Source organism: Leuciscus leuciscus, assembly GCF_965113295.1.
Source record: "Leuciscus leuciscus genome assembly, chromosome: 20".
Lineage (NCBI taxonomy): Eukaryota > Metazoa > Chordata > Actinopteri > Cypriniformes > Leuciscidae > Leuciscus > Leuciscus leuciscus.
In genome coordinates this window covers 2,530,552-2,595,101 of record NC_138744.1, presented here as the reverse complement: position 1 = coordinate 2,595,101, position 64,550 = coordinate 2,530,552, and the positions used below count along the sequence as shown (strand labels likewise).

The window sequence follows — 64,550 nt, the reverse complement described above, 5'->3', positions numbered from 1 at the left end:
AAGACAATTAAATAGCAGTCCAATTGTATGTGTAATATAGGCTTGTCAGGCTTGGTACATCAGAGTCTGTAGAAATGGCTTCATGAAAAAGAAGAACTGTCAGCTATTCACTTATGTGAGATGAATATCTGCTATGAGAAGTGGTGTCAAGCATGAACGTCAAGTGGAATTGTACACTAAGAATTAATGAGTCACAAATGAGCCACCAAATGAAGTGAAGATGAATCCATAGCAGTACTTCTTTTAATAAACACAAAACAATGGAGATAATCTACAATGGAGAACACATTGTGCAATGCAAGACAAAGAACTGAACAAACTGAGTGCTATATATAAACAGGCAAACAAAGGGAGCTAAATGAAACACAGGTGAACTTAATTAGTGACTAACAGACTATCATGGTTAACTTGTAGCTCAACATGAGTTCCTAAAAGAGCAGCCAAAAGTGTGATTCTCTCAACCCCAGGTCAGGACTGCACACGGATTAAGCGTTGTAGTGTTTTTGTGACTGCACTATTCAGGCTCCACACGGATTGAGGACAACTTTTCAGCTATACGGTAATGCACCTTTGCTGTTTTAGGCTTGTGTTTTGTTTTTTTCTCCATTCCATTTTCTCCATCAACTGACTTGATTTAGTACAACTAAAAAAAAGTTAGTTTAGGCAAAAGTATAGATCTTGTCTTTTATTTGACCTGTCCTTGTGAAAAAAGTACACTTTAGCATGCTTTAAAAAGAAGTACATATTATTGAAAATAAAGCTATAAAAAATATACTTAAGTGCAAGAATGTAATGTTTTCAAACTAATCTGGTTGTGCTATTTTACCTAATGCAACTTCCATTCTCAAAGCTTTGACCTTTTATCAAAAATATTACATCCTTAAACCAAACGGCATGATTTGACTGAATCCACTCTTCATTGTAGGCTTTAAAGATCAACATGGAGAAAATCATCCTAATATTCCCTCTGATATTGCTGGCGCTGCATATACAAGGAGGAGAGTTCTCCAAATATCCAGCTTGTTTGCCTGAAGCTCCACAGCCGGAAGTCGTGGAGTTCGACAACACAATCTATGCCACTTGTGAAGTAACTCCCAGCCCCAATTTGCCACGTAACCAGCCAAAGATCTTTGGGCAAATCCTCTTCAAGCAGCTCTTCCCCAATGGAGATTTAGAAGTGAAAATCAACCTCCGTGGTTTGCCTGCCACCGATCGTCAAGAGCGTGCCATGCACATCCATCAGTATGGAGACCTCAGTCAAGGCTGCATCACTGTTGGTCCTCATTATAATCCAAACGGCGTTGACCACCCTCATCATCCTGGAGACCTGGGCAACTTTGCTTCCGAGCGAGGAGTTATAAGGCAGTTCCTGACGCTTCCAGACGCCAAGCTCTTTGGGCCTTATTCCATTCTGGGACGTGCGGTGGTGGTTCATGAGAAGGAGGATGATCTGGGAATGGGTTCAGATGAGGAGAGTAAACTCAGTGGGAATGCTGGAGAGATAATTGCTCTCGGTGTGATTGGTATTACTACTCCAAGTCTGTGGGAGAAGACCGGACCGTTCCCCAAGAAACCATGCGGAGGGAGTCACAGATGAGGGAGTCGGATATGGTGGGAGGGCAGACTCAAATAGGATAATCATGATTTTCCTTGTGTATTCTTTGTATGTGTCCTACATTAAAGTATATTTCATAACCTGAACATTCCCATGTTTTTTTTTCTTGCTCTTTTCAGAGGCTTTTTGGCCATAGCTTCCAATAGTAAATGCACTCTTAAAAATAAATGTAGGGTGAATGCAGGCGAAGTGGGCCGTTTAGTTTGATTTACTGTGCTCAATGGGTTAACCCTTTAAGAGCATGACAATGGCCTTTAATTAAAGATACACTATTTCTTTAAATGATAAAATGGTTTTGGTTGATGCAATATGACACTGGAGGGTGTGGCTACATCTCAAGGGAGGACACCCTTATTGTTGAAGGTAGACATAAGATTTTATTTTCTAAATTATACGGTTTCTCGCTAAATGTCAACAAATGGGTATATTATTCTGACAGTTTGTTGCTACAGTTAACACGGAATCAAAATGCAAAAAAAAAAGATTTAAAAACGTGTTGGTTTTCTTGTAAGGTGTTTAAAGCTACAATATGTACGATTTTTGTAATAAAATAACCAAAAATCACTTGCAAAGTGTGATATATATATATTTCCTGTAGTTGTGTACTTTCAGTATCCCAAAAGTTCCCAAAGATTTTTAATTTCAGAGAAATTCCAATTTTAAATAATGACGTAATATCCGCGTTATCACTGGTTTCCGCTCGTACTGCCATAGTAACCATGGCGACAACTGCGTTACGTCTAGCGGCACGCTCATGGAGTTGTTTCGTTCAAACATTATGGACCATGGCAAGTAGACTTTGGGACAAAAGGAGAACTAAAACGAGGATCAATATCGGTGTGGTGTTTTGGAGATGCCGAGAGCTCCACGTCCGTGACAAACTTCGACTCGACCGAGACGTCTTGCATGTACTTTATTAGACAGGTGAGCAAATGTACATAAAACTAATCAATGTTATATAGCTCAACATGATGAAATGTTAGAATATGATCAGTATGTTATTCTAATGTTCATCTAGCTTACTGCTAGTCTCATACAGACAAACAAACACATAGAATAACATTATAACTTTCAACACACTCAAATGCAGTTTAGTGTGATAGACCAAGTGAAACAGTGCTGCGTTACCTCACAAGTTTAATTCGCCAAATAAACTGACTTGTTAACCCTTTCCCACCAAGGCAGTGCTGGTGCTGGTTCGGAGCTAGAGCCTAGTTTCAAATCGGTTCTTTGTTTTTCGACACCCAAAGCACCAGCTCTGAACCAGGAAAAGTGGTTCTTAAGTAGCACCAAAAAACATTGCTGGTCTAGAAGTAAGAACCGCTTGCGTCAGGGGCTGGGGGCGGGGTTACCGTGACCAACAAGACGAACAGAAACTTGTGACCGCCATTTTTCAAATAGCAGCTAATCGAGCTAATAGCAGCTTGATTGTAATCTCCGTCTATGCAAGTTACGGCGAGCTGCACGAACACGTTGGATTCGCCGTGTTTGGATGCCGATGTAGGTTCGCAAAGCCATGAGCATCAATAGTAACGCAACGACCTCCATTGTTGATGGAAGGCTCGTTCGAGATGCATCGGAGCGGCACGGACCGACCGGAGCTGCGGGAGTGTTTGGAGAGCATACGACTCCTTGTGCTTTTGGATCGCTTTCGCAGTGCTTTGATGTCATGAGCCGATCGGTCTGCGAGAAGCCGAACCATCTCGAACAAGCCTGGCGTGTTTGTGTTTGGCGCTGCCACGCTAGCGTTGCTGGGCAACATGAGATGTATACAGTGACGTAAGATCTGGCTCTGTGGTGGCTCTCTGGTACCTTGGTAATCCAGAATTCTTGCGAGAGCACAAGTTGAATTTGCTCAGCGAGTTACTCTGGTGTTGAGTAATGATGCTCATTAAATATGCCCCTCGATCTGAGCTGCACCAGTCACATGGGGTTATCTGATATAGGCGGGCCAGAGGCGAGCTAAACAGAAGACGACAGCACTGTGACGTCGAAGTCATTAGTAAACATTGCAAGATGGCTATGGATGAACAGCAGTTGTTTGAAACGGCTTTGGCCGCTACAATGAACGAGTTAGACTTGGCTTTTTATCTAAAACAGGAACAGAAGACGCCGCTCGAGTCGTTCCTTTGCAAGAAGGACGTTTTTGCTGTTTTGCCGACCGGATACGGTAAGAGTCTAATCTACCAGTTAGCTCCGCTGGTAGCTAAGCGTATGGGGTTTATTGTTGTGATTGGTCGTAGTGTTATCCAATTGCGTGCAGTGAGATCTTCAAATGCATGCTTGGTGCCACCCCTCGAGCTGGCCGAGTTTCATTAGTCGACGCCAGACCATTAATCTTTTATATTTAGGTCTGGATTTCCAGGCTACCTCTCTGGCCTTGTGGAAAGGCAAACCGGATCTTAGAGAGCTCGTCAGTCGAACCAACTCCGGACTGGCAATAGCTCTGGCTCTGAACTGGCACCCGGTTCATGCTGGTGGAAAAGGGGTATGTGTGAGTATTAATTCAGCACTTGCGGGTAGATCGGTAGATTGAAATGTCCTTAATCCTTCATGTCCGCGGGACTCGCATGTGGCGCTGATATCTGTCTCTCATTAGCAATCGCGACCTGCTTCATACCACAGTCATGTTAAAAACATCAATGTATTCACTCATCCATAAACATTATTAGATCCTTCGGCATGACGACAAGTTCCATAATTCCGCTTATGTGTCATCAACCTACACCTTTGTCATTGTAAGAGGTTAGCAAGCCTGGTCAGCACCTGGATGGGAGACGACCTGAGAAAACCACGTTGCTGCTGGAAGAGGTGTTAGTGAGGCCAGCAGGGGGTGCTCACCCTTGGTCTATGTGGGACCTAACGCCCCAGTGTAGTGATCGGGACACTATACTGTCAAAGAGCACCATCCTTCCAATGAGACGTTAAACCGAGGTCCTGACTCTCTGTGGTCATTAAAAATCCCAGGATGTCCTTTGAAAAAGAGTAGGGGTGTAACCCCGGCATCCTGGACAAATTTGCCCCTTGGCCTCTGTCCATCATGGCCTCCTAATCATCCCCATGTACTGATTGGCTTCATCACTGTCTTCTGTCCACCATTAAGCTGGTGTGTGTGGTGGGCGTTCTGGCCCAATATGGCTGCCGTCGCATCATCCAGGTGGATGCTGCACATTGGTGGTGGTTGAGGATATTCCCCCTTCCTTGTAAAGCGCTTTGAGGACCCAGAAAAGCACTATATAAATGTAACAAATTATTATTATTATTATTAAAATGTAGATGCCGCTATATAATTCTTTAAAATATGGACACAATTTAAGTTGATTTACAGTGTTTAGAGAAAACAGACAGAAAAAAAGTTTTACAATAAGGTTACCATTTTAAATGTTCCTCTTATTGAATTTTTGTTAGCCTATTTGTTGTTGCATGTGTTGTAGTTCCATTTGTAATATGTTGTAGAGTTCATTAAGATATCTGATATTCAAATTTCATCCAATTTCATGTCAACATGAGATATGTTCTAGTTGTTTTGAACTTTACACATGCATTGAGTGAACTGATGAGTATTACTCATCATAGCCTATCTATGTGCTTTTGGGTCTGTTAAATATGCTGTGGAATATGTTTGTGTGATGAGTTAATAAATCATGTGTTTTTAAGATCCAGGATCATTTTTTGATAAATTAGGGATGGGTCACATTACCTGAAAAGAAATTTGTCTGGAGTGCATGGTCTCAAAATGTTTATTGGTATATACCTTGCAAATAACACATATCAACTGTATTCAAAATGAAATATTAAAGTCGGACCTTAAAGTTAACAAAAGTAATAAAAAGAAAAAAACATCTAGGTACTGTATATCTAAATGACACGTTTAACAAAAAGCGTCCCACCTTACCTGCATGCATTCAATCTACTAAAAGGGGATTTTAACATCGATGCCATAGAAGAATCATTCCCTCAGAAATGTTTACTTCTGCCTTCAAAGACAAATTAAATAGCAGTCCAATTGTATGTGTAATATAGGCTTGTCAGGCTTGGTACATCAGAGTCTGTAGAAATGGCTTCATGAAAAAGAAGAACTGTCAGCTATTCACTTATGTGAGATGAATATCTGCTATGAGAAGTGGTGTCAAGCATGAACGTCAAGTGGAATTGTACACTAAGAATTAATGAGTCACAAATGAGCCACCAAATGAAGTGAAGATGAATCCATAGCAGTACTTCTTTTAATAAACACAAAACAATGGAGATAATCTACAATGGAGAACACATTGTGCAATGCAAGACAAAGAACTGAACAAACTGAGTGCTATATATAAACAGGCAAACAAAGGGAGCTAAATGAAACACAGGTGAACTTAATTAGTGACTAACAGACTATCATGGTTAACTTGTAGCTCAACATGAGTTCCTAAAAGAGCAGCCAAAAGTGTGATTCTCTCAACCCCAGGTCAGGACTGCACACGGATTAAGCGTTGTAGTGTTTTTGTGACTGCACTATTCAGGCTCCACACGGATTGAGGACAACTTTTCAGCTATACGGTAATGCACCTTTGCTGTTTTAGGCTTGTGTTTTGTTTTTTTCTCCATTCCATTTTCTCCATCAACTGACTTGATTTAGTACAACTAAAAAAAAGTTAGTTTAGGCAAAAGTATAGATCTTGTCTTTTATTTGACCTGTCCTTGTGAAAAAAGTACACTTTAGCATGCTTTAAAAAGAAGTACATATTATTGAAAATAAAGCTATAAAAAATATACTTAAGTGCAAGAATGTAATGTTTTCAAACTAATCTGGTTGTGCTATTTTACCTAATGCAACTTCCATTCTCAAAGCTTTGACCTTTTATCAAAAATATTACATCCTTAAACCAAACGGCATGATTTGACTGAATCCACTCTTCATTGTAGGCTTTAAAGATCAACATGGAGAAAATCATCCTAATATTCCCTCTGATATTGCTGGCGCTGCATATACAAGGAGGAGAGTTCTCCAAATATCCAGCTTGTTTGCCTGAAGCTCCACAGCCGGAAGTCGTGGAGTTCGACAACACAATCTATGCCACTTGTGAAGTAACTCCCAGCCCCAATTTGCCACGTAACCAGCCAAAGATCTTTGGGCAAATCCTCTTCAAGCAGCTCTTCCCCAATGGAGATTTAGAAGTGAAAATCAACCTCCGTGGTTTGCCTGCCACCGATCGTCAAGAGCGTGCCATGCACATCCATCAGTATGGAGACCTCAGTCAAGGCTGCATCACTGTTGGTCCTCATTATAATCCAAACGGCGTTGACCACCCTCATCATCCTGGAGACCTGGGCAACTTTGCTTCCGAGCGAGGAGTTATAAGGCAGTTCCTGACGCTTCCAGACGCCAAGCTCTTTGGGCCTTATTCCATTCTGGGACGTGCGGTGGTGGTTCATGAGAAGGAGGATGATCTGGGAATGGGTTCAGATGAGGAGAGTAAACTCAGTGGGAATGCTGGAGAGATAATTGCTCTCGGTGTGATTGGTATTACTACTCCAAGTCTGTGGGAGAAGACCGGACCGTTCCCCAAGAAACCATGCGGAGGGAGTCACAGATGAGGGAGTCGGATATGGTGGGAGGGCAGACTCAAATAGGATAATCATGATTTTCCTTGTGTATTCTTTGTATGTGTCCTACATTAAAGTATATTTCATAACCTGAACATTCCCATGTTTTTTTTTCTTGCTCTTTTCAGAGGCTTTTTGGCCATAGCTTCCAATAGTAAATGCACTCTTAAAAATAAATGTAGGGTGAATGCAGGCGAAGTGGGCCGTTTAGTTTGATTTACTGTGCTCAATGGGTTAACCCTTTAAGAGCATGACAATGGCCTTTAATTAAAGATACACTATTTCTTTAAATGATAAAATGGTTTTGGTTGATGCAATATGACACTGGAGGGTGTGGCTACATCTCAAGGGAGGACACCCTTATTGTTGAAGGTAGACATAAGATTTTATTTTCTAAATTATAAGGTTTCTCGCTAAATGTCAACAAATGGGTATATTATTCTGACAGTTTGTTGCTACAGTTAACACGGAATCAAAATGCAAAAAAAAAAGATTTAAAAACGTGTTGGTTTTCTTGTAAGGTGTTTAAAGCTACAATATGTACGATTTTTGTAATAAAATAACCAAAAATCACTTGCAAAGTGTGATATATATATATTTCCTGTAGTTGTGTACTTTCAGTATCCCAAAAGTTCCCAAAGATTTTTAATTTCAGAGAAATTCCAATTTTAAATAATGACGTAATATCCGCGTTATCACTGGTTTCCGCTCGTACTGCCATAGTAACCATGGCGACAACTGCGTTACGTCTAGCGGCACGCTCATGGAGTTGTTTCGTTCAAACATTATGGACCATGGCAAGTAGACTTTGGGACAAAAGGAGAACTAAAACGAGGATCAATATCGGTGTGGTGTTTTGGAGATGCCGAGAGCTCCACGTCCGTGACAAACTTCGACTCGACCGAGACGTCTTGCATGTACTTTATTAGACAGGTGAGCAAATGTACATAAAACTAATCAATGTTATATAGCTCAACATGATGAAATGTTAGAATATGATCAGTATGTTATTCTAATGTTCATCTAGCTTACTGCTAGTCTCATACAGACAAACAAACACATAGAATAACATTATAACTTTCAACACACTCAAATGCAGTTTAGTGTGATAGACCAAGTGAAACAGTGCTGCGTTACCTCACAAGTTTAATTCGCCAAATAAACTGACTTGTTAACCCTTTCCCACCAAGGCAGTGCTGGTGCTGGTTCGGAGCTAGAGCCTAGTTTCAAATCGGTTCTTTGTTTTTCGACACCCAAAGCACCAGCTCTGAACCAGGAAAAGTGGTTCTTAAGTAGCACCAAAAAACATTGCTGGTCTAGAAGTAAGAACCGCTTGCGTCAGGGGCTGGGGGCGGGGTTACCGTGACCAACAAGACGAACAGAAACTTGTGACCGCCATTTTTCAAATAGCAGCTAATCGAGCTAATAGCAGCTTGATTGTAATCTCCGTCTATGCAAGTTACGGCGAGCTGCACGAACACGTTGGATTCGCCGTGTTTGGATGCCGATGTAGGTTCGCAAAGCCATGAGCATCAATAGTAACGCAACGACCTCCATTGTTGATGGAAGGCTCGTTCGAGATGCATCGGAGCGGCACGGACCGACCGGAGCTGCGGGAGTGTTTGGAGAGCATACGACTCCTTGTGCTTTTGGATCGCTTTCGCAGTGCTTTGATGTCATGAGCCGATCGGTCTGCGAGAAGCCGAACCATCTCGAACAAGCCTGGCGTGTTTGTGTTTGGCGCTGCCACGCTAGCGTTGCTGGGCAACATGAGATGTATACAGTGACGTAAGATCTGGCTCTGTGGTGGCTCTCTGGTACCTTGGTAATCCAGAATTCTTGCGAGAGCACAAGTTGAATTTGCTCAGCGAGTTACTCTGGTGTTGAGTAATGATGCTCATTAAATATGCCCCTCGATCTGAGCTGCACCAGTCACATGGGGTTATCTGATATAGGCGGGCCAGAGGCGAGCTAAACAGAAGACGACAGCACTGTGACGTCGAAGTCATTAGTAAACATTGCAAGATGGCTATGGATGAACAGCAGTTGTTTGAAACGGCTTTGGCCGCTACAATGAACGAGTTAGACTTGGCTTTTTATCTAAAACAGGAACAGAAGACGCCGCTCGAGTCGTTCCTTTGCAAGAAGGACGTTTTTGCTGTTTTGCCGACCGGATACGGTAAGAGTCTAATCTACCAGTTAGCTCCGCTGGTAGCTAAGCGTATGGGGTTTATTGTTGTGATTGGTCGTAGTGTTATCCAATTGCGTGCAGTGAGATCTTCAAATGCATGCTTGGTGCCACCCCTCGAGCTGGCCGAGTTTCATTAGTCGACGCCAGACCATTAATCTTTTATATTTAGGTCTGGATTTCCAGGCTACCTCTCTGGCCTTGTGGAAAGGCAAACCGGATCTTAGAGAGCTCGTCAGTCGAACCAACTCCGGACTGGCAATAGCTCTGGCTCTGAACTGGCACCCGGTTCATGCTGGTGGAAAAGGGGTATGTGTGAGTATTAATTCAGCACTTGCGGGTAGATCGGTAGATTGAAATGTCCTTAATCCTTCATGTCCGCGGGACTCGCATGTGGCGCTGATATCTGTCTCTCATTAGCAATCGCGACCTGCTTCATACCACAGTCATGTTAAAAACATCAATGTATTCACTCATCCATAAACATTATTAGATCCTTCGGCATGACGACAAGTTCCATAATTCCGCTTATGTGTCATCAACCTACACCTTTGTCATTGTAAGAGGTTAGCAAGCCTGGTCAGCACCTGGATGGGAGACGACCTGAGAAAACCACGTTGCTGCTGGAAGAGGTGTTAGTGAGGCCAGCAGGGGGTGCTCACCCTTGGTCTATGTGGGACCTAACGCCCCAGTGTAGTGATCGGGACACTATACTGTCAAAGAGCACCATCCTTCCAATGAGACGTTAAACCGAGGTCCTGACTCTCTGTGGTCATTAAAAATCCCAGGATGTCCTTTGAAAAAGAGTAGGGGTGTAACCCCGGCATCCTGGACAAATTTGCCCCTTGGCCTCTGTCCATCATGGCCTCCTAATCATCCCCATGTACTGATTGGCTTCATCACTGTCTTCTGTCCACCATTAAGCTGGTGTGTGTGGTGGGCGTTCTGGCCCAATATGGCTGCCGTCGCATCATCCAGGTGGATGCTGCACATTGGTGGTGGTTGAGGATATTCCCCCTTCCTTGTAAAGCGCTTTGAGGACCCAGAAAAGCACTATATAAATGTAACAAATTATTATTATTATTATTAAAATGTAGATGCCGCTATATAATTCTTTAAAATATGGACACAATTTAAGTTGATTTACAGTGTTTAGAGAAAACAGACAGAAAAAAAGTTTTACAATAAGGTTACCATTTTAAATGTTCCTCTTATTGAATTTTTGTTAGCCTATTTGTTGTTGCATGTGTTGTAGTTCCATTTGTAATATGTTGTAGAGTTCATTAAGATATCTGATATTCAAATTTCATCCAATTTCATGTCAACATGAGATATGTTCTAGTTGTTTTGAACTTTACACATGCATTGAGTGAACTGATGAGTATTACTCATCATAGCCTATCTATGTGCTTTTGGGTCTGTTAAATATGCTGTGGAATATGTTTGTGTGATGAGTTAATAAATCATGTGTTTTTAAGATCCAGGATCATTTTTTGATAAATTAGGGATGGGTCACATTACCTGAAAAGAAATTTGTCTGGAGTGCATGGTCTCAAAATGTTTATTGGTATATACCTTGCAAATAACACATATCAACTGTATTCAAAATGAAATATTAAAGTCGGACCTTAAAGTTAACAAAAGTAATAAAAAGAAAAAAACATCTAGGTACTGTATATCTAAATGACACGTTTAACAAAAAGCGTCCCACCTTACCTGCATGCATTCAATCTACTAAAAGGGGATTTTAACATCGATGCCATAGAAGAATCATTCCCTCAGAAATGTTTACTTCTGCCTTCAAAGACAATTAAATAGCAGTCCAATTGTATGTGTAATATAGGCTTGTCAGGCTTGGTACATCAGAGTCTGTAGAAATGGCTTCATGAAAAAGAAGAACTGTCAGCTATTCACTTATGTGAGATGAATATCTGCTATGAGAAGTGGTGTCAAGCATGAACGTCAAGTGGAATTGTACACTAAGAATTAATGAGTCACAAATGAGCCACCAAATGAAGTGAAGATGAATCCATAGCAGTACTTCTTTTAATAAACACAAAACAATGGAGATAATCTACAATGGAGAACACATTGTGCAATGCAAGACAAAGAACTGAACAAACTGAGTGCTATATATAAACAGGCAAACAAAGGGAGCTAAATGAAACACAGGTGAACTTAATTAGTGACTAACAGACTATCATGGTTAACTTGTAGCTCAACATGAGTTCCTAAAAGAGCAGCCAAAAGTGTGATTCTCTCAACCCCAGGTCAGGACTGCACACGGATTAAGCGTTGTAGTGTTTTTGTGACTGCACTATTCAGGCTCCACACGGATTGAGGACAACTTTTCAGCTATACGGTAATGCACCTTTGCTGTTTTAGGCTTGTGTTTTGTTTTTTTCTCCATTCCATTTTCTCCATCAACTGACTTGATTTAGTACAACTAAAAAAAAGTTAGTTTAGGCAAAAGTATAGATCTTGTCTTTTATTTGACCTGTCCTTGTGAAAAAAGTACACTTTAGCATGCTTTAAAAAGAAGTACATATTATTGAAAATAAAGCTATAAAAAATATACTTAAGTGCAAGAATGTAATGTTTTCAAACTAATCTGGTTGTGCTATTTTACCTAATGCAACTTCCATTCTCAAAGCTTTGACCTTTTATCAAAAATATTACATCCTTAAACCAAACGGCATGATTTGACTGAATCCACTCTTCATTGTAGGCTTTAAAGATCAACATGGAGAAAATCATCCTAATATTCCCTCTGATATTGCTCGCGCTGCATATACAAGGAGGAGAGTTCTCCAAATATCCAGCTTGTTTGCCTGAAGCTCCACAGCCGGAAGTCGTGGAGTTCGACAACACAATCTATGCCACTTGTGAAGTAACTCCCAGCCCCAATTTGCCACGTAACCAGCCAAAGATCTTTGGGCAAATCCTCTTCAAGCAGCTCTTCCCCAATGGAGATTTAGAAGTGAAAATCAACCTCCGTGGTTTGCCTGCCACCGATCGTCAAGAGCGTGCCATGCACATCCATCAGTATGGAGACCTCAGTCAAGGCTGCATCACTGTTGGTCCTCATTATAATCCAAACGGCGTTGACCACCCTCATCATCCTGGAGACCTGGGCAACTTTGCTTCCGAGCGAGGAGTTATAAGGCAGTTCCTGACGCTTCCAGACGCCAAGCTCTTTGGGCCTTATTCCATTCTGGGACGTGCGGTGGTGGTTCATGAGAAGGAGGATGATCTGGGAATGGGTTCAGATGAGGAGAGTAAACTCAGTGGGAATGCTGGAGAGATAATTGCTCTCGGTGTGATTGGTATTACTACTCCAAGTCTGTGGGAGAAGACCGGACCGTTCCCCAAGAAACCATGTGGAGGGAGTCACAGATGAGGGAGTCGGATATGGTGGGAGGGCAGACTCAAATAGGATAATCATGATTTTCCTTGTGTATTCTTTGTATGTGTCCTACATTAAAGTATATTTCATAACCTGAACATTCCCATGTTTTTTTTTCTTGCTCTTTTCAGAGGCTTTTTGGCCATAGCTTCCAATAGTAAATGCACTCTTAAAAATAAATGTAGGGTGAATGCAGGCGAAGTGGGCCGTTTAGTTTGATTTACTGTGCTCAATGGGTTAACCCTTTAAGAGCATGACAATGGCCTTTAATTAAAGATACACTATTTCTTTAAATGATAAAATGGTTTTGGTTGATGCAATATGACACTGGAGGGTGTGGCTACATCTCAAGGGAGGACACCCTTATTGTTGAAGGTAGACATAAGATTTTATTTTCTAAATTATAAGGTTTCTCGCTAAATGTCAACAAATGGGTATATTATTCTGACAGTTTGTTGCTACAGTTAACACGGAATCAAAATGCAAAAAAAAAAGATTTAAAAACGTGTTGGTTTTCTTGTAAGGTGTTTAAAGCTACAATATGTACGATTTTTGTAATAAAATAACCAAAAATCACTTGCAAAGTGTGATATATATATATTTCCTGTAGTTGTGTACTTTCAGTATCCCAAAAGTTCCCAAAGATTTTTAATTTCAGAGAAATTCCAATTTTAAATAATGACGTAATATCCGCGTTATCACTGGTTTCCGCTCGTACTGCCATAGTAACCATGGCGACAACTGCGTTACGTCTAGCGGCACGCTCATGGAGTTGTTTCGTTCAAACATTATGGACCATGGCAAGTAGACTTTGGGACAAAAGGAGAACTAAAACGAGGATCAATATCGGTGTGGTGTTTTGGAGATGCCGAGAGCTCCACGTCCGTGACAAACTTCGACTCGACCGAGACGTCTTGCATGTACTTTATTAGACAGGTGAGCAAATGTACATAAAACTAATCAATGTTATATAGCTCAACATGATGAAATGTTAGAATATGATCAGTATGTTATTCTAATGTTCATCTAGCTTACTGCTAGTCTCATACAGACAAACAAACACATAGAATAACATTATAACTTTCAACACACTCAAATGCAGTTTAGTGTGATAGACCAAGTGAAACAGTGCTGCGTTACCTCACAAGTTTAATTCGCCAAATAAACTGACTTGTTAACCCTTTCCCACCAAGGCAGTGCTGGTGCCGGTTCGGAGCTAGAGCCTAGTTTCAAATCGGTTCTTTGTTTTTCGACACCCAAAGCACCAGCTCTGAACCAGGAAAAGTGGTTCTTAAGTAGCACCAAAAAACATTGCTGGTCTAGAAGTAAGAACCGCTTGCGTCAGGGGCTGGGGGCGGGGTTACCGTGACCAACAAGACGAACAGAAACTTGTGACCGCCATTTTTCAAATAGCAGCTAATCGAGCTAATAGCAGCTTGATTGTAATCTCCGTCTATGCAAGTTACGGCGAGCTGCACGAACACGTTGGATTCGCCGTGTTTGGATGCCGATGTAGGTTCGCAAAGCCATGAGCATCAATAGTAACGCAACGACCTCCATTGTTGATGGAAGGCTCGTTCGAGATGCATCGGAGCGGCACGGACCGACCGGAGCTGCGGGAGTGTTTGGAGAGCATACGACTCCTTGTGCTTTTGGATCGCTTTCGCAGTGCTTTGATGTCATGAGCCGATCGGTCTGCGAGAAGCCGAACCATCTCGAACAAGCCTGGCGTGTTTGTGTTTGGCGCTGCCACGCTAGCGTTGCTGGGCAACATGAGATGTATACAGTGACGTAAGATCTGGCTCTGTGGTGGCTCTCTGGTACCTTGGTAATCCAGAATTCTTGCGAGAGCACAAGTTGAATTTGCTCAGCGAGTTACTCTGGTGTTGAGTAATGATGCTCATTAAATATGCCCCTCGATCTGAGCTGCACCAGTCACATGGGGTTATCTGATATAGGCGGGCCAGAGGCGAGCTAAACAGAAGACGACAGCACTGTGACGTCGAAGTCATTAGTAAACATTGCAAGATGGCTATGGATGAACAGCAGTTGTTTGAAACGGCTTTGGCCGCTACAATGAACGAGTTAGACTTGGCTTTTTATCTAAAACAGGAACAGAAGACGCCGCTCGAGTCGTTCCTTTGCAAGAAGGACGTTTTTGCTGTTTTGCCGACCGGATACGGTAAGAGTCTAATCTACCAGTTAGCTCCGCTGGTAGCTAAGCGTATGGGGTTTATTGTTGTGATTGGTCGTAGTGTTATCCAATTGCGTGCAGTGAGATCTTCAAATGCATGCTTGGTGCCACCCCTCGAGCTGGCCGAGTTTCATTAGTCGACGCCAGACCATTAATCTTTTATATTTAGGTCTGGATTTCCAGGCTACCTCTCTGGCCTTGTGGAAAGGCAAACCGGATCTTAGAGAGCTCGTCAGTCGAACCAACTCCGGACTGGCAATAGCTCTGGCTCTGAACTGGCACCCGGTTCATGCTGGTGGAAAAGGGGTATGTGTGAGTATTAATTCAGCACTTGCGGGTAGATCGGTAGATTGAAATGTCCTTAATCCTTCATGTCCGCGGGACTCGCATGTGGCGCTGATATCTGTCTCTCATTAGCAATCGCGACCTGCTTCATACCACAGTCATGTTAAAAACATCAATGTATTCACTCATCCATAAACATTATTAGATCCTTCGGCATGACGACAAGTTCCATAATTCCGCTTATGTGTCATCAACCTACACCTTTGTCATTGTAAGAGGTTAGCAAGCCTGGTCAGCACCTGGATGGGAGACGACCTGAGAAAACCACGTTGCTGCTGGAAGAGGTGTTAGTGAGGCCAGCAGGGGGTGCTCACCCTTGGTCTATGTGGGACCTAACGCCCCAGTGTAGTGATCGGGACACTATACTGTCAAAGAGCACCATCCTTCCAATGAGACGTTAAACCGAGGTCCTGACTCTCTGTGGTCATTAAAAATCCCAGGATGTCCTTTGAAAAAGAGTAGGGGTGTAACCCCGGCATCCTGGACAAATTTGCCCCTTGGCCTCTGTCCATCATGGCCTCCTAATCATCCCCATGTACTGATTGGCTTCATCACTGTCTTCTGTCCACCATTAAGCTGGTGTGTGTGGTGGGCGTTCTGGCCCAATATGGCTGCCGTCGCATCATCCAGGTGGATGCTGCACATTGGTGGTGGTTGAGGATATTCCCCCTTCCTTGTAAAGCGCTTTGAGGACCCAGAAAAGCACTATATAAATGTAACAAATTATTATTATTATTATTAAAATGTAGATGCCGCTATATAATTCTTTAAAATATGGACACAATTTAAGTTGATTTACAGTGTTTAGAGAAAACAGACAGAAAAAAAGTTTTACAATAAGGTTACCATTTTAAATGTTCCTCTTATTGAATTTTTGTTAGCCTATTTGTTGTTGCATGTGTTGTAGTTCCATTTGTAATATGTTGTAGAGTTCATTAAGATATCTGATATTCAAATTTCATCCAATTTCATGTCAACATGAGATATGTTCTAGTTGTTTTGAACTTTACACATGCATTGAGTGAACTGATGAGTATTACTCATCATAGCCTATCTATGTGCTTTTGGGTCTGTTAAATATGCTGTGGAATATGTTTGTGTGATGAGTTAATAAATCATGTGTTTTTAAGATCCAGGATCATTTTTTGATAAATTAGGGATGGGTCACATTACCTGAAAAGAAATTTGTCTGGAGTGCATGGTCTCAAAATGTTTATTGGTATATACCTTGCAAATAACACATATCAACTGTATTCAAAATGAAATATTAAAGTCGGACCTTAAAGTTAACAAAAGTAATAAAAAGAAAAAAACATCTAGGTACTGTATATCTAAATGACACGTTTAACAAAAAGCGTCCCACCTTACCTGCATGCATTCAATCTACTAAAAGGGGATTTTAAAGCAGCACTAGGTAACTTTTCAACCTTCATAGTATATTTCCAAGACTCTTGTGATGGTACATCGACTTAAAATAGGTTGAATGACACGTCTGCCATAGCCTGACGGGGTCTGTATCGTTTTTAATCGTACTTTAATACTTCGGGTTTCGGGTAGTAACCCGAGCAGCACAAAAAGAACTACAAAATTCGACTGCTTTACGGCAAAGGCTACCTCACTTCCCACAACACGTCCTCACATGCTGTTGGACTTGTAAATAACGTTATATTGCTTATATTGTACATCACTCGGACAAGCTTTCACTCGTTGGTGTGAGCTAAAAAGCACCTGGCGTTCTTGTTGATGGATTAGTAGACATCTTCAGAGGCTAGCTGTGCTTGTTCGATGTCCGACGATTTGTAACGCGTTGTGTTTATTCCCCAATCGAACTCGTGTAACTGTCTGTCACATGTTCTACCGTCCACAGCATTACTTGATAGACAAAAATAGGACAAGAATGAGCATCAAACAGAAACAACCCGCTTACGGGGTGTTCGAGGCGCACATACAATACAGACTGCCAGTTCAACAGGGCGCGCGCAGCTCTTAAAGGGGCCACACCTTATTTCCACTCGTTATAGCTTCCATCCGACTGAACAGGGACCGGTATACAGGGGATCAGGCCGTGAGTGAAGAGACTGCTGCGTGAGTGGTATTTACGACAGTAACGTTAATTACAAGTATTCCACAGCGACTCTAGGGGTCGTTGTTTGACCAAAACGGAAATCTTACCTAGTGGGGCTTTAACATCGATGCCATAGAAGAATCATTCCCTCAGAAATGTTTACTTCTGCCTTCAAAGACAATTAAATAGCAGTCCAATTGTATGTGTAATATAGGCTTGTCAGGCTTGGTACATCAGAGTCTGAAGAAATGGCTTCATGAAAAAGAAGAACTGTCAGCTATTCACTTATGTGAGATGAATATCTGCTATGAGAAGTGGTGTCAAGCATGAACGTCAAGTGGAATTGTACACTAAGAATTAATGAGTCACAAATGAGCCACCAAATGAAGTGAAGATGAATCCATAGCAGTACTTCTTTTAATAAACACAAAACAATGGAGATAATCTACAATGGAGAACACATTGTGCAATGCAAGACAAAGAACTGAACAAACTGAGTGCTATATATAAACAGGCAAACAAAGGGAGCTAAATGAAACACAGGTGAACTTAATTAGTGACTAACAGACTATCATGGTTAACTTGTAGCTCAACATGAGTTCCTAAAAGAGCAGCCAAAAGTGTGATTCTCTCAACCCCAGGTCAGGACTGCACACGGATTAAGCGTTGTAGTGTTTTTGTGACTGCACTATTCAGGCTCCACACGGATTGAGGACAACTTTTCAGCTATACGGTAATGCACCTTTGCTGTTTTAGGCTTGTGTTTTGTTTTTTTCTCCATTCCATTTTCTCCATCAACTGACTTGATTTAGTACAACTAAAAAAAAGTTAGTTTAGGCAAAAGTATAGATCTTGTCTTTTATTTGACCTGTCCTTGTGAAAAAAGTACACTTTAGCATGCTTTAAAAAGAAGTACATATTATTGAAAATAAAGCTATAAAAAATATACTTAAGTGCAAGAATGTAATGTTTTCAAACTAATCTGGTTGTGCTATTTTACCTAATGCAACTTCCATTCTCAAAGCTTTGACCTTTTATCAAAAATATTACATCCTTAAACCAAACGGCATGATTTGACTGAATCCACTCTTCATTGTAGGCTTTAAAGATCAACATGGAGAAAATCATCCTAATATTCCCTCTGATATTGCTCGCGCTGCATATACAAGGAGGAGAGTTCTCCAAATATCCAGCTTGTTTGCCTGAAGCTCCACAGCCGGAAGTCGTGGAGTTCGACAACACAATCTATGCCACTTGTGAAGTAACTCCCAGCCCCAATTTGCCACGTAACCAGCCAAAGATCTTTGGGCAAATCCTCTTCAAGCAGCTCTTCCCCAATGGAGATTTAGAAGTGAAAATCAACCTCCGTGGTTTGCCTGCCACCGATCGTCAAGAGCGTGCCATGCACATCCATCAGTATGGAGACCTCAGTCAAGGCTGCATCACTGTTGGTCCTCATTATAATCCAAACGGCGTTGACCACCCTCATCATCCTGGAGACCTGGGCAACTTTGCTTCCGAGCGAGGAGTTATAAGGCAGTTCCTGACGCTTCCAGACGCCAAGCTCTTTGGGCCTTATTCCATTCTGGGACGTGCGGTGGTGGTTCATGAGAAGGAGGATGATCTGGGAATGGGTTCAGATGAGGAGAGTAAACTCAGTGGGAATGCTGGAGAGATAATTGCTCTCGGTGTGATTGGTATTACTACTCCAAGTCTGTGGGAGAAGACCGGACCGTTCCCCAAGAAACCATGTGGAGGGAGTCACAGATGAGGGAGTCGGATATGGTGGGAGGGCAGACTCAAATAGGATAATCATGATTTTCCTTGTGTATTCTTTGTATGTGTCCTACATTAAAGTATATTTCATAACCTGAACATTCCCATGTTTTTTTTTCTTGCTCTTTTCAGAGGCTTTTTGGCCATAGCTTCCAATAGTAAATGCACTCTTAAAAATAAATGTAGGGTGAATGCAGGCGAAGTGGGCCGTTTAGTTTGATTTACTGTGCTCAATGGGTTAACCCTTTAAGAGCATGACAATGGCCTTTAATTAAAGATACACTATTTCTTTAAATGATAAAATGGTTTTGGTTGATGCAATATGACACTGGAGGGTGTGGCTACATCTCAAGGGAGGACACCCTTATTGTTGAAGGTAGACATAAGATTTTATTTTCTAAATTATAAGGTTTCTCGCTAAATGTCAACAAATGGGTATATTATTCTGACAGTTTGTTGCTACAGTTAACACGGAATCAAAATGCAAAAAAAAAAGATTTAAAAACGTGTTGGTTTTCTTGTAAGGTGTTTAAAGCTACAATATGTACGATTTTTGTAATAAATAACCAAAAATCACTTGCAAAGTGTGATATATATATATTTCCTGTAGTTGTGTACTTTCAGTATCCCAAAAGTTCCCAAAGATTTTTAATTTCAGAGAAATTCCAATTTTAAATAATGACGTAATATCCGCGTTATCACTGGTTTCCGCTCGTACTGCCATAGTAACCATGGCGACAACTGCGTTACGTCTAGCGGCACGCTCATGGAGTTGTTTCGTTCAAACATTATGGACCATGGCAAGTAGACTTTGGGACAAAAGGAGAACTAAAACGAGGATCAATATCGGTGTGGTGTTTTGGAGATGCCGAGAGCTCCACGTCCGTGACAAACTTCGACTCGACCGAGACGTCTTGCATGTACTTTATTAGACAGGTGAGCAAATGTACATAAAACTAATCAATGTTATATAGCTCAACATGATGAAATGTTAGAATATGATCAGTATGTTATTCTAATGTTCATCTAGCTTACTGCTAGTCTCATACAGACAAACAAACACATAGAATAACATTATAACTTTCAACACACTCAAATGCAGTTTAGTGTGATAGACCAAGTGAAACAGTGCTGCGTTACCTCACAAGTTTAATTCGCCAAATAAACTGACTTGTTAACCCTTTCCCACCAAGGCAGTGCTGGTGCCGGTTCGGAGCTAGAGCCTAGTTTCAAATCGGTTCTTTGTTTTTCGACACCCAAAGCACCAGCTCTGAACCAGGAAAAGTGGTTCTTAAGTAGCACCAAAAAACATTGCTGGTCTAGAAGTAAGAACCGCTTGCGTCAGGGGCTGGGGGCGGGGTTACCGTGACCAACAAGACGAACAGAAACTTGTGACCGCCATTTTTCAAATAGCAGCTAATCGAGCTAATAGCAGCTTGATTGTAATCTCCGTCTATGCAAGTTACGGCGAGCTGCACGAACACGTTGGATTCGCCGTGTTTGGATGCCGATGTAGGTTCGCAAAGCCATGAGCATCAATAGTAACGCAACGACCTCCATTGTTGATGGAAGGCTCGTTCGAGATGCATCGGAGCGGCACGGACCGACCGGAGCTGCGGGAGTGTTTGGAGAGCATACGACTCCTTGTGCTTTTGGATCGCTTTCGCAGTGCTTTGATGTCATGAGCCGATCGGTCTGCGAGAAGCCGAACCATCTCGAACAAGCCTGGCGTGTTTGTGTTTGGCGCTGCCACGCTAGCATTGCTGGGCAACATGAGATGTATACAGTGACGTAAGATCTGGCTCTGTGGTGGCTCTCTGGTACCTTGGTAATCCAGAATTCTTGCGAGAGCACAAGTTGAATTTGCTCAGCGAGTTACTCTGGTGTTGAGTAATGATGCTCATTAAATATGCCCCTCGATCTGAGCTGCACCAGTCACATGGGGTTATCTGATATAGGCGGGCCAGAGGCGAGCTAAACAGAAGACGACAGCACTGTGACGTCGAAGTCATTAGTAAACATTGCAAGATGGCTATGGATGAACAGCAGTTGTTTGAAACGGCTTTGGCCGCTACAATGAACGAGTTAGACTTGGCTTTTTATCTAAAACAGGAACAGAAGACGCCGCTCGAGTCGTTCCTTTGCAAGAAGGACGTTTTTGCTGTTTTGCCGACCGGATACGGTAAGAGTCTAATCTACCAGTTAGCTCCGCTGGTAGCTAAGCGTATGGGGTTTATTGTTGTGATTGGTCGTAGTGTTATCCAATTGCGTGCAGTGAGATCTTCAAATGCATGCTTGGTGCCACCCCTCGAGCTGGCCGAGTTTCATTAGTCGACGCCAGACCATTAATCTTTTATATTTAGGTCTGGATTTCCAGGCTACCTCTCTGGCCTTGTGGAAAGGCAAACCGGATCTTAGAGAGCTCGTCAGTCGAACCAACTCCGGACTGGCAATAGCTCTGGCTCTGAACTGGCACCCGGTTCATGCTGGTGGAAAAGGGGTATGTGTGAGTATTAATTCAGCACTTGCGGGTAGATCGGTAGATTGAAATGTCCTTAATCCTTCATGTCCGCGGGACTCGCATGTGGCGCTGATATCTGTCTCTCATTAGCAATCGCGACCTGCTTCATACCACAGTCATGTTAAAAACATCAATGTATTCACTCATCCATAAACATTATTAGATCCTTCGGCATGACGACAAGTTCCATAATTCCGCTTATGTGTCATCAACCTACACCTTTGTCATTGTAAGAGGTTAGCAAGCCTGGTCAGCACCTGGATGGGAGACGACCTGAGAAAACCACGTTGCTGCTGGAAGAGGTGTTAGTGAGGCCAGCAGGGGGTGCTCACCCTTGGTCTATGTGGGACCTAACGCCCCAGTGTAGTGATCGGGACACTATACTGTCAAAGAGCACCATCCTTCCAATGAGACGTTAAACCGAGGTCCTGACTCTCTGTGGTCATTAAAAATCCCAGGATGTCCTTTGAAAAAGAGTAGGGGTGTAACCCCGGCATCCTGGACAAATTTGCCCCTTGGCCTCTGTCCATCATGGCCTCCTAATCATCCCCATGTACTGATTGGCTTCATCACTGTCTTCTGTCCACCATTAAGCTGGTGTGTGTGGTGGGCGTTCTGGCCCAATATGGCTGCCGTCGCATCATCCAGGTGGATGCTGCACATTGGTGGTGGTTGAGGATATTCCCCCTTCCTTGTAAAGCGCTTTGAGGACCCAGAAAAGCACTATATAAATGTAACAAATTATTATTATTATTATTAAAATGTAGATGCCGCTATATAATTCTTTAAAATATGGACACAATTTAAGTTGATTTACAGTGTTTAGAGAAAACAGACAGAAAAAAAGTTTTACAATAAGGTTACCATTTTAAATGTTCCTCTTATTGAATTTTTGTTAGCCTATTTGTTGTTGCATGTGTTGTAGTTCCATTTGTAATATGTTGTAGAGTTCATTAAGATATCTGATATTCAAATTTCATCCAATTTCATGTCAACATGAGATATGTTCTAGTTGTTTTGAACTTTACACATGCATTGAGTGAACTGATGAGTATTACTCATCATAGCCTATCTATGTGCTTTTGGGTCTGTTAAATATGCTGTGGAATATGTTTGTGTGATGAGTTAATAAATCATGTGTTTTTAAGATCCAGGATCATTTTTTGATAAATTAGGGATGGGTCACATTACCTGAAAAGAAATTTGTCTGGAGTGCATGGTCTCAAAATGTTTATTGGTATATACCTTGCAAATAACACATATCAACTGTATTCAAAATGAAATATTAAAGTCGGACCTTAAAGTTAACAAAAGTAATAAAAAGAAAAAAACATCTAGGTACTGTATATCTAAATGACACGTTTAACAAAAAGCGTCCCACCTTACCTGCATGCATTCAATCTACTAAAAGGGGATTTTAACATCGATGCCATAGAAGAATCATTCCCTCAGAAATGTTTACTTCTGCCTTCAAAGACAATTAAATAGCAGTCCAATTGTATGTGTAATATAGGCTTGTCAGGCTTGGTACATCAGAGTCTGTAGAAATGGCTTCATGAAAAAGAAGAACTGTCAGCTATTCACTTATGTGAGATGAATATCTGCTATGAGAAGTGGTGTCAAGCATGAACGTCAAGTGGAATTGTACACTAAGAATTAATGAGTCACAAATGAGCCACCAAATGAAGTGAAGATGAATCCATAGCAGTACTTCTTTTAATAAACACAAAACAATGGAGATAATCTACAATGGAGAACACATTGTGCAATGCAAGACAAAGAACTGAACAAACTGAGTGCTATATATAAACAGGCAAACAAAGGGAGCTAAATGAAACACAGGTGAACTTAATTAGTGACTAACAGACTATCATGGTTAACTTGTAGCTCAACATGAGTTCCTAAAAGAGCAGCCAAAAGTGTGATTCTCTCAACCCCAGGTCAGGACTGCACACGGATTAAGCGTTGTAGTGTTTTTGTGACTGCACTATTCAGGCTCCACACGGATTGAGGACAACTTTTCAGCTATACGGTAATGCACCTTTGCTGTTTTAGGCTTGTGTTTTGTTTTTTTCTCCATTCCATTTTCTCCATCAACTGACTTGATTTAGTACAACTAAAAAAAAGTTAGTTTAGGCAAAAGTATAGATCTTGTCTTTTATTTGACCTGTCCTTGTGAAAAAAGTACACTTTAGCATGCTTTAAAAAGAAGTACATATTATTGAAAATAAAGCTATAAAAAATATACTTAAGTGCAAGAATGTAATGTTTTCAAACTAATCTGGTTGTGCTATTTTACCTAATGCAACTTCCATTCTCAAAGCTTTGACCTTTTATCAAAAATATTACATCCTTAAACCAAACGGCATGATTTGACTGAATCCACTCTTCATTGTAGGCTTTAAAGATCAACATGGAGAAAATCATCCTAATATTCCCTCTGATATTGCTGGCGCTGCATATACAAGGAGGAGAGTTCTCCAAATATCCAGCTTGTTTGCCTGAAGCTCCACAGCCGGAAGTCGTGGAGTTCGACAACACAATCTATGCCACTTGTGAAGTAACTCCCAGCCCCAATTTGCCACGTAACCAGCCAAAGATCTTTGGGCAAATCCTCTTCAAGCAGCTCTTCCCCAATGGAGATTTAGAAGTGAAAATCAACCTCCGTGGTTTGCCTGCCACCGATCGTCAAGAGCGTGCCATGCACATCCATCAGTATGGAGACCTCAGTCAAGGCTGCATCACTGTTGGTCCTCATTATAATCCAAACGGCGTTGACCACCCTCATCATCCTGGAGACCTGGGCAACTTTGCTTCCGAGCGAGGAGTTATAAGGCAGTTCCTGACGCTTCCAGACGCCAAGCTCTTTGGGCCTTATTCCATTCTGGGACGTGCGGTGGTGGTTCATGAGAAGGAGGATGATCTGGGAATGGGTTCAGATGAGGAGAGTAAACTCAGTGGGAATGCTGGAGAGATAATTGCTCTCGGTGTGATTGGTATTACTACTCCAAGTCTGTGGGAGAAGACCGGACCGTTCCCCAAGAAACCATGTGGAGGGAGTCACAGATGAGGGAGTCGGATATGGTGGGAGGGCAGACTCAAATAGGATAATCATGATTTTCCTTGTGTATTCTTTGTATGTGTCCTACATTAAAGTATATTTCATAACCTGAACATTCCCATGTTTTTTTTTCTTGCTCTTTTCAGAGGCTTTTTGGCCATAGCTTCCAATAGTAAATGCACTCTTAAAAATAAATGTAGGGTGAATGCAGGCGAAGTGGGCCGTTTAGTTTGATTTACTGTGCTCAATGGGTTAACCCTTTAAGAGCATGACAATGGCCTTTAATTAAAGATACACTATTTCTTTAAATGATAAAATGGTTTTGGTTGATGCAATATGACACTGGAGGGTGTGGCTACATCTCAAGGGAGGACACCCTTATTGTTGAAGGTAGACATAAGATTTTATTTTCTAAATTATAAGGTTTCTCGCTAAATGTCAACAAATGGGTATATTATTCTGACAGTTTGTTGCTACAGTTAACACGGAATCAAAATGCAAAAAAAAAAGATTTAAAAACGTGTTGGTTTTCTTGTAAGGTGTTTAAAGCTACAATATGTACGATTTTTGTAATAAAATAACCAAAAATCACTTGCAAAGTGTGATATATATATATTTCCTGTAGTTGTGTACTTTCAGTATCCCAAAAGTTCCCAAAGATTTTTAATTTCAGAGAAATTCCAATTTTAAATAATGACGTAATATCCGCGTTATCACTGGTTTCCGCTCGTACTGCCATAGTAACCATGGCGACAACTGCGTTACGTCTAGCGGCACGCTCATGGAGTTGTTCCACGTCCGTGACAAACTTCGACTCGACCGAGACGTCTTGCATGTACTTTATTAGACAGGTGAGCAAATGTACATAAAACTAATCAATGTTATATAGCTCAACATGATGAAATGTTAGAATATGATCAGTATGTTATTCTAATGTTCATCTAGCTTACTGCTAGTCTCATACAGACAAACAAACACATAGAATAACATTATAACTTTCAACACACTCAAATGCAGTTTAGTGTGATAGACCAAGTGAAACAGTGCTGCGTTACCTCACAAGTTTAATTCGCCAAATAAACTGACTTGTTAACCCTTTCCCACCAAGGCAGTGCTGGTGCTGGTTCGGAGCTAGAGCCTAGTTTCAAATCGGTTCTTTGTTTTTCGACACCCAAAGCACCAGCTCTGAACCAGGAAAAGTGGTTCTTAAGTAGCACCAAAAAACATTGCTGGTCTAGAAGTAAGAACCGCTTGCGTCAGGGGCTGGGGGCGGGGTTACCGTGACCAACAAGACGAACAGAAACTTGTGACCGCCATTTTTCAAATAGCAGCTAATCGAGCTAATAGCAGCTTGATTGTAATCTCCGTCTATGCAAGTTACGGCGAGCTGCACGAACACGTTGGATTCGCCGTGTTTGGATGCCGATGTAGGTTCGCAAAGCCATGAGCATCAATAGTAACGCAACGACCTCCATTGTTGATGGAAGGCTCGTTCGAGATGCATCGGAGCGGCACGGACCGACCGGAGCTGCGGGAGTGTTTGGAGAGCATACGACTCCTTGTGCTTTTGGATCGCTTTCGCAGTGCTTTGATGTCATGAGCCGATCGGTCTGCGAGAAGCCGAACCATCTCGAACAAGCCTGGCGTGTTTGTGTTTGGCGCTGCCACGCTAGCGTTGCTGGGCAACATGAGATGTATACAGTGACGTAAGATCTGGCTCTGTGGTGGCTCTCTGGTACCTTGGTAATCCAGAATTCTTGCGAGAGCACAAGTTGAATTTGCTCAGCGAGTTACTCTGGTGTTGAGTAATGATGCTCATTAAATATGCCCCTCGATCTGAGCTGCACCAGTCACATGGGGTTATCTGATATAGGCGGGCCAGAGGCGAGCTAAACAGAAGACGACAGCACTGTGACGTCGAAGTCATTAGTAAACATTGCAAGATGGCTATGGATGAACAGCAGTTGTTTGAAACGGCTTTGGCCGCTACAATGAACGAGTTAGACTTGGCTTTTTATCTAAAACAGGAACAGAAGACGCCGCTCGAGTCGTTCCTTTGCAAGAAGGACGTTTTTGCTGTTTTGCCGACCGGATACGGTAAGAGTCTAATCTACCAGTTAGCTCCGCTGGTAGCTAAGCGTATGGGGTTTATTGTTGTGATTGGTCGTAGTGTTATCCAATTGCGTGCAGTGAGATCTTCAAATGCATGCTTGGTGCCACCCCTCGAGCTGGCCGAGTTTCATTAGTCGACGCCAGACCATTAATCTTTTATATTTAGGTCTGGATTTCCAGGCTACCTCTCTGGCCTTGTGGAAAGGCAAACCGGATCTTAGAGAGCTCGTCAGTCGAACCAACTCCGGACTGGCAATAGCTCTGGCTCTGAACTGGCACCCGGTTCATGCTGGTGGAAAAGGGGTATGTGTGAGTATTAATTCAGCACTTGCGGGTAGATCGGTAGATTGAAATGTCCTTAATCCTTCATGTCCGCGGGACTCGCATGTGGCGCTGATATCTGTCTCTCATTAGCAATCGCGACCTGCTTCATACCACAGTCATGTTAAAAACATCAATGTATTCACTCATCCATTAACATTATTAGATCCTTCGGCATGACGACAAGTTCCATAATTCCGCTTATGTGTCATCAACCTACACCTTTGTCATTGTAAGAGGTTAGCAAGCCTGGTCAGCACCTGGATGGGAGACGACCTGAGAAAACCACGTTGCTGCTGGAAGAGGTGTTAGTGAGGCCAGCAGGGGGTGCTCACCCTTGGTCTATGTGGGACCTAACGCCCCAGTGTAGTGATCGGGACACTATACTGTCAAAGAGCACCATCCTTCCAATGAGACGTTAAACCGAGGTCCTGACTCTCTGTGGTCATTAAAAATCCCAGGATGTCCTTTGAAAAAGAGTAGGGGTGTAACCCCGGCATCCTGGACAAATTTGCCCCTTGGCCTCTGTCCATCATGGCCTCCTAATCATCCCCATGTACTGATTGGCTTCATCACTGTCTTCTGTCCACCATTAAGCTGGTGTGTGTGGTGGGCGTTCTGGCCCAATATGGCTGCCGTCGCATCATCCAGGTGGATGCTGCACATTGGTGGTGGTTGAGGATATTCCCCCTTCCTTGTAAAGCGCTTTGAGGACCCAGAAAAGCACTATATAAATGTAACAAATTATTATTATTATTATTAAAATGTAGATGCCGCTATATAATTCTTTAAAATATGGACACAATTTAAGTTGATTTACAGTGTTTAGAGAAAACAGACAGAAAAAAAGTTTTACAATAAGGTTACCATTTTAAATGTTCCTCTTATTGAATTTTTGTTAGCCTATTTGTTGTTGCATGTGTTGTAGTTCCATTTGTAATATGTTGTAGAGTTCATTAAGATATCTGATATTCAAATTTCATCCAATTTCATGTCAACATGAGATATGTTCTAGTTGTTTTGAACTTTACACATGCATTGAGTGAACTGATGAGTATTACTCATCATAGCCTATCTATGTGCTTTTGGGTCTGTTAAATATGCTGTGGAATATGTTTGTGTGATGAGTTAATAAATCATGTGTTTTTAAGATCCAGGATCATTTTTTGATAAATTAGGGATGGGTCACATTACCTGAAAAGAAATTTGTCTGGAGTGCATGGTCTCAAAATGTTTATTGGTATATACCTTGCAAATAACACATATCAACTGTATTCAAAATGAAATATTAAAGTCGGACCTTAAAGTTAACAAAAGTAATAAAAAGAAAAAAACATCTAGGTACTGTATATCTAAATGACACGTTTAACAAAAAGCGTCCCACCTTACCTGCATGCATTCAATCTACTAAAAGGGGATTTTAACATCGATGCCATAGAAGAATCATTCCCTCAGAAATGTTTACTTCTGCCTTCAAAGACAATTAAATAGCAGTCCAATTGTATGTGTAATATAGGCTTGTCAGGCTTGGTACATCAGAGTCTGTAGAAATGGCTTCATGAAAAAGAAGAACTGTCAGCTATTCACTTATGTGAGATGAATATCTGCTATGAGAAGTGGTGTCAAGCATGAACGTCAAGTGGAATTGTACACTAAGAATTAATGAGTCACAAATGAGCCACCAAATGAAGTGAAGATGAATCCATAGCAGTACTTCTTTTAATAAACACAAAACAATGGAGATAATCTACAATGGAGAACACATTGTGCAATGCAAGACAAAGAACTGAACAAACTGAGTGCTATATATAAACAGGCAAACAAAGGGAGCTAAATGAAACACAGGTGAACTTAATTAGTGACTAACAGACTATCATGGTTAACTTGTAGCTCAACATGAGTTCCTAAAAGAGCAGCCAAAAGTGTGATTCTCTCAACCCCAGGTCAGGACTGCACACGGATTAAGCGTTGTAGTGTTTTTGTGACTGCACTATTCAGGCTCCACATGGATTGAGGACAACTTTTCAGCTATACGGTAATGCACCTTTGCTGTTTTAGGCTTGTGTTTTGTTTTTTTCTCCATTCCATTTTCTCCATCAACTGACTTGATTTAGTACAACTAAAAAAAAGTTAGTTTAGGCAAAAGTATAGATCTTGTCTTTTATTTGACCTGTCCTTGTGAAAAAAGTACACTTTAGCATGCTTTAAAAAGAAGTACATATTATTGAAAATAAAGCTATAAAAAATATACTTAAGTGCAAGAATGTAATGTTTTCAAACTAATCTGGTTGTGCTATTTTACCTAATGCAACTTCCATTCTCAAAGCTTTGACCTTTTATCAAAAATATTACATCCTTAAACCAAACGGCATGATTTGACTGAATCCACTCTTCATTGTAGGCTTTAAAGATCAACATGGAGAAAATCATCCTAATATTCCCTCTGATATTGCTGGCGCTGCATATACAAGGAGGAGAGTTCTCCAAATATCCAGCTTGTTTGCCTGAAGCTCCACAGCCGGAAGTCGTGGAGTTCGACAACACAATCTATGCCACTTGTGAAGTAACTCCCAGCCCCAATTTGCCACGTAACCAGCCAAAGATCTTTGGGCAAATCCTCTTCAAGCAGCTCTTCCCCAATGGAGATTTAGAAGTGAAAATCAACCTCCGTGGTTTGCCTGCCACCGATCGTCAAGAGCGTGCCATGCACATCCATCAGTATGGAGACCTCAGTCAAGGCTGCATCACTGTTGGTCCTCATTATAATCCAAACGGCGTTGACCACCCTCATCATCCTGGAGACCTGGGCAACTTTGCTTCCGAGCGAGGAGTTATAAGGCAGTTCCTGACGCTTCCAGACGCCAAGCTCTTTGGGCCTTATTCCATTCTGGGACGTGCGGTGGTGGTTCATGAGAAGGAGGATGATCTGGGAATGGGTTCAGATGAGGAGAGTAAACTCAGTGGGAATGCTGGAGAGATAATTGCTCTCGGTGTGATTGGTATTACTACTCCAAGTCTGTGGGAGAAGACCGGACCGTTCCCCAAGAAACCATGTGGAGGGAGTCACAGATGAGGGAGTCGGATATGGTGGGAGGGCAGACTCAAATAGGATAATCATGATTTTTCCTTGTGTATTCTTTGTATGTGTCCTACATTAAAGTATATTTCATAACCTGAACATTCCCATGTTTTTTTTTCTTGCTCTTTTCAGAGGCTTTTTGGCCATAGCTTCCAATAGTAAATGTACTCTTAAAAATAAATGTAGGGTGAATGCAGGCGAAGTGGGCCGTTTAGTTTGATTTACTGTGCTCAATGGGTTAACCCTTTAAGAGCATGACAATGGCCTTTAATTAAAGATACACTATTTCTTTAAATGATAAAATGGTTTTGGTTGATGCAATATGACACTGGAGGGTGTGGCTACATCTCAAGGGAGGACACCCTTATTGTTGAAGGTAGACATAAGATTTTATTTTCTAAATTATAAGGTTTCTCGCTAAATGTCAACAAATGGGTATATTATTCTGACAGTTTGTTGCTACAGTTAACACGGAATCAAAATGCAAAAAAAAAAGATTTAAAAACGTGTTGGTTTTCTTGTAAGGTGTTTAAAGCTACAATATGTACGATTTTTGTAATAAAATAACCAAAAATCACTTGCAAAGTGTGATATATATATATTTCCTGTAGTTGTGTACTTTCAGTATCCCAAAAGTTCCCAAAGATTTTTAATTTCAGAGAAATTCCAATTTTAAATAATGACGTAATATCCGCGTTATCACTGGTTTCCGCTCGTACTGCCATAGTAACCATGGCGACAACTGCGTTACGTCTAGCGGCACGCTCATGGAGTTGTTTCGTTCAAACATTATGGACCATGGCAAGTAGACTTTGGGACAAAAGGAGAACTAAAACGAGGATCAATATCGGTGTGGTGTTTTGGAGATGCCGAGAGCTCCACGTCCGTGACAAACTTCGACTCGACCGAGACGTCTTGCATGTACTTTATTAGACAGGTGAGCAAATGTACATAAAACTAATCAATGTTATATAGCTCAACATGATGAAATGTTAGAATATGATCAGTATGTTATTCTAATGTTCATCTAGCTTACTGCTAGTCTCATACAGACAAACAAACACATAGAATAACATTATAACTTTCAACACACTCAAATGCAGTTTAGTGTGATAGACCAAGTGAAACAGTGCTGCGTTACCTCACAAGTTTAATTCGCCAAATAAACTGACTTGTTAACCCTTTCCCACCAAGGCAGTGCTGGTGCCGGTTCGGAGCTAGAGCCTAGTTTCAAATCGGTTCTTTGTTTTTCGACACCCAAAGCACCAGCTCTGAACCAGGAAAAGTGGTTCTTAAGTAGCACCAAAAAACATTGCTGGTCTAGAAGTAAGAACCGCTTGCGTCAGGGGCTGGGGGCGGGGTTACCGTGACCAACAAGACGAACAGAAACTTGTGACCGCCATTTTTCAAATAGCAGCTAATCGAGCTAATAGCAGCTTGATTGTAATCTCCGTCTATGCAAGTTACGGCGAGCTGCACGAACACGTTGGATTCGCCGTGTTTGGATGCCGATGTAGGTTCGCAAAGCCATGAGCATCAATAGTAACGCAACGACCTCCATTGTTGATGGAAGGCTCGTTCGAGATGCATCGGAGCGGCACGGACCGACCGGAGCTGCGGGAGTGTTTGGAGAGCATACGACTCCTTGTGCTTTTGGATCGCTTTCGCAGTGCTTTGATGTCATGAGCCGATCGGTCTGCGAGAAGCCGAACCATCTCGAACAAGCCTGGCGTGTTTGTGTTTGGCGCTGCCATGCTAGCGTTGCTGGGCAACATGAGATGTATACAGTGACGTAAGATCTGGCTCTGTGGTGGCTCTCTGGTACCTTGGTAATCCAGAATTCTTGCGAGAGCACAAGTTGAATTTGCTCAGCGAGTTACTCTGGTGTTGAGTAATGATGCTCATTAAATATGCCCCTCGATCTGAGCTGCACCAGTCACATGGGGTTATCTGATATAGGCGGGCCAGAGGCGAGCTAAACAGAAGACGACAGCACTGTGACGTCGAAGTCATTAGTAAACATTGCAAGATGGCTATGGATGAACAGCAGTTGTTTGAAACGGCTTTGGCCGCTACAATGAACGAGTTAGACTTGGCTTTTTATCTAAAACAGGAACAGAAGACGCCGCTCGAGTCGTTCCTTTGCAAGAAGGACGTTTTTGCTGTTTTGCCGACCGGATACGGTAAGAGTCTAATCTACCAGTTAGCTCCGCTGGTAGCTAAGCGTATGGGGTTTATTGTTGTGATTGGTCGTAGTGTTATCCAATTGCGTGCAGTGAGATCTTCAAATGCATGCTTGGTGCCACCCCTCGAGCTGGCCGAGTTTCATTAGTCGACGCCAGACCATTAATCTTTTATATTTAGGTCTGGATTTCCAGGCTACCTCTCTGGCCTTGTGGAAAGGCAAACCGGATCTTAGAGAGCTCGTCAGTCGAACCAACTCCGGACTGGCAATAGCTCTGGCTCTGAACTGGCACCCGGTTCATGCTGGTGGAAAAGGGGTATGTGTGAGTATTAATTCAGCACTTGCGGGTAGATCGGTAGATTGAAATGTCCTTAATCCTTCATGTCCGCGGGACTCGCATGTGGCGCTGATATCTGTCTCTCATTAGCAATCGCGACCTGCTTCATACCACAGTCATGTTAAAAACATCAATGTATTCACTCATCCATAAACATTATTAGATCCTTCGGCATGACGACAAGTTCCATAATTCCGCTTATGTGTCATCAACCTACACCTTTGTCATTGTAAGAGGTTAGCAAGCCTGGTCAGCACCTGGATGGGAGACGACCTGAGAAAACCACGTTGCTGCTGGAAGAGGTGTTAGTGAGGCCAGCAGGGGGTGCTCACCCTTGGTCTATGTGGGACCTAACGCCCCAGTGTAGTGATCGGGACACTATACTGTCAAAGAGCACCATCCTTCCAATGAGACGTTAAACCGAGGTCCTGACTCTCTGTGGTCATTAAAAATCCCAGGATGTCCTTTGAAAAAGAGTAGGGGTGTAACCCCGGCATCCTGGACAAATTTGCCCCTTGGCCTCTGTCCATCATGGCCTCCTAATCATCCCCATGTACTGATTGGCTTCATCACTGTCTTCTGTCCACCATTAAGCTGGTGTGTGTGGTGGGCGTTCTGGCCCAATATGGCTGCCGTCGCATCATCCAGGTGGATGCTGCACATTGGTGGTGGTTGAGGATATTCCCCCTTCCTTGTAAAGCGCTTTGAGGACCCAGAAAAGCACTATATAAATGTAACAAATTATTATTATTATTATTAAAATGTAGATGCCGCTATATAATTCTTTAAAATATGGACACAATTTAAGTTGATTTACAGTGTTTAGAGAAAACAGACAGAAAAAAAGTTTTACAATAAGGTTACCATTTTAAATGTTCCTCTTATTGAATTTTTGTTAGCCTATTTGTTGTTGCATGTGTTGTAGTTCCATTTGTAATATGTTGTAGAGTTCATTAAGATATCTGATATTCAAATTTCATCCAATTTCATGTCAACATGAGATATGTTCTAGTTGTTTTGAACTTTACACATGCATTGAGTGAACTGATGAGTATTACTCATCATAGCCTATCTATGTGCTTTTGGGTCTGTTAAATATGCTGTGGAATATGTTTGTGTGATGAGTTAATAAATCATGTGTTTTTAAGATCCAGGATCATTTTTTGATAAATTAGGGATGGGTCACATTACCTGAAAAGAAATTTGTCTGGAGTGCATGGTCTCAAAATGTTTATTGGTATATACCTTGCAAATAACACATATCAACTGTATTCAAAATGAAATATTAAAGTCGGACCTTAAAGTTAACAAAAGTAATAAAAAGAAAAAAACATCTAGGTACTGTATATCTAAATGACACGTTTAACAAAAAGCGTCCCACCTTACCTGCATGCATTCAATCTACTAAAAGGGGATTTTAACATCGATGCCATAGAAGAATCATTCCCTCAGAAATGTTTACTTCTGCCTTCAAAGACAATTAAATAGCAGTCCAATTGTATGTGTAATATAGGCTTGTCAGGCTTGGTACATCAGAGTCTGTAGAAATGGCTTCATGAAAAAGAAGAACTGTCAGCTATTCACTTATGTGAGATGAATATCTGCTATGAGAAGTGGTGTCAAGCATGAACGTCAAGTGGAATTGTACACTAAGAATTAATGAGTCACAAATGAGCCACCAAATGAAGTGAAGATGAATCCATAGCAGTACTTCTTTTAATAAACACAAAACAATGGAGATAATCTACAATGGAGAACACATTGTGCAATGCAAGACAAAGAACTGAACAAACTGAGTGCTATATATAAACAGGCAAACAAAGGGAGCTAAATGAAACACAGGTGAACTTAATTAGTGACTAACAGACTATCATGGTTAACTTGTAGCTCAACATGAGTTCCTAAAAGAGCAGCCAAAAGTGTGATTCTCTCAACCCCAGGTCAGGACTGCACACGGATTAAGCGTTGTAGTGTTTTTGTGACTGCACTATTCAGGCTCCACATGGATTGAGGACAACTTTTCAGCTATACGGTAATGCACCTTTGCTGTTTTAGGCTTGTGTTTTGTTTTTTTCTCCATTCCATTTTCTCCATCAACTGACTTGATTTAGTACAACTAAAAAAAAGTTAGTTTAGGCAAAAGTATAGATCTTGTCTTTTATTTGACCTGTCCTTGTGAAAAAAGTACACTTTAGCATGCTTTAAAAAGAAGTACATATTATTGAAAATAAAGCTATAAAAAATATACTTAAGTGCAAGAATGTAATGTTTTCAAACTAATCTGGTTGTGCTATTTTACCTAATGCAACTTCCATTCTCAAAGCTTTGACCTTTTATCAAAAATAATACATCCTTAAACCAAACGGCATGATTTGACTGAATCCACTCTTCATTGTAGGCTTTAAAGATCAACATGGGGAAAATCATCCTAATATTCCCTCTGATATTGCTGGCGCTGCATATACAAGGAGGAGAGTTCTCCAAATATCCAGCTTGTTTGCCTGAAGCTCCACAGCCGGAAGTCGTGGAGTTCGACAACACAATCTATGCCACTTGTGAAGTAACTCCCAGCCCCAATTTGCCACGTAACCAGCCAAAGATCTTTGGGCAAATCCTCTTCAAGCAGCTCTTCCCCAATGGAGATTTAGAAGTGAAAATCAACCTCCGTGGTTTGCCTGCCACCGATCGTCAAGAGCGTGCCATGCACATCCATCAGTATGGAGACCTCAGTCAAGGCTGCATCACTGTTGGTCCTCATTATAATCCAAACGGCGTTGACCACCCTCATCATCCTGGAGACCTGGGCAACTTTGCTTCCGAGCGAGGAGTTATAAGGCAGTTCCTGACGCTTCCAGACGCCAAGCTCTTTGGGCCTTATTCCATTCTGGGACGTGCGGTGGTGGTTCATGAGAAGGAGGATGATCTGGGAATGGGTTCAGATGAGGAGAGTAAACTCAGTGGGAATGCTGGAGAGATAATTGCTCTCGGTGTGATTGGTATTACTACTCCAAGTCTGTGGGAGAAGACCGGACCGTTCCCCAAGAAACCATGTGGAGGGAGTCACAGATGAGGGAGTCGGATATGGTGGGAGGGCAGACTCAAATAGGATAATCATGATTTTCCTTGTGTATTCTTTGTATGTGTCCTACATTAAAGTATATTTCATAACCTGAACATTCCCATGTTTTTTTTTCTTGCTCTTTTCAGAGGCTTTTTGGCCATAGCTTCCAATAGTAAATGCACTCTTAAAAATAAATGTAGGGTGAATGCAGGCGAAGTGGGCCGTTTAGTTTGATTTACTGTGCTCAATGGGTTAACCCTTTAAGAGCATGACAATGGCCTTTAATTAAAGATACACTATTTCTTTAAATGATAAAATGGTTTTGGTTGATGCAATATGACACTGGAGGGTGTGGCTACATCTCAAGGGAGGACACCCTTATTGTTGAAGGTAGACATAAGATTTTATTTTCTAAATTATAAGGTTTCTCGCTAAATGTCAACAAATGGGTATATTATTCTGACAGTTTGTTGCTACAGTTAACACGGAATCAAAATGCAAAAAAAAAAGATTTAAAAACGTGTTGGTTTTCTTGTAAGGTGTTTAAAGCTACAATATGTACGATTTTTGTAATAAAATAACCCAAAATCACTTGCAAAGTGTGATATATATATATTTCCTGTAGTTGTGTACTTTCAGTATCCCAAAAGTTCCCAAAGATTTTTAATTTCAGAGAAATTCCAATTTTAAATAATGACGTAATATCCGCGTTATCACTGGTTTCCGCTCGTACTGCCATAGTAACCATGGCGACAACTGCGTTACGTCTAGCGGCACGCTCATGGAGTTGTTTCGTTCAAACATTATGGACCATGGCAAGTAGACTTTGGGACAAAAGGAGAACTAAAACGAGGATCAATATCGGTGTGGTGTTTTGGAGATGCCGAGAGCTCCACGTCCGTGACAAACTTCGACTCGACCGAGACGTCTTGCATGTACTTTATTAGACAGGTGAGCAAATGTACATAAAACTAATCAATGTTATATAGCTCAACATGATGAAATGTTAGAATATGATCAGTATGTTATTCTAATGTTCATCTAGCTTACTGCTAGTCTCATACAGACAAACAAACACATAGAATAACATTATAACTTTCAACACACTCAAATGCAGTTTAGTGTGATAGACCAAGTGAAACAGTGCTGCGTTACCTCACAAGTTTAATTCGCCAAATAAACTGACTTGTTAACCCTTTCCCACCAAGGCAGTGCTGGTGCTGGTTCGGAGCTAGAGCCTAGTTTCAAATCGGTTCTTTGTTTTTCGACACCCAAAGCACCAGCTCTGAACCAGGAAAAGTGGTTCTTAAGTAGCACCAAAAAACATTGCTGGTCTAGAAGTAAGAACCGCTTGCGTCAGGGGCTGGGGGCGGGGTTACCGTGACCAACAAGACGAACAGAAACTTGTGACCGCCATTTTTCAAATAGCAGCTAATCGAGCTAATAGCAGCTTGATTGTAATCTCCGTCTATGCAAGTTACGGCGAGCTGCACGAACACGTTGGATTCGCCGTGTTTGGATGCCGATGTAGGTTCGCAAAGCCATGAGCATCAATAGTAACGCAACGACCTCCATTGTTGATGGAAGGCTCGTTCGAGATGCATCGGAGCGGCACGGACCGACCGGAGCTGCGGGAGTGTTTGGAGAGCATACGACTCCTTGTGCTTTTGGATCGCTTTCGCAGTGCTTTGATGTCATGAGCCGATCGGTCTGCGAGAAGCCGAACCATCTCGAACAAGCCTGGCGTGTTTGTGTTTGGCGCTGCCACGCTAGCGTTGCTGGGCAACATGAGATGTATACAGTGACGTAAGATCTGGCTCTGTGGTGGCTCTCTGGTACCTTGGTAATCCAGAATTCTTGCGAGAGCACAAGTTGAATTTGCTCAGCGAGTTACTCTGGTGTTGAGTAATGATGCTCATTAAATATGCCCCTCGATCTGAGCTGCACCAGTCACATGGGGTTATCTGATATAGGCGGGCCAGAGGCGAGCTAAACAGAAGACGACAGCACTGTGACGTCGAAGTCATTAGTAAACATTGCAAGATGGCTATGGATGAACAGCAGTTGTTTGAAACGGCTTTGGCCGCTACAATGAACGAGTTAGACTTGGCTTTTTATCTAAAACAGGAACAGAAGACGCCGCTCGAGTCGTTCCTTTGCAAGAAGGACGTTTTTGCTGTTTTGCCGACCGGATACGGTAAGAGTCTAATCTACCAGTTAGCTCCGCTGGTAGCTAAGCGTATGGGGTTTATTGTTGTGATTGGTCGTAGTGTTATCCAATTGCGTGCAGTGAGATCTTCAAATGCATGCTTGGTGCCACCCCTCGAGCTGGCCGAGTTTCATTAGTCGACGCCAGACCATTAATCTTTTATATTTAGGTCTGGATTTCCAGGCTACCTCTCTGGCCTTGTGGAAAGGCAAACCGGATCTTAGAGAGCTCGTCAGTCGAACCAACTCCGGACTGGCAATAGCTCTGGCTCTGAACTGGCACCCGGTTCATGCTGGTGGAAAAGGGGTATGTGTGAGTATTAATTCAGCACTTGCGGGTAGATCGGTAGATTGAAATGTCCTTAATCCTTCATGTCCGCGGGACTTGCATGTGGCGCTGATATCTGTCTCTCATTAGCAATCGCGACCTGCTTCATACCACAGTCATGTTAAAAACATCAATGTATTCACTCATCCATAAACATTATTAGATCCTTCGGCATGACGACAAGTTCCATAATTCCGCTTATGTGTCATCAACCTACACCTTTGTCATTGTAAGAGGTTAGCAAGCCTGGTCAGCACCTGGATGGGAGACGACCTGAGAAAACCACGTTGCTGCTGGAAGAGGTGTTAGTGAGGCCAGCAGGGGGTGCTCACCCTTGGTCTATGTGGGACCTAACGCCCCAGTGTAGTGATCGGGACACTATACTGTCAAAGAGCACCATCCTTCCAATGAGACGTTAAACCGAGGTCCTGACTCTCTGTGGTCATTAAAAATCCCAGGATGTCCTTTGAAAAAGAGTAGGGGTGTAACCCCGGCATCCTGGACAAATTTGCCCCTTGGCCTCTGTCCATCATGGCCTCCTAATCATCCCCATGTACTGATTGGCTTCATCACTGTCTTCTGTCCACCATTAAGCTGGTGTGTGTGGTGGGCGTTCTGGCCCAATATGGCTGCCGTCGCATCATCCAGGTGGATGCTGCACATTGGTGGTGGTTGAGGATATTCCCCCTTCCTTGTAAAGCGCTTTGAGGACCCAGAAAAGCACTATATAAATGTAACAAATTATTATTATTATTATTAAAATGTAGATGCCGCTATATAATTCTTTAAAATATGGACACAATTTAAGTTGATTTACAGTGTTTAGAGAAAACAGACAGAAAAAAAGTTTTACAATAAGGTTACCATTTTAAATGTTCCTCTTATTGAATTTTTGTTAGCCTATTTGTTGTTGCATGTGTTGTAGTTCCATTTGTAATATGTTGTAGAGTTCATTAAGATATCTGATATTCAAATTTCATCCAATTTCATGTCAACATGAGATATGTTCTAGTTGTTTTGAACTTTACACATGCATTGAGTGAACTGATGAGTATTACTCATCATAGCCTATCTATGTGCTTTTGGGTCTGTTAAATATGCTGTGGAATATGTTTGTGTGATGAGTTAATAAATCATGTGTTTTTAAGATCCAGGATCATTTTTTGATAAATTAGGGATGGGTCACATTACCTGAAAAGAAATTTGTCTGGAGTGCATGGTCTCAAAATGTTTATTGGTATATACCTTGCAAATAACACATATCAACTGTATTCAAAATGAAATATTAAAGTCGGACCTTAAAGTTAACAAAAGTAATAAAAAGAAAAAAACATCTAGGTACTGTATATCTAAATGACACGTTTAACAAAAAGCGTCCCACCTTACCTGCATGCATTCAATCTACTAAAAGGGGATTTTAACATCGATGCCATAGAAGAATCATTCCCTCAGAAATGTTTACTTCTGCCTTCAAAGACAATTAAATAGCAGTCCAATTGTATGTGTAATATAGGCTTGTCAGGCTTGGTACATCAGAGTCTGTAGAAATGGCTTCATGAAAAAGAAGAACTGTCAGCTATTCACTTATGTGAGATGAATATCTGCTATGAGAAGTGGTGTCAAGCATGAACGTCAAGTGGAATTGTACACTAAGAATTAATGAGTCACAAATGAGCCACCAAATGAAGTGAAGATGAATCCATAGCAGTACTTCTTTTAATAAACACAAAACAATGGAGATAATCTACAATGGAGAACACATTGTGCAATGCAAGACAAAGAACTGAACAAACTGAGTGCTATATATAAACAGGCAAACAAAGGGAGCTAAATGAAACACAGGTGAACTTAATTAGTGACTAACAGACTATCATGGTTAACTTGTAGCTCAACATGAGTTCCTAAAAGAGCAGCCAAAAGTGTGATTCTCTCAACCCCAGGTCAGGACTGCACACGGATTAAGCGTTGTAGTGTTTTTGTGACTGCACTATTCAGGCTCCACACGGATTGAGGACAACTTTTCAGCTATACGGTAATGCACCTTTGCTGTTTTAGGCTTGTGTTTTGTTTTTTTCTCCATTCCATTTTCTCCATCAACTGACTTGATTTAGTACAACTAAAAAAAAGTTAGTTTAGGCAAAAGTATAGATCTTGTCTTTTATTTGACCTGTCCTTGTGAAAAAAGTACACTTTAGCATGCTTTAAAAAGAAGTACATATTATTGAAAATAAAGCTATAAAAAATATACTTAAGTGCAAGAATGTAATGTTTTCAAACTAATCTGGTTGTGCTATTTTACCTAATGCAACTTCCATTCTCAAAGCTTTGACCTTTTATCAAAAATATTACATCCTTAAACCAAACGGCATGATTTGACTGAATCCACTCTTCATTGTAGGCTTTAAAGATCAACATGGAGAAAATCATCCTAATATTCCCTCTGATATTGCTGGCGCTGCATATACAAGGAGGAGAGTTCTCCAAATATCCAGCTTGTTTGCCTGAAGCTCCACAGCCGGAAGTCGTGGAGTTCGACAACACAATCTATGCCACTTGTGAAGTAACTCCCAGCCCCAATTTGCCACGTAACCAGCCAAAGATCTTTGGGCAAATCCTCTTCAAGCAGCTCTTCCCCAATGGAGATTTAGAAGTGAAAATCAACCTCCGTGGTTTGCCTGCCACCGATCGTCAAGAGCGTGCCATGCACATCCATCAGTATGGAGACCTCAGTCAAGGCTGCATCACTGTTGGTCCTCATTATAATCCAAACGGCGTTGACCACCCTCATCATCCTGGAGACCTGGGCAACTTTGCTTCCGAGCGAGGAGTTATAAGGCAGTTCCTGACGCTTCCAGACGCCAAGCTCTTTGGGCCTTATTCCATTCTGGGACGTGCGGTGGTGGTTCATGAGAAGGAGGATGATCTGGGAATGGGTTCAGATGAGGAGAGTAAACTCAGTGGGAATGCTGGAGAGATAATTGCTCTCGGTGTGATTGGTATTACTACTCCAAGTCTGTGGGAGAAGACCGGACCGTTCCCCAAGAAACCATGTGGAGGGAGTCACAGATGAGGGAGTCGGATATGGTGGGAGGGCAGACTCAAATAGGATAATCATGATTTTTCCTTGTGTATTCTTTGTATGTGTCCTACATTAAAGTATATTTCATAACCTGAACATTCCCATGTTTTTTTTTCTTGCTCTTTTCAGAGGCTTTTTGGCCATAGCTTCCAATAGTAAATGTACTCTTAAAAATAAATGTAGGGTGAATGCAGGCGAAGTGGGCCGTTTAGTTTGATTTACTGTGCTCAATGGGTTAACCCTTTAAGAGCATGACAATGGCCTTTAATTAAAGATACACTATTTCTTTAAATGATAAAATGGTTTTGGTTGATGCAATATGACACTGGAGGGTGTGGCTACATCTCAAGGGAGGACACCCTTATTGTTGAAGGTAGACATAAGATTTTATTTTCTAAATTATAAGGTTTCTCGCTAAATGTCAACAAATGGGTATATTATTCTGACAGTTTGTTGCTACAGTTAACACGGAATCAAAATGCAAAAAAAAAAGATTTAAAAACGTGTTGGTTTTCTTGTAAGGTGTTTAAAGCTACAATATGTACGATTTTTGTAATAAAATAACCAAAAATCACTTGCAAAGTGTGATATATATATATTTCCTGTAGTTGTGTACTTTCAGTATCCCAAAAGTTCCCAAAGATTTTTAATTTCAGAGAAATTCCAATTTTAAATAATGACGTAATATCCGCGTTATCACTGGTTTCCGCTCGTACTGCCATAGTAACCATGGCGACAACTGCGTTACGTCTAGCGGCACGCTCATGGAGTTGTTTCGTTCAAACATTATGGACCATGGCAAGCAGACTTTGGGACAAAAGGAGAACTAAAACGAGGATCAATATCGGCGTGGTGTTTTGGAGATGCCGAGAGCTCCACGTCCGTGACAAACTTCGAATCAACCGAGACGTCTTGCATGTACTTTATTAGACAGGTGAGCAAATGTACATAAAACTAATCAATGTTATATAGCTCAACATGATGAAATGTTAGAATATGATCAGTATGTTATTCTAATGTTCATCTAGCTTACTGCTAGTCTCATACAGACAAACAAACACATAGAATAACATTATAACTTTCAACACACTCAAATGCAGTTTAGTGTGATAGACCAAGTGAAACAGTGCTGCGTTACCTCACAAGTTTAATTCGCCAAATAAACTGACTTGTTAACCCTTTCCCACCAAGGCAGTGCTGGTGCTGGTTCGGAGCTAGAGCCTAGTTTCAAATCGGTTCTTTGTTTTTCGACACCCAAAGCACCAGCTCTGAACCAGGAAAAGTGGTTCTTAAGTAGCACCAAAAAACATTGCTGGTCTAGAAGTAAGAACCGCTGGGGGCGGGGTTACCGTGACCAACAAGACGAACAGAAACTTGTGACCGCCATTTTTCAAATAGCAGCTAATCGAGCTAATAGCAGCTTGATTGTAATCTCCGTCTATGCAAGTTACGGCGAGCTGCACGAACACGTTGGATTCGCCGTGTTTGGATGCCGATGTAGGTTCGCAAAGCCATGAGCATCAATAGTAACGCAACGACCTCCATTGTTGATGGAAGGCTCGTTCGAGATGCATCGGAGCGGCACGGACCGACCGGAGCTGCGGGAGTGTTTGGAGAGCATACGACTCCTTGTGCTTTTGGATCGCTTTAGCAGTGCTTTGAAGTCATGAGCCGATCGGTCTGCGAGAAGCCGAACCATCTCGAACAAGCCTGGCGTGTTTGTGTTTGGCGCTGCCACGCTAGCGTTGCTGGGCAACATGAGATGTATCCAGTGACGTAAGATCTGGCTCTGTGGTGGCTCTCTGGTACCTTGGTAATCCAGAATTCTCGCGAGAGCACAAGTTGAATTTGCTCAGCGAGTTACTCTGGTGTTGAGTGATGATGCTCATTAAATATGCCCCTCGATCTGAGCTGCACCAGTCACATGGGGTTATCTGATATAGGCGGGCCAGAGGCGAGCTAAACAGAAGACGACAGCACTGTGACGTCGAAGTCATTAGTAAACATTGCAAGATGGCTATGGATGAACACCAGTTGTTTGAAACGGCTTTGGCCGCTACAATGAACGAGTAATGCTGCGTTCACACCGGACGCGAATAGCGCGTCAAATTCGCGTCTACCGCGTCTAGTTTGACGCTTGACCACATGTGTACATTCGCTTGTCAAGAGCGAGATTGACGCGCGTAAAAACAAAAGTTTGAAGCGAAATTTACGCGCGTCATAGGCGAAAGTTTCGAAACCCGTTGGCGGCCATCTTTTTTAGATGTTTATCGAGCATTAGCATTAGCATTAATCGAGAGAGTCACCGCTCGTATATGCTCTGGAGAGCAGAAACAGCTGCGTAGGGGACATCGTCGCTGTACTCGGGTCCACCAGACTCTCCGGAGGGTTTCAGGAGTTTCACAATTTGGTCCAGTACCTAGGTTTGGTGGACCTAACGGTGAGGACGCTGACGAGGACAGCGTAGGCCGTATAAGGCCTCGGCCTCGAGTGGTCGCTGCCTGACGAGCCCGCGCTGTACAGCCCGGCGCGAGGTTCACCCTCGCCCGCACCCACCTAATCTGTCATTTATTTTTGTTTTGATAATAAATGGAGCCAGCCTCCAAAAGTGAAACCTGTCCTGTGATTTTTTCTTTTTAGTTTGTATACACTAAATTGTATTTGTTGTCTTCACATTAGATTAATAATGTTTCATATAGATATGGAATAAATTGCATTCAATACAAAATGAGTATCTATCATATATTGAAATCGAGTTTTTATGTGAAAGATTTGCTTTGTTGTGCATTTTAGTCATATTACAAAATAATTTATTGAGGCCAAACATAAAATAACATTATAAACTGTCACTTCACCACGTGACAGCAGCAAGCAGGCTCCTGATTGGTTAACGCGGCGCGAATGGACGCAGAAGTTCAGATTTTTCAACTCGGGCGGCAGACGCGAATTCGCGTCAAACACGAGAATGCATAAAAAGCACAACATAAAACATTCGCGCGTAACGCGCTTAACGCGCCAGACGCTCAATTCGCGCCATTCGCGCGAACTTGACGCACGAATGAGGCGTATTCGCGTCTACCGCGCCGCGCTCTACGCCTCATTCGCGCCGCAGGAATTTTTTACGCGCGTAACGCGTCTTTGCATTGACTTAACATTGAAATCACTCGCGCCTGACGCGCAATTCGCGTCCGGTGTGAACGCACCATTAGACTTGGCTTTTTATCTAAAACAGGAACAGAAGACGCCGCTCGAGTCGTTCCTTTGCAAGAAGGACGTTTTTGCTGTTTTGCCGACCGGATACGGTAAGAGTCTAATCTACCAGTTAGCTCCGCTGGTAGCTAAGCGTATGGGGTTTATTGTTGTGATTGGTCGTAGTGTTATCCAATTGCGTGCAGTGAGATCTTCAAATGCATGCTTGGTGCCACCCCTCGAGCTGGCCGAGTTTCATTAGTCGACGCCAGACCATTAATCTTTTATATTTAGGTCTGGATTTCCAGGCTACCTCTCTGGCCTTGTGGAAAGGCAAACCGGATCTTAGAGAGCTCGTCAGTCGAACCAACTCCGGACTGGCAATAGCTCTGGCTCTGAACTGGCACCCGGTTCATGCTGGTGGAAAAGGGGTATGTGTGAGTATTAATTCAGCACTTGCGGGTAGATCGGTAGATTGAAATGTCCTTAATCCTTCATGTCCGCGGGACTCGCATGTGGCGCTGATATCTGTCTCTCATTAGCAATCGCGACCTGCTTCATACCACAGTCATGTTAAAAACATCAATGTATTCACTCATCCATAAACATTATTAGATCCTTCGGCATGACGACAAGTTCCATAATTCCGCTTATGTGTCATCAACCTACACCTTTGTCATTGTAAGAGGTTAGCAAGCCTGGTCAGCACCTGGATGGGAGACGACCTGAGAAAACCACGTTGCTGCTGGAAGAGGTGTTAGTGAGGCCAGCAGGGGGTGCTCACCCTTGGTCTATGTGGGACCTAACGCCCCAGTGTAGTGATCGGGACACTATACTGTCAAAGAGCACCATCCTTCCAATGAGACGTTAAACCGAGGTCCTGACTCTCTGTGGTCATTAAAAATCCCAGGATGTCCTTTGAAAAAGAGTAGGGGTGTAACCCCGGCATCCTGGACAAATTTGCCCCTTGGCCTCTGTCCATCATTGCCTCCTAATCATCCCCATGTACTGATTGGCTTCATCACTGTCTTCTGTCCACCATTAAGCTGGTGTGTGTGGTGGGCGTTCTGGCCCAATATGGCTGCCGTCGCATCATCCAGGTGGATGCTGCACATTGGTGGTGGTTGAGGATATTCCCCCTTCCTTGTAAAGCGCTTTGAGGACCCAGAAAAGCACTATATAAATGTAACAAATTATTATTATTATTATTAAAATGTAGATGCCGCTATATAACGCTTTAAAATATGGACACAATTTAAGTTGATTTACAGTGTTTAGAGAAAACAGACAGAAAAAAAGTTTTACAATAAGGTTACCATTTTAAATGTTCCTCTTATTGAATTTTTGTTAGCCTATTTGTTGTTGCATGTGTTGTAGTTCCATTTGTAATATGTTGTAGAGTTCATTAAGATATCTGATATTACAAATTTCATCCAATTTCATGTCAACATGAGATATGTTCTAGTTGTTTTGAACTTTACACATGCATTGAGTGAACTGATGAGTATTACTCATCATAGCCTATCTATGTGCTTTTGGGTCTGTTAAATATGCTGTGGAATATGTTTGTGTGATGAGTTAATAAATCATGTGTTTTTAAGATCCAGGATCATTTTTTGATAAATTAGGGATGGGTCACATTACCTGAAAAGAAATTTGTCTGGAGTGCATGGTCTCAAAATGTTTATTGGTATATACCTTGCAAATAACACATATCAACTGTATTCAAAATGAAATATTAAAGTCGGACTGTTATGTGGTGGTGATTTAAATTGCTGAATGTTAATTGTTCTATCTGAGATCGCAGGTGCAGTCATGAATGACGTCATGGGAAACCCCGTATCTCTCTGCTCTCTCGCGATGCTCGCTGCTCTCGTTGCCTCCACCCTTCTGATCAGTGACAGCTGGGGTTACTTGCCTCATGGCGGGTAGTCTACGATCTTTGCCTCGACTGATCCAGATCACGGACTGAGTTTTTATTTGTTATTTTCAAGCCAGGTAGTGGGTATTTTCTTTTGATCACTTTTATTATTTAGTTAACACAGCGTAGGAAAGCAGTGGCCCGGAAGACTCACTCTGTTTGTTGTTTTCCTCGGGAGCAGATAAGATCTTGTCTACAGAGTTAGATAGTCAGGTTTTCTGTTTTCCTGTTGCTGCCCTACCTGTGCTATTAGTTTGATTTATTGTTTATTATTGGTGCGCTCTCTCATATGTTTTATTAAAAGAAACGATTCACACCTTGAAACTTCACCCAGTCGTCTGTGATTCTTAATATGTACGGTCCTTGTCTTACATGTGTTTTAACGAGCCAAATTAGATAAAGGGCCGTAACATATTTGGGGGCTCGTCCGGGATTGAATTTGGTGTGGCTTTGTTTGATCTTTTGATCTGCTCACACTTTGTATTTGTTACATGAGTAACTTCAGTAACTTTGTTGAATCACAGTCGATTGGTGTGTGTATATTTTCTTGGGTAGTGCTCGTTAAAAAAAAAATAATCGAGTTTTCGAGTTCCTTATAATAACACCAGACGTTAATTTTAATCATGTTTGAATTAGCGAACTTCATTGCGAAACCGACGCAAGCTGAGCTGTTTCAAATTAATAGAGTGGATCTTACGAAGATTGCTGCTTATTTTAAGGTCAGTTTTCGTAAGACTTCAACTAAACATGAGCTTCAGATTCTGCTTGTTGACTCATTGCATGAACAAGGCGTTTTTGGTGATGAGGAAAAGATGACAGATTATCCTGATGTTGAATTTGAAGGTAGTTCCGAAGATCTTGCGATGCAGATTAAAAAATTGCAGTTGCAAGCTAAGGAGCACGATATAGTTTTGTTGAGAGAGAGAGAAGAGTGGGAGCGTGAGAGAGAGAGAACTAGAGATCGTGAGAGACATGAACTTGAACTGAAAAAGCTCGAAATGGAGCAAGCGTGCCGTCTAAAAGAGATTGAGTTAAGCGCTCGTGAAAGGGGTTTATCTGACACTTCTGATTTCGACGTGAGTCGTAATATTCGTATTGTTCCTCCTTTTCGAGAACAAGAAGTTGATAAATTTTTTGCTCTTTTTGAACGCGTCGCTGTCAATATGAAATGGCCGAAGACATTTTGGCCCATGTTGTTACAGTGTGTTTTTGTGGGTAAAGCCCAGGAAGTTTTTTCCTCTTTATCAGTCGAAGACTCTCTTAATTATGAGCAAGTGAAGACATCCGTTCTCAGAGTGTATGAACTAGTCCCCGAGGCTTATCGTCAGAAATTTCGTAATTTACGGAAAACTGATGAGGCTTATGTTGAGTTCGTTCGGGAGAAAGAATCACTGTTTGATCGTTGGTGTGCTTCCATGAAAGTGACCACTTTTGAAGGGCTTCGTGAACTGATTATTTTAGAGGAATTTAAAAACTGCTTACCAGAACGCGTTGTAATCTATCTTAATGAGCAAAAAGCTTCTAAATGTTCTGTTGCTGCGACATTGGCTGAAGAATATGTGCTCACACATAAGAACATGTTTAGTATTGCACCGAAGTTTTCTTCAGCTAACAGCACTCGGTCTTCTCAGCGTAATTTTGAACGCCCCCTGCCTGTTGATAAAGTGGCGCTAAGTTCTGATAAGTCTGTGTTCTCACCCGTTTGTTTCTATTGTAAGAAACGCGGACATATTATTTCTGAGTGCAGTGTGCTCAAAAAGAAAAACCGTGTTCCTAAACCGGTAGGGTTATTGATGACGTCCATGCCACAAGTGGAAGGACTTGAGTTGTTAGCTTCGGAAGCTGACATGTGTGAAAATGAGGGATATGTGCCGTTTTTGATGGACGGATTGGTATCTTTGTCAGGTAGTGCTTCGCGCAAACTAGTCAAGATACTTCGTGATACAGGCGCTGCTCAGAGTTTTATTCTGGAAGGAATATTGCCGTTGTCTGATGAGAGCTCTGTTGGTTCAAGTGTCTTAGTACAAGGATTTGAGATGGGCTTCGTTAAGGTACCTTTGCACGAGATCGAAATTGAATCTTCCCTTGTGTCTGGCCGCGTTGTTGTTGGAGTGCGACCATGTCTTCCTGTTCGAGATGTTACATTTATCTTAGGGAATGACTTAGCGGGAGGAAAAGTTTTTGCTAGCCCTGAGGTAACTGATGATCCTTTTTTGTGTCTTACTGTTGCTGATGCCTTAGCTCAGGAATATCCTGAGGTTTTTCCCTCATGTGCTGTTACTCGCGCTATGACTCAGAGACTAAAAGAGAAAAGCCTTAGTGAATCAGAAAATGAGTGTAATTTTGATTTGAGTGATACATTCTTTTCTAATTCTGATTTTTGTGAAGTGAAATGTTCAAATTTTGTTGACGGTTCAGATAGTGCCGTTAAAGAGTTAGATGAACATTTTATAGGGCCTACTAAATTGTCTCTGTCTCGCGAGCAGCTTATGGTTGAACAGAGGAAAGATGAGAAATTGTCGTCCCTCTTTAAAGCTGTTGTTCCTGCTGAGCAACTCCAACACGTATCGCAAGGATACTTTGTAGAAGATGGAGTGTTGATGAGGAAGTGGAAACCAACTACTGCATCTGCTGATGATGAGTGGCAAATCGTCAAACAGATAATAGTTCCCTCCTCGTACCGCTCTGAAATTTTGAGTCTTGCGCATGATAGCCCGTTTGCCGGTCACTTAGGAGTAAATAAGACGTACGATCGAATACTCCGAAATTTTTTTCTGGCCTGGCCTGAAAACTGATGTAGCAAGTTATTGCAGAAGTTGTCATTTGTGCCAAATGACGGGAAAACCGAACCAGAATGTTTTACCTGCTCCGTTGCATCCTATTCCAGCTATCGGTGAACCATTTGAGCGTGTGATGATCGATTGTGTCGGTCCTTTGCCTCGCACGAAGTCAGGAAACCAATATCTGCTCACTATAATGTGCACGTCAACGCGTTTTCCAGAGGCCATTCCTTTGCGTAAAATCACTGCACCAGTGATCGTAAAATCACTTATAAAGTTCTTCTCACTGTTTGGACTTCCACGTACTATTCAGTCGGACCAAGGCACGAATTTTATGTCCCGTGTGTTCAGGCAAGCTCTAGATCAGCTGCATATCCAACATTGCACCTCAAGTTGTTATCATCCAGAAAGTCAGGGAGTACTTGAGAGGTTCCACCAGACTTTAAAATCAATGCTGCGTGCGTTTTGCCTTGAGTTTCAAAAAGATTGGGACGAAGGAGTACCTATGGTCATGTTCGCAGTGAGAGAAGTAGTGCAGGAGTCGTTAGGTTTTAGTCCGGCCGAGTTAGTGTTCGGGCATACTGTTCGTGGCCCACTGAAGCTGATTCGAGATCATTGGACTAGTGATATAACTCAAAATAACCTACTTGACTATGTCTCAGGCTTTCGTTTTAAGTTGCATCGTGCATGCGAGTTGGCCAAAGAGAATTTAGAGATTGCACAGCAACGAATGAAGAAGCGTTTTGATCGTCGTGCTAAACTTCGTAGCTTTACTCCTGGTGACAAGGTACTTGTGCTGATGCCAGTGCCTGGGTCTGCTTTGCAGGCTCGTTATTATGGTCCCTATCGGGTGAAAGAAAAGGTGAGTGAGCTTGATTATGTTATCTCGACGACAGACAGAAGAAAGAAAACTCGTCTCTGTCACATTAACATGCTCAAGCAGTACTTTGAGAGATCGCCAGATTTGTCTGGAAGAAAGTCGGCTGTGTTAATTGTCTCACCCACAGACTTTCCGGTGGCCGGAGGACAGGCGCTGTCCAGTGCTGATATACCTGACACCGAGGCGTTGTCCAGTCCTGAATCTTCGATCCACCCATCGTGTTCTGCTGTATCGGACAGCGGCGATGTTTCTTCTTTCGAGGAGGATGTAGAGTTTCCTTCTACCGAACTGGTTGCGGGAAGATTGAAAAATTCTGAGATCATTCTAACCTTAGACTCGCACCTTTCTCATTTGACCGTTGCCGAACGAGCTGATGTGACTAATATTATTCGGACGTACAGTAATTTGTTCTCTGATATTCCATCTCGTACTTCGTTAATAGAGCATGACATCGATATTGGTGACTCGTTGCCTATTAAACAACACGCATATCGGGTAAGTCCTGAAAAGAGAATTTTGTTGCAAAATGAGGTGACCTACATGCTTGAGAATGACATCGCAGAGCAAAGTTTTAGTCCTTGGAGCTCACCCTGTTTGCTCGTAAAAAAATCTGATAGTACATTTCGTTTTTGTACTGATTTTAGACGCGTTAATGCTGTGACCAAACCAGATAGTTATCCATTGCCTCGTATGGAAGATTGCGTGGATCATGTAGGAAATGCTGTGTTTGTTACGAAGATCGATCTGCTTAAAGGATACTGGCAGGTCCCGTTGTCAGATCGTGCGAAAGAAATCAGTGCGTTCGTAACACCAGATAATTTTCTCCATTATACCGTAATGGCTTTCGGTTTACGAAACGCCCCGGCAACCTTTCAGAGACTGGTCAATCGCGTCATCGAAGGCATGCATAACGTTGAAGCATATTTGGATGATTTGGTCCTTTATAGCGCGTCCTGGTCAGAACATGTGGAGCAACTCGATGCGCTTTTCAGTCGTTTGTCTCAAGCTAACCTTACGGTTAATTTAGCGAAGTGCGAATTTGGCCGGGCTACGGTCACTTATTTGGGAAAGATTGTTGGTAGCGGTCAGGTTCGACCCGTTGAGTCTAAGGTAGAGTCCATCACTCATTTTCCCGTGCCTAATACACGTCGTGAGCTTCGTCGATTTTTGGGTATGGTTGGGTACTACAGAAATTTTTGTAAGAATTTTTCTGTAGTTGCTTCGCCCTTAACCGACCTTCTTAGTCCTAAGGTTCCATTTAAATGGTCTGAGATTTGTCAATCGAGTTTCGAGAGAATTAAAGCACTTTTAGTTAATTCTCCTGTTTTGTCTGCTCCTGATTTTACAACTCCGTTTTCTCTTGCTGTTGATGCAAGTGACACCGGTGCTGGAGCTGTTTTCCTTCAATCAGATTACACTGGCGTCGAGCATCCTGTTTGCTATTTTTCACGTAAATTTAATGAACATCAACAACGTTACTCGACTATTGAGAAGGAGGCGCTCGCCCTTGTTCTTGCTATTCAACATTTTGACGTTTATGTTGGTTCTGTTTCGTACCCACTGACTGTTTACACGGATCACAATCCCTTGATTTTTATTAATCGGATGAAAAATAACAATCAACGTTTGATGCGTTGGAGTTTATTCCTACAGCCTTTTGAGCTTGACATTCGTTACATTCGGGGTAAGGATAACGTGGTTGCGGATGCTTTATCTCGCATCTAAATTAATTGCAGTCTCTGAGGTAAGATATGTATTCTTTTCACCCTACAATTAATTATTTAAGGGTGAGGGTGTTATGTGGTGGTGATTTAAATTGCTGAATGTTAATTGTTCTATCTGAGATCGCAGGTGCAGTCATGAATGACGTCATGGGAAACCCCGTATTTAAGCCGGTCCGGAATTGAGGCTGGTCTCTCTCTCGGTTCTCTCTGCTCTCTCGCGATGCTCGCTGCTCTCGTTGCCTCCACCCTTCTGATCAGTGACATCTGGGGTTACTTGCCTCATGGCGGGTAGTCTACGATCTTTGCCTCGACTGATCCAGATCACGGACTGAGTTTTTATTTGTTATTTTCAAGCCAGGTAGTGGGTATTTTCTTTTGATCACTTTTATTATTTAGTTAACACAGCGTAGGAAAGCAGTGGCCCGGAAGACTCACTCTGTTTGTTGTTTTCCTCGGGAGCAGATAAGATCTTGTCTACAGAGTTAGATAGTCAGGTTTTCTGTTTTCCTGTTGCTGCCCTACCTGTGCTATTAGTTTGATTTATTGTTTATTATTGGTGCGCTCTCTCATATGTTTTATTAAAAGAAACGATTCACACCTTGAAACTTCACCCAGTCGTCTGTGATTCTTAATATGTACGGTCCTTGTCTTACATGTGTTTTAACGAGCCAAATTAGATAAAGGGCCGGAACACGGACCTTAAAGTTAACAAAAGTAATAAAAAGAAAAAAACATCTAGGAAGAAATGGAATGTAGGAAGAAATGTAGAAATGGCTTCATGAAAAAGAAGAACTGTCAGCTATTCACTTATGTGAGATGAATATCTGCTATGAGAAGTGGTGTCAAGCATGAACGTCAAGTGGAATTGTACACTAAGAATTAATGAGTCACAAATGAGCCACCAAATGAAGTGAAGATGAATCCATAGCAGTACTTCTTTTAATAAACACAAAACAATGGAGATAATCTACAATGGAGAACACATTGTGCAATGCAAGACAAAGAACTGAACAAACTGAGTGCTATATATAAACAGGCAAACAAAGGGAGCTAAATGAAACACAGGTGAACTTAATTAGTGACTAACAGACTATCATGGTTAACTTGTAGCTCAACATGACTTCCTAAAAGAGCAGCCAAAAGTGTGATTCTCTCAACCCCAGGTCAGGACTGCACACGGATTAAGCGTTGTAGTGTTTTTGTGACTGCACTATTCAGGCTCCACACGGATTGAGGACAACTTTTCAGCTATACGGTAATGCACCTTTGCTGTTTTAGGCTTGTGTTTTGTTTTTTTCTCCATTCCATTTTCTCCATCAACTGACTTGATTTAGTACAACTAAAAAAAAGTTAGTTTAAGCAAAAGTATAGATCTTGTCTTTTATTTGACCTGTCCTTGTGAAAAAAGTACACTTTAGCATGCTTTAAAAAGAAGTACATATTATTGAAAATAAAGCTATAAAAATATACTTAAGTGCAAGAATGTAATGTTTTCAAACTAATCTGGTTGTGCTATTTTACCTAATGCAACTTCCATTCTCAAAGCTTTGACCTTTTATCAAAAATATTACATCCTTAAACCAAACGGCATGATTTGACTGAATCCACTCTTCATTGTAGGCTTTAAAGATCAACATGGAGAAAATCATCCTAATATTCCCTCTGATATTGCTGGCGCTGCATATACAAGGAGGAGAGTTCTCCAAATATCCAGCTTGTTTGCCTGAAGCTCCACAGCCGGAAGTCGTGGAGTTCGACAACTTAATCTATGCCACTTGTGAAGTAACTCCCAGCCCCAATTTGCCACGTAACCAGCCAAAGATCTTTGGGCAAATCCTCTTCAAGCAGCTCTTCCCCAATGGAGATTTAGAAGTGAAAATCAACCTCCGTGGTTTGCCTGCCACCGATCGTCAAGAGCGTGCCATGCACATCCATCAGTATGGAGACCTCAGTCAAGGCTGCATCACTGTTGGTCCTCATTATAATCCAAACGGCGTTGACCACCCTCATCATCCTGGAGACCTGGGCAACTTTGCTTCCGAGCGAGGAGTTATAAGGCAGTTCCTGACGCTTCCAGACGCCAAGCTCTTTGGGCCTTATTCCATTCTGGGACGTGCGGTGGTGGTTCATGAGAAGGAGGATGATCTGGGAATGGGTTCAGATGAGGAGAGTAAACTCAGTGGGAATGCTGGAGAGATAATTGCTCTCGGTGTGATTGGTATTACTACTCCAAGTCTGTGGGAGAAGACCGGACCGTTCCCCAAGAAACCATGTGGAGGAAGGCACTGAGAGTCAAAGATGAGGGAGTCGGATATGGTGGGAGGGCAGACTCAAATAGGATAATCATGATTTTCCTTGTGTATTCTTTGTATGTGTCCTACATTAAAGTATATTTCATAACCTGAACATTCCCATGTTTTTTTTTCTTGCTCTTTTCAGAGGCTTTTTGGCCATAGCTTCCAATAGTAAATGCACTCTTAAAAATAAATGTAGGGTGAATGCAGGCGAAGTGGGCCGTTTAGTTTGATTTACTGTGCTCAATGGGTTAACCCTTTAAGAGCATGACAATGGCCTTTAATTAAAGATACACTATTTCTTTAAATGATAAAATGGTTTTGGTTGATGCAATATGACACTGGAGGGTGTGGCTACATCTCAAGGGAGGACACCCTTATTGTTGAAGGTAGACATAAGATTTTATTTTCTAAATTATAAGGTTTCTCGCTAAATGTCAACAAATGGGTATATTATTCTGACAGTTTGTTGCTACAGTTAACACGGAATCAAAATGCAAAAAAAAAAGATTTAAAAACGTGTTGGTTTTCTTGTAAGGTGTTTAAAGCTACAATATGTACGATTTTTGTAATAAAATAACCAAAAATCACTTGCAAAGTGTGATATATATATATTTCCTGTAGTTGTGTACTTTCAGTATCCCAAAAGTTCCCAAAGATTTTTAATTTCAGAGAAATTCCAATTTTAAATAATGACGTAATATCCGCGTTATCACTGGTTTCCGCTCGTACTGCCATAGTAACCATGGCGACAACTGCGTTACGTCTAGCGGCACGCTCATGGAGTTGTTTCGTTCAAACATTATGGACCATGGCAAGTAGACTTTGGGACAAAAGGAGAACTAAAACGAGGATCAATATCGGTGTGGTGTTTTGGAGATGCCGAGAGCTCCACGTCCGTGACAAACTTCGACTCGACCGAGACGTCTTGCATGTACTTTATTAGACAGGTGAGCAAATGTACATAAAACTAATCAATGTTATATAGCTCAACATGATGAAATGTTAGAATATGATCAGTATGTTATTCTAATGTTCATCTAGCTTACTGCTAGTCTCATACAGACAAACAAACACATAGAATAACATTATAACTTTCAACACACTCAAATGCAGTTTAGTGTGATAGACCAAGTGAAACAGTGCTGCGTTACCTCACAAGTTTAATTCGCCAAATAAACTGACTTGTTAACCCTTTCCCACCAAGGCAGTGCTGGTGCTGGTTCGGAGCTAGAGCCTAGTTTCAAATCGGTTCTTTGTTTTTCGACACCCAAAGCACCAGCTCTGAACCAGGAAAAGTGGTTCTTAAGTAGCACCAAAAAACATTGCTGGTCTAGAAGTAAGAACCGCTTGCGTCAGGGGCTGGGGGCGGGGTTACCGTGACCAACAAGACGAACAGAAACTTGTGACCGCCATTTTTCAAATAGCAGCTAATCGAGCTAATAGCAGCTTGATTGTAATCTCCGTCTATGCAAGTTACGGCGAGCTGCACGAACACGTTGGATTCGCCGTGTTTGGATGCCGATGTAGGTTCGCAAAGCCATGAGCATCAATAGTAACGCAACGACCTCCATTGTTGATGGAAGGCTCGTTCGAGATGCATCGGAGCGGCACGGACCGACCGGAGCTGCGGGAGTGTTTGGAGAGCATACGACTCCTTGTGCTTTTGGATCGCTTTCGCAGTGCTTTGATGTCATGAGCCGATCGGTCTGCGAGAAGCCGAACCATCTCGAACAAGCCTGGCGTGTTTGTGTTTGGCGCTGCCACGCTAGCGTTGCTGGGCAACATGAGATGTATACAGTGACGTAAGATCTGGCTCTGTGGTGGCTCTCTGGTACCTTGGTAATCCAGAATTCTTGCGAGAGCACAAGTTGAATTTGCTCAGCGAGTTACTCTGGTGTTGAGTAATGATGCTCATTAAATATGCCCCTCGATCTGAGCTGCACCAGTCACATGGGGTTATCTGATATAGGCGGGCCAGAGGCGAGCTAAACAGAAGACGACAGCACTGTGACGTCGAAGTCATTAGTAAACATTGCAAGATGGCTATGGATGAACAGCAGTTGTTTGAAACGGCTTTGGCCGCTACAATGAACGAGTTAGACTTGGCTTTTTATCTAAAACAGGAACAGAAGACGCCGCTCGAGTCGTTCCTTTGCAAGAAGGACGTTTTTGCTGTTTTGCCGACCGGATACGGTAAGAGTCTAATCTACCAGTTAGCTCCGCTGGTAGCTAAGCGTATGGGGTTTATTGTTGTGATTGGTCGTAGTGTTATCCAATTGCGTGCAGTGAGATCTTCAAATGCATGCTTGGTGCCACCCCTCGAGCTGGCCGAGTTTCATTAGTCGACGCCAGACCATTAATCTTTTATATTTAGGTCTGGATTTCCAGGCTACCTCTCTGGCCTTGTGGAAAGGCAAACCGGATCTTAGAGAGCTCGTCAGTCGAACCAACTCCGGACTGGCAATAGCTCTGGCTCTGAACTGGCACCCGGTTCATGCTGGTGGAAAAGGGGTATGTGTGAGTATTAATTCAGCACTTGCGGGTAGATCGGTAGATTGAAATGTCCTTAATCCTTCATGTCCGCGGGACTCGCATGTGGCGCTGATATCTGTCTCTCATTAGCAATCGCGACCTGCTTCATACCACAGTCATGTTAAAAACATCAATGTATTCACTCATCCATAAACATTATTAGATCCTTCGGCATGACGACAAGTTCCATAATTCCGCTTATGTGTCATCAACCTACACCTTTGTCATTGTAAGAGGTTAGCAAGCCTGGTCAGCACCTGGATGGGAGACGACCTGAGAAAACCACGTTGCTGCTGGAAGAGGTGTTAGTGAGGCCAGCAGGGGGTGCTCACCCTTGGTCTATGTGGGACCTAACGCCCCAGTGTAGTGATCGGGACACTATACTGTCAAAGAGCACCATCCTTCCAATGAGACGTTAAACCGAGGTCCTGACTCTCTGTGGTCATTAAAAATCCCAGGATGTCCTTTGAAAAAGAGTAGGGGTGTAACCCCGGCATCCTGGACAAATTTGCCCCTTGGCCTCTGTCCATCATGGCCTCCTAATCATCCCCATGTACTGATTGGCTTCATCACTGTCTTCTGTCCACCATTAAGCTGGTGTGTGTGGTGGGCGTTCTGGCCCAATATGGCTGCCGTCGCATCATCCAGGTGGATGCTGCACATTGGTGGTGGTTGAGGATATTCCCCCTTCCTTGTAAAGCGCTTTGAGGACCCAGAAAAGCACTATATAAATGTAACAAATTATTATTATTATTATTAAAATGTAGATGCCGCTATATAATTCTTTAAAATATGGACACAATTTAAGTTGATTTACAGTGTTTAGAGAAAACAGACAGAAAAAAAGTTTTACAATAAGGTTACCATTTTAAATGTTCCTCTTATTGAATTTTTGTTAGCCTATTTGTTGTTGCATGTGTTGTAGTTCCATTTGTAATATGTTGTAGAGTTCATTAAGATATCTGATATTCAAATTTCATCCAATTTCATGTCAACATGAGATATGTTCTAGTTGTTTTGAACTTTACACATGCATTGAGTGAACTGATGAGTATTACTCATCATAGCCTATCTATGTGCTTTTGGGTCTGTTAAATATGCTGTGGAATATGTTTGTGTGATGAGTTAATAAATCATGTGTTTTTAAGATCCAGGATCATTTTTTGATAAATTAGGGATGGGTCACATTACCTGAAAAGAAATTTGTCTGGAGTGCATGGTCTCAAAATGTTTATTGGTATATACCTTGCAAATAACACATATCAACTGTATTCAAAATGAAATATTAAAGTCGGACCTTAAAGTTAACAAAAGTAATAAAAAGAAAAAAACATCTAGGTACTGTATATCTAAATGACACGCTTAACAAAAAGCGTCCCACCTTACCTGCATGCATTCAATCTACTAAAAGGGGATTTTAACATCGATGCCATAGAAGAATCATTCCCTCAGAAATGTTTACTTCTGCCTTCAAAGACAATTAAATAGCAGTCCAATTGCATGTGTAATATAGGCTTGTCAGGCTTGGTACATCAGAGTCTGTAGAAATGGCTTCATGAAAAAGAAGAACTGTCAGCTATTCACTTATGTGAGATGAATATCTGCTATGAGAAGTGGTGTCAAGCATGAACGTCAAGTGGAATTGTACACTAAGAATTAATGAGTCACAAATTAGCCACCAAATGAAGTGAAGATGAATCCATAGCAGTACTTCTTTTAATAAACACAAAACAATGGAGATAATCTACAATGGAGAACACATTGTGCAATGCAAGACAAAGAACTGAACAAACTGAGTGCTATATATAAACAGGCAAACGAAGGGAGCTAAATGAAACACAGGTGAACTTAATTAGTGACTAACAGACTATCATGGTTAACTTGTAGCTCAACATGAGTTCCTAAAAGAGCAGCCAAAAGTGTGATTCTCTCAACCCCAGGTCAGGACTGCACACGGATTAAGCGTTGTAGTGTTTTTGTGACTGCACTATTCAGGCTCCACACGGATTGAGGACAACTTTTCAGCTATACGGTAATGCACCTTTGCTGTTTTAGGCTTGTGTTTTGTTTTTTTCTCCATTCCATTTTCTCCATCATCTGACTTGATTTAGTACAACAAAAAAAAAGTTAGTTTAAGCAAAAGTATAGATCTTGTCTTTTATTTGACCTGTCCTTGTGAAAAAAGTACACTTTAGCATGCTTTAAAAAGAAGTACATATTATTGAAAATAAAGCTATAAAAAATATACTTAAGTGCAAGAATGTAATGTTTTCAAACTAATCTGGTTGTGCTATTTTACCTAATGCAACTTCCATTCTCAAAGCTTTGACCTTTTATCAAAAATATTACATCCTTAAACCAAACGGCATGATTTGACTGAATCCACTCTTCATTGTAGGCTTTAAAGATCAACATGGAGAAAATCATCCTAATATTCCCTCTGATATTGCTGGCGCTGCATATACAAGGAGGAGAGTTCTCCAAATATCCAGCTTGTTTGCCTGAAGCTCCACAGCCGGAAGTCGTGGAGTTCGACAACACAATCTATGCCACTTGTGAAGTAACTCCCAGCCCCAATTTGCCACGTAACCAGCCAAAGATCTTTGGGCAAATCCTCTTCAAGCAGCTCTTCCCCAATGGAGATTTAGAAGTGAAAATCAACCTCCGTGGTTTGCCTGCCACCGATCGTCAAGAGCGTGCCATGCACATCCATCAGTATGGAGACCTCAGTCAAGGCTGCATCACTGTTGGTCCTCATTATAATCCAAACGGCGTTGACCACCCTCATCATCCTGGAGACCTGGGCAACTTTGCTTCCGAGCGAGGAGTTATAAGGCAGTTCCTGACGCTTCCAGACGCCAAGCTCTTTGGGCCTTATTCCATTCTGGGACGTGCGGTGGTGGTTCATGAGAAGGAGGATGATCTGGGAATGGGTTCAGATGAGGAGAGTAAACTCAGTGGGAATGCTGGAGAGATAATTGCTCTCGGTGTGATTGGTATTACTACTCCAAGTCTGTGGGAGAAGACCGGACCGTTCCCCAAGAAACCATGTGGAGGAAGGCACTGAGAGTCAAAGATGAGGGAGTCGGATATGGTGGGAGGGCAGACTCAAATAGGATAATCATGATTTTCCTTGTGTATTCTTTGTATGTGTCCTACATTAAAGTATATTTCATAACCTGAACATTCCCATGTTTTTTTTTTCTTGCTCTTTTCAGAGGCTTTTTGGCCATAGCTTCCAATAGTAAATGCACTCTTAAAAATAAATGTAGGGTGAATGCAGGCGAAGTGGGCCGTTTAGTTTGATTTACTGTGCTCAATGGGTTAACCCTTTAAGAGCATGACAATGGCCTTTAATTAAAGATACACTATTTCTTTAAATGATAAAATGGTTTTGGTTGATGCAATATGACACTGGAGGGTGTGGCTACATCTCAAGGGAGGACACCCTTATTGTTGAAGGTAGACATAAGATTTTATTTTCTAAATTATAAGGTTTCTCGCTAAATGTCAACAAATGGGTATATTATTCTGACAGTTTGTTGCTACAGTTAACACGGAATCAAAATGCAAAAAAAAAGATTTAAAAACGTGTTGGTTTTCTTGTAAGGTGTTTAAAGCTACAATATGTATGATTTTTGTAATAAAATAACCAAAAATCACTTGCAAAGTGTGATATATATATATTTCCTGTAGTTGTGTACTTTCAGTATCCCAAAAGTTCCCAAAGATTTTTAATTTTAGAGAAATTCCAATTTTAAATAATGACGTAATATCCGCGTTATTACTGGTTTCCGCTCGTACTGCCATAGTAACCATGGCAACAGCTGCGTTACGTCTAGCGGTACGCTCATGGAGTTGTTTCGTTCAAACATTATGGACCATGGCAAGCAGACTTTGGGACAAAAGGAGAACTAAAACGAGGATCAATATCGGCGTGGTGTTTTGGAGATGCCGAGAGCTCCACGTCCGTGACAAACTTCGACTCGACCGAGACGTCTTGCATGTACTTTATGTAACGACTATGACATGCGGTCACATGCTGTTCAAATTAGTAAATCCTGATCTCCAAACAGACAACGACTTGTTCATGGCGTCTCCAAGTCTGCTTGAACGGTCAAAATTGCATCTTTGTGGCTCCCCCGAGGGACATTTGAGTCACATAAGGAAACCCTGTTTTGTTAGAATCCCCTCTAAAACCCCCATTTCAGCATGGACTCCCTGTGACTTTTCACAGACTCGTGACATTCCACACACACATACACACACACACACACACACACACACACACACACCAACATCCTTTAATGTATGTAACTCAGACATGTATCTGAACTTCCTGTATGTATGTGTGATTAATGTTGTTTTGATCATATAGTTATGATCTTCGAATGTTTGGATCTGAAATGTATTTTTGAAGAATGTTCTCCCAGTAGAATCGCATCCCGTAACCCGAGCTCATTGGCAGGTCATAAAATTTGACCACAGAGCTATCCAGCCCTATGCATGAGATAACAGGGTCGCAACATTCCAACACACACACATACAAACACACTCTGGACTGTGAAACAGAAACCCCCTACAGAAAAGGACTTTTACCCATAAAGTCACTCTTAAATGTACTAAATATATATATTTGTGTGTTAAGAGGTGTGTGTAAACCATAGGAAAGCATATGTCCTATTTGTAACATTAATAGGACTGCTATTGCCTATACAAATGCATAATAATGTATCTTTGCATGGCTACAAAGCCTATATTCTATTTTTGATATCTCTGTAATCCTCTCCAGCTGGCGGAGTTGAATTCCGATAGCAGAATTCAGTGATGCGCATTGTTTTATAAGTTCATATGTCTGGAGAAAATCCTCTCAAGTTAAAGTCAATCATGACTCATTCGAGTGGGCGTGTCTAACCGGACAAAGGAATCTTCCCGCTCGAAAAATCTCGACAGCTGATTCGTCCTACACGAAGGAGGGGACGGCACATTAGACACTGATAAAAGTCCAAAACCTTCTCTCTTCGCTCTCTCATCCCACTCTCAACTCATCCAACTTCTCTGGACCCTCTTCCTCGGCGCAGCGCTTCTCCAAAGGAACATCTGGAGGAGGCCCTGGCCTTCTCCATCGAGCGAGCACATGTTCGAGTCGTAGCTGCGTCCTTTGCAACAAAGACTGTAAACCTCTCCCATCCCGGGAGATGAACCTTATTTTCCGGTAACATTAAATTCAAGTGAGCCTTTACATCGTCTTGCGAAACGACCCAGAAGACGAAGCTAGACGCAAACCAGCCGGACACGCGCACGCGCGCCCCCTCTTCAGCACCACACTGAAAGAACACAGAATCTTGCAAGTAACGTAACGCTCTCTAAACGCTGATTTCAGGTGTCCAGGTCTTAGGTCTGTGATTTAAGTTACCCTCTATCTTCCCTCTATATCTTTCTTTCTTTCATTTCATTTTCATTCTGATCACGCTATGTTTATGTTTTTGTTCGGTTAAATGTTTATTTGTTTGTTTGCATTTTTACGTACGTTTATGTTTGTAGTTTATATAATCTCTAGTGTGTGCCATTTTATTAATAAATCCATTTATACTTTTAATTGTCTCTGTGTTTGAAAACCCACCTTATAAAGTCAATGAAATTGTAAAAGATCTAAGCTACAAGCTCGATATTGACTACCTTGAGTAGTTTTAATTCATAAACTCAGAAAGTTTGATATTCGCGGCCAGAAGATAAAACTTTCTTGGAGTTTGAAAAGAGATACCCCCTTCTTAACTGTAATGATCAGACAGTACAGAACAAGGTAATCTCGATAATTGATAAAATAAATGTACATGCGACTTATGAATTATGACCATGAGTCATAAATATTAATATTGCCAAAATTCCCTATATTCTTGAGCTAATTCACATTTACCCCGAGTCGTTATTGTTACATTTATTAGACAGGTGAGCAAATGTACATAAAACTAATCAATGTTATATAGCTCAACATGATGAAATGTTAGAATATGATCAGTATGTTATTCTAATGTTCATCTAGCTTACTGCTAGTCTCATACAGAAAAACAAACACATAGAATAACATTATAACTTTCAACACACTCAAATGCAGTTTAGTGTGATAGACCAAGTGAAACAGTGCTGCGTTACCTCACAAGTTTAATTCGCCAAATAAACTGACTTGTTAACCCTTTCCCACCAAGGCAGTGCTGGTGCTGGTTCGATGCTAGAGCCTAGTTTCAAATCGGTTCTTTGTTTTTCGACACCCAAAGCACCAGCTCTGAACCAGGAAAAGTGGTTCTTAAGTAGCACCAAAAAACATTGCTGGTCTAGAAGTAAGAACCGCTTGCGTCAGGGGCTGGGGGCGGGGTTACCGTGACCAACAAGACGAACAGAAACTTGTGACCGCCATTTTTCAAATAGCAGCTAATCGAGCTAATAGCAGCTTGATTGTAATCTCCGTCTATGCAAGTTACGGCGAGCTGCACGGACACGTTGGATTCGCCGTGTTTGGATGCCGATGTAGGTTCGCAAAGCCATGAGCATCAATAGTAACGCAACAACCTCCATTGTTGATGGAAGGCTCGTTCGAGATGCATCGGAGCGGCACGGACCGACCGGAGCTGCGGGAGTGTTTGGAGAGCATACGACTCCTTGTGCTTTTGGATCGCTTTCGCAGTGCTTTGATGTCATGAGCCGATCGGTCTGCGAGAAGCCGAACCATCTCGAACAAGCCTGGCGTGTTTGTGTTTGGCGCTGCCACGCTAGCGTTGCTGGGCAACATGAGATGTATACAGTGACGTAAGATCTGGCTCTGTGGTGGCTCTCTGGTACCTTGGTAATCCAGAATTCTCGCGAGAGCACAAGTTGAATTTGCTCAGCGAGTTACTCTGGTGTTGAGTAATGATGCTCATTAAATATGCCCCTCGATCTGAGCTGCACCAGTCACATGGGGTTATCTGATATAGGCGGGCCAGAGGCGAGCTAAACAGAAGACGACAGCACTGTGACGTCGAAGTCATTAGTAAACATTGCAAGATGGCTATGGATGAACAGCAGTTGTTTGAAACGGCTTTGGCCGCTACAATGAACGAGTTAGACTTGGCTTTTTATCTAAAACAGGAACAGAAGACGCCGCTCGAGTCGTTCCTTTGCAAGAAGGACGTTTTTGCTGTTTTGCCGACCGGATACGGTAAGAGTCTAATCTACCAGTTAGCTCCGCTGGTAGCTAAGCGTATGGGGTTTATTGTTGTGATTGGTCGTAGTGTTATCCAATTGCGTGCAGTGAGATCTTCAAATGCATGCTTGGTGCCACCCCTCGAGCTGGCCGAGTTTCATTAGTCGACGCCAGACCATTAATCTTTTATATTTAGGTCTGGATTTCCAGGCTACCTCTCTGGCCTTGTGGAAAGGCAAACCGGATCTTAGAGAGCTCGTCAGTCGAACCAACTCCGGACTGGCAATAGCTCTGGCTCTGAACTGGCACCCGGTTCATGCTGGTGGAAAAGGGGTATGTGTGAGTATTAATTCAGCACTTGCGGGTAGATCGGTAGATTGAAATGTCCTTAATCCTTCATGTCCGCGGGACTCGCATGTGGCGCTGATATCTGTCTCTCATTAGCAATCGCGACCTGCTTCATACCACAGTCATGTTAAAAACATCAATGTATTCACTCATCCATAAACATTATTAGATCCTTCGGCATGACGACAAGTTCCATAATTCCGCTTATGTGTCATCAACCTACACCTTT

At 42.0% G+C, this 64,550-nt stretch overlaps 10 protein-coding genes across 10 annotated transcripts; all 10 read left to right on the top strand.

The window, feature by feature from the left end:
* Window positions 1–940: 940 nt before the first annotated feature.
* LOC309484619 (extracellular superoxide dismutase [Cu-Zn]-like) lies at window positions 941–1,597 on the top strand (the record flags this gene model as incomplete). The annotated part of the gene is made up of 1 exon (XM_082150946.1): window positions 941–1,597. One exon carries the CDS (start codon window positions 941–943, stop codon window positions 1,595–1,597), a length of 657 nt encoding a protein of 218 aa, XP_082007072.1.
* Window positions 1,598–6,538: 4,941 nt separating this feature from the next.
* Window positions 6,539–7,195, top strand: LOC309484618 (extracellular superoxide dismutase [Cu-Zn]-like; the record flags this gene model as incomplete). The annotated part of the gene is made up of 1 exon (XM_082150945.1): window positions 6,539–7,195. One exon carries the CDS (start codon window positions 6,539–6,541, stop codon window positions 7,193–7,195), a length of 657 nt encoding a protein of 218 aa, XP_082007071.1.
* A 4,940-nt stretch (window positions 7,196–12,135) lies between these two features.
* LOC309484617 (extracellular superoxide dismutase [Cu-Zn]-like) lies at window positions 12,136–12,792 on the top strand (the record flags this gene model as incomplete). Its single annotated transcript, XM_082150944.1, has 1 exon — window positions 12,136–12,792. The coding sequence occupies one exon, from the start codon at window positions 12,136–12,138 to the stop codon at window positions 12,790–12,792; it is 657 nt and encodes a 218-aa protein (XP_082007070.1).
* Window positions 12,793–18,516: 5,724 nt separating this feature from the next.
* Window positions 18,517–19,173, top strand: LOC309484616 (extracellular superoxide dismutase [Cu-Zn]-like; the record flags this gene model as incomplete). Its single annotated transcript, XM_082150943.1, has 1 exon — window positions 18,517–19,173. The coding sequence occupies one exon, from the start codon at window positions 18,517–18,519 to the stop codon at window positions 19,171–19,173; it is 657 nt and encodes a 218-aa protein (XP_082007069.1).
* A 4,939-nt stretch (window positions 19,174–24,112) lies between these two features.
* LOC309484615 (extracellular superoxide dismutase [Cu-Zn]-like) lies at window positions 24,113–24,769 on the top strand (the record flags this gene model as incomplete). Its single annotated transcript, XM_082150942.1, has 1 exon — window positions 24,113–24,769. The coding sequence occupies one exon, from the start codon at window positions 24,113–24,115 to the stop codon at window positions 24,767–24,769; it is 657 nt and encodes a 218-aa protein (XP_082007068.1).
* A 4,840-nt stretch (window positions 24,770–29,609) lies between these two features.
* Window positions 29,610–30,266, top strand: LOC309484614 (extracellular superoxide dismutase [Cu-Zn]-like; the record flags this gene model as incomplete). Its single annotated transcript, XM_082150941.1, has 1 exon — window positions 29,610–30,266. One exon carries the CDS (start codon window positions 29,610–29,612, stop codon window positions 30,264–30,266), a length of 657 nt encoding a protein of 218 aa, XP_082007067.1.
* Window positions 30,267–35,207: 4,941 nt separating this feature from the next.
* On the top strand, window positions 35,208–35,864 carry LOC309484612 (extracellular superoxide dismutase [Cu-Zn]-like; the record flags this gene model as incomplete). Its single annotated transcript, XM_082150936.1, has 1 exon — window positions 35,208–35,864. One exon carries the CDS (start codon window positions 35,208–35,210, stop codon window positions 35,862–35,864), a length of 657 nt encoding a protein of 218 aa, XP_082007062.1.
* A 4,940-nt stretch (window positions 35,865–40,804) lies between these two features.
* LOC309484611 (extracellular superoxide dismutase [Cu-Zn]-like) lies at window positions 40,805–41,461 on the top strand (the record flags this gene model as incomplete). The annotated part of the gene is made up of 1 exon (XM_082150935.1): window positions 40,805–41,461. One exon carries the CDS (start codon window positions 40,805–40,807, stop codon window positions 41,459–41,461), a length of 657 nt encoding a protein of 218 aa, XP_082007061.1.
* Window positions 41,462–53,599: 12,138 nt separating this feature from the next.
* On the top strand, window positions 53,600–54,370 carry LOC309484570 (extracellular superoxide dismutase [Cu-Zn]-like; the record flags this gene model as incomplete). The annotated part of the gene is made up of 1 exon (XM_082150896.1): window positions 53,600–54,370. The coding sequence occupies one exon, from the start codon at window positions 53,600–53,602 to the stop codon at window positions 54,251–54,253; it is 654 nt and encodes a 217-aa protein (XP_082007022.1). The 3' UTR covers window positions 54,254–54,370.
* A 4,836-nt stretch (window positions 54,371–59,206) lies between these two features.
* LOC309484062 (extracellular superoxide dismutase [Cu-Zn]-like) lies at window positions 59,207–59,977 on the top strand (the record flags this gene model as incomplete). The annotated part of the gene is made up of 1 exon (XM_082150208.1): window positions 59,207–59,977. One exon carries the CDS (start codon window positions 59,207–59,209, stop codon window positions 59,858–59,860), a length of 654 nt encoding a protein of 217 aa, XP_082006334.1. The 3' UTR covers window positions 59,861–59,977.
* Between the last annotated feature and the right edge of the window lie 4,573 nt (window positions 59,978–64,550).